The 60,954-nt window shown below is 38.0% G+C and overlaps 2 protein-coding genes and 1 pseudogene across 2 annotated transcripts; 1 reads left to right on the forward strand and 2 right to left on the reverse strand.

Annotated features, from left to right (window-relative positions):
• Window positions 1-17,797: 17,797 nt before the first annotated feature.
• On the forward strand, window positions 17,798-51,971 carry LOC109047032 (GTPase IMAP family member 8-like). The gene is made up of 4 exons (XM_042748667.1): window positions 17,798-17,972; window positions 27,680-28,312; window positions 28,526-30,236; window positions 51,842-51,971. The coding sequence occupies exons 1-3, from the start codon at window positions 17,840-17,842 to the stop codon at window positions 29,701-29,703; spliced, it is 1,944 nt and encodes a 647-aa protein (XP_042604601.1). The 5' UTR covers window positions 17,798-17,839; the 3' UTR covers window positions 29,704-30,236; window positions 51,842-51,971.
• Window positions 45,104-49,958, reverse strand: LOC122141606 (annotated as a pseudogene).
• Window positions 51,733-53,017, reverse strand: LOC109103464. Its single transcript, XM_019116876.2, has 2 exons — window positions 52,333-53,017; window positions 51,733-52,127 (listed from the first exon to the last, which is right to left on the reverse strand). Exons 1-2 carry the CDS (start codon window positions 52,880-52,882, stop codon window positions 51,991-51,993), a joined length of 687 nt encoding a protein of 228 aa, XP_018972421.2. The 5' UTR covers window positions 52,883-53,017; the 3' UTR covers window positions 51,733-51,990.
• Between the last annotated feature and the right edge of the window lie 7,937 nt (window positions 53,018-60,954).

The following is a 60,954-nucleotide window of genomic DNA, read 5'->3' on the forward strand; positions in this document are numbered from 1 at the left end:
ATAACATTGTTATATTATATTTTTGCAATGTAAATGCGTTCATGCTACATTTCAGCTTCATTAAACTGTCTGTGTAAATGCTACTTTAGCTGCTTCTGTTTCTTCTGCAGTGGAAAGATTGGATTTGTTAATACTGATTTCATGTGATTGGTAACAGCCCTATATTGTCTTATTATATTAAGTGAAATTATTAATAAAATGTAAAAAATTGATGTGAAAGATGATGCAAAAAAAAAAAAAATCCCTTTAAGTAGGCAAAAAATGAACTGTAAATCAGTTAAAACAAATTTTAGTATGCAGAAACTTTAGTCATGTAAAATGTAATTTCCCAACAACAAAATTGTTGCCAGTGAAAATTCTGAGTGGCTTGTAAATTTGGAAAACCACTAGCCACAGTGGCCGGTGTGCAAAAAAGTTAATGTCAAGCCCTAATTGTCATGATATAATTTTTTTTTTTTTTATTGTTGACTCTGTCGGGCCAGGTATGTTGTGGCCACTGTCACTCTGTTTCTCAAGAAGCCTTCACTAGATACTTCTGTTTTGAACAACTTTCGTCTTATCTCTGTATTACCATTTATCTCTAAAGTATTGGAATAAATTGTTTGGCAAACATCAGTTTTTTTTTTTTTTCAGTTGTAACTGTATTTCTAAAATCTTTCAGTATGGTTTTAAGTCTGCTTAATGTACTGAATCTGCAGTCTTGAGAGTGGTAAATGACATTTATGAGAATACTTAGTGATGCATGCATTAAATAATGTAATGCACAGTTAGCCATACATAAATTTACAAAGCCATACATTTACATAAATGACAAAATAATTATTTTGTATTGTTCTAGTTAACAGTTGGTTTATTTATTTACTTTATTTTTGAGAAATTTGAAATTACATAAATAATAATAATTATAATAAATATAGCTGCAAGCAGCAATTACGAGCTTCAGACCAATGGCAGGAATAAGTAATTAAAACCATTTTAAGATTATTTTAGGCAGAATGGCTGAAAAATCATAAATACAACAACTAGTAATATGATTTATTGACTTATCACTGTTGATCAATAGGTGGCACTGTAACCAAATTAATGTGGCATGGTCAGTGTGAGGTGACAATGGCACATACCAAGTTTTGGTGTCAATATGTCAAATATTTGGAGAGATACAGCCTGAGATGTAGTTTGGCACTATGCCTAAAATTTGTAGCGGTGCTGTACGAAAACGGTTTTGTCTATTGACCCGAAATCCACAACTCTTTGTCAGCACAGTCTGAAGATCATCTGACTCGATTTTGGTGAAAATCGGACCAACGTTTGATGAGGAGTGCAAAAAAGTAGGTTTTCAACATAAATCAAAATGGCTGACAGTAAGTTCGGCTTATTATGACATAATTGATATGTATGTTGTCGGCATGATCCAAGGAATATTTTGAGACCAGTTTCATTACAATAGGTAAATGCAATCAAAAGTTATTAGCATTTGTGTAAATTATGTAATTAAGAATTAATGAATGGTTTATTACTCCAGACCAATAGGTGGCGCTGTTACCAAATTGATGTAGTGTGGTCAGTGTGATGTGACAATGGCACATACAAAGTTTGGTGTAAATATCTCAAAGTTTTGCAGAGATACAGCCTCAGATGCTTTTTGGCATCTTTCCAGCAAATTCATTGATGCGCTAAATCAGAACCGTTTCGTATATCGACACGAAATCCATAACTTTTTGCCAGTGGGGTCTGAAGATGATCCGAGGACAATTTGGTGGAAATCGGACTAACGGTCTAGGAGGAGTTCGAAAAAGTATGTTTTCAACATTAATCAAAATGGCGGACAGGAAGATTGGCCAATTTTAGCATAATTGGTATCGATGTTCTCGGCATGACCCAAAGAATATAGCGAGACCACTTTCATTTCAATAGTCTAATTCATTCAAAAGTTATTAGCGTTTTTGTAAATTTCATTATAACTTTTGACCACAAGGTGACGCTGCGCCAAAAACGTTTTGAGTACCATCAGGGCATGGTGCCGAAGATTTTTGTAATTATTTTCATAACGATACGCTAATGCGTTTGTAAACTACAGCATTTTAGAACATAATTCAAAATGGCCGACGCCTAAAATGGCTGACATGGGAAAATTGGGTACCATTCAATTCAGCATGAAGCACCCAATCTAAAGAGACCAGTTTTGTGATTTTTGGTCAAACTATACTGAAGTTATAAGCAAAAATATGCATTTTTCATATCTCCTGACCACTAGGGGGCACTGCGCCGAAACACTGCAGGTAGTCTCAGGTCAGGTTTATTATAATACACAGCAAGTTTGGTCTCAATACGCCAAACAGTTGTGGAGATATAGCCTCACATCCATTTTTACATGCTTTTCGTAGAATTCCTTCGTTCGTTATTCGAGAAGGGTGGGACGAATCAACTTGAATTCCATAACTTTTTGCCAGCATGGTCTGATGATGATCTGAGCTAATTTTGGTGAGAATCAGACAAACCATCTAGGACGAGTTTGAAAAAATATGTTTTTCGAACAATAAAATATAGCGAAAAAACGCTATACGCTTGCGATTTTTGAATTTTGGTATTCTTTCGACTCGGCATGAGCCAAGGATTCAGTGAAAAATTTTTTTTCCTTCTGTGCCTTATGGTTCAAAAGTTATTAACTTATAGAAATTTACATTTTGGACAAGTGGTGGCGCTAGAGAGTTGGAGTTGGAGTTAGAGACTCCAAATTTGCTATGGTGACTTTTCTCACTGTCCTCTATCAGTGTGCCAAATTTCACAACTTTCCCGCAAGCGGTTCTATGGGCTGCCATAGACTTTGCGGCGGAAGAAAAAGGAAGAATAATAATAAGAATCCTAACGGATACAATAGGTGCCTACGCACCTTCGGTGCTTGGCCCCTAATAATAATGATAATAATAAATAAATAAATAAATAAATAAAGCCTATATATAAAGAGATATACGAGTACTAAACTGCTTAGTTCAACCTCAAGCATTACTGTCATGTAGGTCTATATAAAGCGTACCGGGACCTCATTGCTTTCACAAATCATGAGGAAATCGAACCACAAACAGACCCACAAATGAACCGAACTCAGACCACCTCCGGAGGTGCGCTCCGAGAGCACTTGCAGGGCTCAAACGAACTAGGTGTGAAAACACCCTTAATAAATGATCACATGATTGAAATGTATAATAAATGATTCTGTGATGAAATGGAATAATGAAAGGAAAATTATTATAAATGAATAACAAAAACATAAAGAAAGTAAAGCATCACAAATGTCTGGTTGTTCTCTTAAAGCCACACACACACACACACACACACACACACACACACACACACACACACACACACACACACACACACACACAGGTTGCTGTTTTGAAGCTTTAGATCCTGTATCAGCATTTCAGGTTTCATCTGCTGGAATGAAAGATTTGTATAGCGCCTTTCCCAAGCTCAAGGACGCTTCACAATGACAAAAGCAAATAAACAATCATTTTATACATAGATGGACAATAGACATTTGCCAAGTACAGAACCTGCGATAGCAGTTGCATACCACAGTAATAATACAGAATCATAATCACAAACAGATACAGCAGACAGTCAGATACAGAAAAAAAGTAAAAGAAGAAAAAAAACATATTATGACCGGTAGTATTGGTTGAACATATAGGTTTTGAGTTTAGACTTAAAATTTGTGCAGTGTGGTTATTGTCTGAAGAGCCAGGGGCAATGAGATCCAAAGTTTAGGAGCCATAGCAGAGAAAGATCTGCCTCCCATAGATGATAGGTGAAATCTCAGAACACAAAGAAGTTCATCTCCAGATGATCGAAGTGGACGAGAGGGAACATATGGAGAAAGTAGGTCAGAGAGATAGGTAGTTGCAAGACAATGGAGTGTCTTAAAGATAAGCAGAAGAATTTTATAAATGATATGAGAGGACACAGTTAGCCAGTGGAGGTTAAAAAGAATAGGAGTGATATGCACAGACCGTTTAGTCTAAGTTAACATCTTTGCAGCAGAATTTTGAATACATTGCAAACGAGAGATGGAGTGTACTGGTTATCTGAAAAAAAAAAAAAAAAGTGTTACAGAAATCAAGGTGAGATGTGATAAATGCATGTACTAGTGATTCAGCATCTATTGGGCTGATGAATGAATGGAGTTTGGCAATACTGCGAAGTTGAAAAAATGCAGCTTTGGAGAGTTTACTAATATAAACATCTGATTTAATCTTACAGTAGAGTGTGCATAGGTTAAAATCCACACCAACGTTGACAAAAGATAATTTGTAAAATGAATGAATAATGTTAAATGTCACATTACACATAAAATGAATCCCACATGTTCAGTTTCTTGGTTCAGTTCTTTCTTCTTGCATTCTTTCAGTTTTAGTTTTGTTTTTCCTTTCTTTCTTTTTTTCTTTTCTGTCTTTGGGGCCCTTTATTTTATTCTTTTTATCTTTTAAGATCTGCTATAATTCATGTTGTTTCATCGTGTCTTAAAAAAAGAAAGTGAATTTTGTGAGACTGCTTTAGTTCAGGTCTATTCAAATAATCTGCTTCTGTAAGTCCACGATCATCTCCACTGTTTTGAGCGTGTTAAGCTCCAGGTTGTTGAGACTGCACCAGACAGCCAGCTGCTCAACCTCTTGTCTGTAAGCAGACTCTTCACCATCCTGAATGAGGCAGATAAGTGTGGTGTCATCGGAGAACTACAGGAGTTTGACAGGGGGGTCTTTAGAGGTGCAGTCATTTGTGGAGGGAGAAGAGCAGTGGGGAGAGAACGCAACCCTGAAGAGCAGCAGTGCTGATAGTGTTAAAGGCCAAACAAAACTCCACAAACAGGATAGGATCCTCACATAAGTCCCTGGTTTTTCCAGATGTTGCAGGATGAAGTGCAGTCCCATGCTGACTGCATCATCCACGGACCTGTTTGCTCAGTAAGCAAACTGCAGGGGTCCAGCAAGGGTCCAGTGATGTCCTTCAGGTAGGCCAACACCAGTCTCTCAAATGACTTCATGACCACATATATTAAAGCAACAGGTCTGTAGTCATTTAGTCCTGTTATTTTTGGTTTCTTGGGTACAGGGATGATAGTGGAGTGTTTAAAGCAGGAGGGGACTTCACACAGCTCCAGGGATCTGTTGAAGATCAGTGTGAAGATGGATGATAGCTGGACAGCAGAGGCTTTGAGGCAGGCTGGAGAGACACCGTCTGGGCCTTTGGCTTTCCTTATCTTCAGTTTTGTGAAGATTTTGCGTACATCATCTTCACAGATCTTAAGTGCAAGTTGAAAAACAGTAGCGGGGAGTGGGGGGGGGGGGGATGCTCTGTGTACAGGCATCAAATAAATTCTAACAATAACCATATTCAGAGAGTGTGTGTATGAAGGGTGGGACCAACCGGGTCAGATAAGGCAAGGCAAGTTTATTAATATAGCACATTTCATACACAATGGTAATTCAAAGTGCTTTACATAAAAGAAAGTAAAAAAAAAAAATTAGTAATAATAACAAAGTAAAACAAGGAATTTAAAAACTTTGAAAATTATTGAAACATTGATTTAAAATGAATTTTAAAACAGTTTAAAAATAGAAAATGATTTTACATAAAATACAATGAATACATAAAATACAGTGCAATCAGTTCGGACATCGCACTGTGCTCGTTCAATAAATGCACAACTAAACAGATGAGTTTTGAGTCTAGATTTAAAAGTGGCTAATGTTTTAGCATATCTGATCTCTTCTGGAAGCTGATTCCAACTGCGGGCGGCATAATAACTAAAAGCAGACTCCCCTTGTTTTGTGTGAACCCTTGGCATTTCTAACTGACTCGATCCTACTGATCTGAGTGCTCTGTTAGGTTAATATTCAGTGAGCATATCTGCAATGTATTTCGGTCCTAGGTCATTGAGTGATTTATAAACGAGTAAAAGTACTTTAAAATCGATCCTAAATGTAAAAGGAAGCCAGTGTAAGGACCTGAGGACTGGTGTGATATGCTCAGATTTTCTGGTTTTAGTCAGAATTCTGGCAGCAGTGTTCTGGATGAGCTGCAGCTGTCTAATTGTCTTCTTGGGAAGTCCGGTGAGGAGACCATTACAATAGTTCACCTTGCTGGTGATAAAGGCTTGATCAAGTTTCTCCAAGTCTTGACTGGAAACAAAACATCTAATTCTTGCAATGTTTTTTAGATGATAGTATGCTGATTGAGTTACTGCTTTGACATGACTACTGAAACTAAGGTCTGTCTCCAGAATCACACCAAGATTCCTGACTTGATTTTTAGTTGTTTGACCCCTAGAGCCAAGGTATGCATTCACCTTGAGAACTTCATCTTTGTTTCCAAATGCAATGACTTCAGTCCTTTCCTTGTTTAACTGAAGAAAGTTCTGGCACATCCAACTATTAATTTCATCAATACATTGGCAGAGGGAGTCAGTGGGGCTGTAGTCATTTGGAGATAAGGCTAGGTAAATCTGAGTATCATCAGCATAGCTGTGATAGGCAATTTGGTTCTTTCTCATTATTTGAAACAAGAGCGGTGCATGAATTAAGCCTTGTGGGACTCCGCATGTCATGGACATCCACTTAGACTTATGCTCTCCTATGTCATGGACATCCACTTAGACTTATGCTCTCCTATAATCACCATTTGAGTACCATCCCAGAATGCCCGACCCAGTTTTCCAGTCTCTCTATTAGTATGTTATGATCGACAGTGTCAAACGCAGCACTGAGATCTAGCAATACCAGCACTGATATTTTGCCAGAGTCAGAATTTAAGCGAATATCATTTATTATCTTAATGAGTGCTGTCTCTGTGCTGTGATGCAGTCGGAAACCAGATTGAAAATTGTCCCAGGTATCCATTTGAGTTTAAGTATTTGTTCAGCTGAATAAAACTACCTTTTCTATAATTTTGCCTATAAAAGGAAGATTTGATATTGGTCTATAATTGCTCAAAATGGTGTTATCAAGATTGCTCTTTTTCAGGAGAGGCTTAACAATGGCAGTTTTCAGTGGGTTTGGTTATGTAAAAGAAAGAAGTGAGGCGTTCACCACTTCTAAGAGATCTGCATCTAAACAGTTAAGCACACTTTTGAAAAAAGATGTGGGAAGTGTGTCAAGATAGCAGGTTGACGATTTCTTCCAAAATTTTGCTATCAATTGCTTCAAAAATAGACATAGTATCTTTTTGATATTGCGGCAGAATCTGTCTGACCTCTGCATTATCTTGAGGATGTGCTAATCGCCTTCCTGATATTGATGATCTTCTCAGAAAAGAAGGAAGCAAACTCATTGCATTTGCTGTCTGAGAGCATTTCACTGGGAATCTGACTTGGGGGGTTTGTCAGTCTCTCAACAGTTGATTTATTAGTACGAGTGTTGTTTTAAGTTACTGTTTTATAAGGTTTGAGAAGAAACTCTGTCTAGCTGTGGCTAGTTTCACATTAAAACCATGAAGGCTGTCTTTATAGATGCTATAGTGAATTTTAAAGTTTCGTCTTCCTCCACATCCGCTCAGCTTTTCTGAATTGTCTTTTCATACTCTGAACTGCTATTGATTTTCATTAAACTGATTTCTGTCTGCTAATTTTCTTATTGACTATTACAGGCGCAATATCATCAATAACATTCTTAACTTTTGAGTTAAAGGAATCAAGGAGAAGATCAACAGAGTCTGCAGAAATGCTTGGTGTTAAAGATATAGCCTCCATAAATAGCACACTTGTGTTCTCGTTAATGCATCTGTTTCTGACAGAGACAGACCTAGATATAGTGGTAGCAGAGATCAATAAATCAAAGAAAATGCAGAAGTGATCAGATAGTGCTAAGTCCTTAATAAAGATGGATGAAATGTTTAGACCCCTACTGATGATTAAATCTAGAGTGTGTCCACCTTTGTGTGTGGGTCCATGCACATGCTGAATCAGATCAAAAGTGTTTAAAACAGTTATCATTTCTTTTTTAGTTTTGTTTTCTGCATTATCTATGTGAATATTAAAATCCCCTTCAATAGCAAAACAGTCAAACTCTGAGGAAATCATTGATAACATTTCTGTGAACTCTTCAACAAAGGTTGGAGAGTATTTTGGAGGCCTGTAAATAATGATAAACAGAATGCGTGGAGCACCTTTCAGCACAATCCCTAGATATTCAAAAGACAAGTACTGACCAAATGACACTAGCTTGCATTGGTATGCATCTTTAAATAGAGCAGCTACACCTCCACCTCTCCTAACAGTCCTGCAGACACTCATGAAAGTAAAGTTAGGAGGGGCTGTTTCATTGAGGACTGTTGCACTGCAGCTGTCTTCTAGCCATGTTTCGTTTAGAAACATAAAATCCAGATTGTTTGTGGTTATTAAGTCATTGATTAGAAATGATTTATTTTTTAGTGAACGAATGTTTAAAAATGCTAACTTGATGGCAGTGCTTTGTGTCTTTACAGCAATCTTAGTGTGATGCATAATAGGCCGCAGATTAGATGAATTTGCCCTTCGGCTTGAGAAGGCCTTTGACTTTCTATCACGTGATAAAATAGAAATAGAGAAAGCTACAGGCACACTGGGTTCCCGCTTGTTCTGTAAACATTTGTGAATGTTGCTGCTATTATAGCGGGGACCCGACACATATCACTGAGAGCTGCTATCAGTTGTTTTTGGTTCACCTACAGGAGATGGAGGGTTTGGGCCCTGGCGTTGTGGCATTGGTTCGGATAGATCTGATGGGAGCAGGGCCCACAGGCTTTGGTGGTTGGGGGGCCCGCCGTTTTTTAGTTGATATCTGGGGGCTTGCAGCAAAAGAGTGGGAGAGTTTGATCCCAGCATACACCAGTTCCACCATCTTCTGTGAGAAGCATAGAAGTGGAGATGCTGGAGAAAGGGATAATGTGTCCGGTGAGCAGGGCTGTGTCTCTGGTGTTTCCACTGACTGTGATATGTTGTCCTGGCTTCCCTGGCTGTTTTCCAGAAAGTCGTCCTTGGGTGCTGTGTCTTGGAGTTGTTTTGATACATCACAATCTGTCTGTGAGGAGTTCTGTGGGCAGGGCTCAGCCGGCATAGTGTCCATCAGCAGTGCTTGTTGTGGCTGCGTGGTGTTATCAGTGTCCTTGTGGGATGTGTCAACCACATGACGACTCTGACCAGGTGTGTGTGTGCTGAATGAATTGACAGACTCTGCTGAAGGATGACGTAGGGAGTAGTAGATATTGTCCTTAAGCACTCTAGCACCAAGTTTATTTGGGTGGAGGCCGTCCGGTTTAAACAGTTGTCTATGGCCCCAGAAAAGATTGAAGTTGTCGATGAAATACACTCCTTTTAAACTGCAAGATCTTTGTAGCCATGTGTTCAGCCCAAGCAACCGTGAAAACATATTTGTTCCCCTTGCTGGGAGTGGTCCACTGATGAACGACTGAACTTTGAGTCTTCGAAGATAAGACAAAATATTACATATATAAACAAGTTGCATATCATTTCTGTGATTTTTAATAAAATAAGGATTTTAAATAATGAAAATGACTTTGTATCTGCTTATTCATCAGAACACTTAAAGAAGAAACCACATCTTCCCTATCTCATTTCTGTTTTAAAGAAAGAAAATGAATGGATGCAAGCAGTTTCATTTCAACATATACAAAATCACTTTTTCCAACCTCCGCTGATTAGTTTCTTTTCTTTCAGAGTTATTCTTTTAAATTTTTATTCCAAGGCCTATGTGTTAAAATGGCATCAGGTAAGAATATAATTACATACAAATATTTGCAGCAACACTTTCTTATTGATTTATTACGTATTTATGAAATATTAGCCAACAGTAGGCAACTTTGTTTACTTTTTTTGGTTAAATAAATTACATTTCACTGTGCTCTTACATTTACATTTAAAAGTGGCACTGGACACCAGGATCTGTTTTAACTTTTTAACTAAACTTCTGTGTAAGGCTTCCTCTTTTAATCCGCAATTCTTTACACTTATCTTTGTTGATTTGTGGAAATAGCCTATTTATCAGAGATGGACAGTAGTGAAGTATTTTTACTTTACTCAAGTAAATTTCACTCAAGAGTGTTTTCCTTTGGGAAACTTTACTTCTCTACATTCCAAAGCATAATGTCATACTTTTTAATGCAATACATTTCATAAATTAAAGTTGTTGTTGTTGTTGTTGTTGTTGTTGTTTTTACCTTTAATAATTAAGAACATTAAAAAATTTTGTTGTTGTTGTTGTTGTTTTTTTTAAATTTAAAATTTTTTAATTACTTTTACTTGAGTAAAAGTGAGAAAGTAATAGATTTATAATGTAATTAAGTATTAAATTATATTTAATATGAAATGTAGTGCAGTAAAAAGTACAATATTGTTTTGAATTAAAGTTTTCTAAAAAATAAAAAAAAAAAAACACTCTGTTCAAAATTACTAACAGTGTAAATTACTGACACTTTGTTTTTTATTGTAATGCAGTGTAAATTTAATTAATTAAACATAATCTGCTATTTATTAATATTTTTATTGCAGCTTTAGATCATTACATATGAGCTGAAGTGTAATTTTGACACTGTAGATATTCTGAATGTAAGGAAAATCATAATTTCACCAATTTGTGTTGATGTGTGTATCATCAGTACACTGTTCTGTACTCAGTTAGTTCTAATTAGTTATTGCAAACACAAATTGTGCACAAATTGCTGCTAATTCATAATGGCTAAACCATCTGTTGTCTCTGTGTGTGTGATTTTTTTTTTCTTTTTTTCTCCTCTAGTGGTGGCATGTAGAAGTCCAGAATCTAATTGTCCTAACAGTAAGTACAATAAATCACTGGCAGTGATATTAATATGAGTCTACTTGAAACATCTGTGCATTACTTTTATAAACCAACGATAAATCTCTTAAATTATATAAAAGTTCTGTGAATAATATTATCATTGCACAATATTGTAACAGTTAAAGTATTAGTTCACACCAAAATAAAAATGTTGTCATTGTTTATTCACTGTTATGTTGTTCATTTGTGGAACACAAAACATCCAAACTGCTGCTTTTCATATTGCAAAAATGGATGATGGTTTTATAATTAAAAATAAAAAATGATAAAATAATAATAATCAACATTTTTTCCCAAGACTTTCGAAACCATTTGCATTAGATTTGTGATAAATATTTTTTTTTGCGTGTCCAAAGTTTAGAAAATGTTTGTGATTATCATAATTATTAAAAGATGAAGTCCAAGGTCATGGTAGGTAAAAAAACTGTTTTTCAAAGTGAATTTTTTTTTTTTTTTTTTGCCTTTATATTATTATAGGACAGTAGAGACAGATAGGAAATTGAGAGTTGGGGGAATAGGGTTAGGACATGACCACAGGGCAACCTAAGTTTTTAAATAAAAAGTGGAGGTTGGGTTATAAGCAGCTTTGATAATTTATTGCATTCATGTTGTGTCCTGCTAAACTCACATTACTATTTTATAAATAAAGGCCCAATCCCATTCCTACCCCTTAGCCCTTCCTGTTTCACACACACATCCAGAAGCAAAGAAACTTGTCAACGCTGCCCTACGACTTCTATTAATAACAGTTTAAATACTGAATCACTACATTATATTTTCCAGCAACGAGAGTATAAAATCGCTGTTTTTGAAATAAACTCACTCATTGTAAAGAGAGATGCACAGATGCGTGTACAGGTAACTTTCAGCTCTCTCTCTTTCTCTCTCTCTCTCTCTCTCTCTCTCTCTCTCTCTCTCTCTCTCTCTCTCTCTCTCTCTATCTATCTAGCAATATTTGTAAAAAGGGTTTAAGGATTTCTAATTATCAGGGGAAATAGCCCCCCTCAATGTCTATGGTGGTTAACGCCACGATCACTGTCGTGCAGTCTGTGATGATATCCTTTTGAGTGGTACGGTCCCACATATGGGATTCTTATTTCCGTGCCCCTGGGAGTATGGTCCCACATATGGGATTTAGAACGTTCGGTGACGTCACATAACTGCCAAATTCAAACTGCGTTTTCGTGCGTTGGCTGGCGCTGAGCCAGAGAGAGACGTGCACTGCTCTTGTCATATTATCACAACTATGCAGTGTTCTTAACCACATAATGCATATTTTAGGTTTCAGACATTTAAATACACATAATTACTAGTAAAACAATACATTTAAAGTTTGAAAAATACACACATTTGTCTATGGAAGCAACAATAATAATCCATTCAAATTTAATTTGCAGATGTGTTTTATTCATATCAGATACACATAGTGTAAGTAACTATAAAGTTCACTGTATTCTTCACCCAGTTCACCGGCCACTTATTACTTGTATTTCGGGAGAAATTGATGAATTCACGTGCTGTAAATGCGACCAACAGGACTCTTTGAACTGCGCGAACAAACATGGCGGCGCCCATCACACATTACAAATCACGATCAAGATCATTTAGAAAGGTTTTTAAACGACAAAACACACTCATTTACACATATTTATGAATCGGAATATCAGATTGTTCATGACATGGTATGCAAGTTTGTGAATATTTTAAATAAAAAACGGAAAAACGAAATAAAAGCGATCCATCTGTCATACAGTGTTATTGTAGACGTGGTGTGTCACGTGACAAGCCTGATGCGTCGCCATGGAAACAGTAAGGGGAACGTTCTAAAATAACGGTCATCTTAAAAAAACTCACTCTGGGGGGACCGCTAGAATATTTTAAACTCACCACTGAAAAGGATATGACATTAGCAACTTTAGCGATTTTTTGCAAACATTCCTTTGAATAACATGACCGTGAATATGAATTCACGATTGAATGTAACATAAAACAAATGATTACTTTTCATTAAAATCTTTGTTAATGCCAATAGTGCTTACATTTATTGGTCTTTTTGTTTTGCTCTGGCAGCGCATTTTTCTGTTGTGTTGTGTTTTTGTTGTGATATTTTTTATACCTTTTTTTTTGGTGTTGTGATCGAGAATATTTTTTTTTAGGGGTATATGTGGCTTTTCCTTTTCCCTATACTTTTAAAACCAAAAGAGAATGCCATCTTAACACTACCCTACCCCTTCACGTGAATGCGCCAAAAGGAGGGGTAGGGGAAAGGGGAAGGGCTAAGGGGTAGAAATGGGATTGGGCCTAAATATACAAGTCATAATAAAGAACTAAACTAGACAGAAGTGAAAGTAATCAGTAACTGTGGACATGGGAACAAAAGAAAACCATATCTAGGACCAAGGAAAAAAGGAACATACAAACAAAAAGTCCATGATTATATGCGCTCTGTTCTGTTCAACACCTATTATTGAAATGCATGTGTAAAATTGAAATAACAGAATCATCAGTCTGTGTTCTGTCCATTAAAAAAAGTCTAATGGCGCTTTTCCAACTGCATGGTATGGCACGGTTTGGCTTACTTTTGTGGGGTTTTCCACTGTGCACAGTACCTAATCCCTGGTACTTTTTTAGTAACACCTCGGTTGAGGTTCCATGCGAGCCATACTGATACTAAAATGTGACATGTAAACAATGCAGATCACTGATTGGTCAGAGAGAATCGTCACTGCCAGCGTAATTGGATTTGCAACTCGAGACACCAAACCCGATATATATAAATAGTCAGCAACAGCTACCCAACAGTATAATTTGTTCACACAACTTTTTAATTTTGCATCGTCCACTGCTCTATACACAGCACTAAATTAATATAGTAATTAATTAATATAGTTCCGGATGTGGGAGAGAATCAGTCTCTCCAGGCATTTAGCTGTCCATCCATGGTTTTTGGTTTAGGAACACACAGATGATTTTACTACTGGTGACACTGTCCACACAATTTAGGCGGCATGTCCTAACCCATGTTCGGCGCTCATCACTGTCATCACTGTTTTTAGTAAGCAAACCAATTACAATGGCAGAGGGGTGGGACTAAAACCACACCAACAAACTGCCATATCCTGCTTGTACTATGACTGAACATTGGAGAAATTAATATTGCTTGTCTCCAAGTATGTCTTTACCAGATTGAATTCCCACAATACCTCGATGGGTGTCACAAACACACATAAATAAATAAATAAATAAGCAAGTAAATAAATAAATAAATATCCTCCCCCGGAATTTATTTTTACTGGAGTAGATCCCATATATTCTGGTGACTTTTAATTAAACAATTGCTTTTATAGCCTAAAACTGTTACCACATACCTGGCAAGGTTTCCCAAAAAGTAACATAGCAACACAAGTCTAGTAAGTTGCTTTGAACTATAAACTCTGCCATGCAGTTAATCCATATTTCATGCATGGCTCAGACACTTGGAATGTAATGTATGTATGAATTCTGATTGGTCAGTCACGACATTCCGTGGTATGTTATCCCTCGATAACAACTGGTAAAATCTGATAACATAGGCTCATCCGGGTAACTGAAGTCGGCGCTGTACTCTTGCTAGGAACAGTTTTTCTAGGTGGAAGCTTTGTGTTTGTTTAGCTAATAAAACATTAAAACTCGATTCAAAATGGTGTACAATTATTTAATTATGTCATCCTTGTATTGCGGACTTGCTCTCTCGTTTCATACAAACGCAACTGCTGCCATTTTGCTACGATTGTTTTGTACGCTGTAATGGGTTATAAGAGAACTAACAAACTGGTAAGGTTTTAAAACATTTTCGTCTTAATTCTTTTATTGCCTTAATTATTTTTGTGTTGAAATGTTGTGTAATAAGTGGTTTGACTGCACCGTTTCCCTTAAATGTCCGTCTAGTTTGAACTTGCTGCTTGCTCGCAACTGCTATCTTCACGGAAGCTTTGCGTTCAAATATTTTGTATCTAATTAGATTGGATTAGATTAGATTCAACTTTATTGTCATTGCGCATGTAAGGTGCATGTAAGAGGGATAATGTACATCCAGCCAGTTGTTATCGCAGAATAACCCTTACTTACACAACATTTTAATTATTTACAAAATATTTTTTAATTGATCATTTTTAAAAAAAAAATCTCTAGCAGCAACAAACACTCCATCTGGATGGACAGAGTTAATATCATGCAACTGTGTTAGTGGCAACTTAGTGTTGGCTTTTGGTTGTATGTAAACTGCCATGATATAAACAACAGAGAATTCCCTTGGTATACGTAAAGAGGTCTGCATTTAACAAATAAACTCTGGGTTGGAACAGCAGAGACTGTTAATGTTAATAAGACAGAGTTTGTGCACCAAGAGTTGTTGATATAGATATATAATCCTCCTGATTTCTTTCTTGAGTGGTTTTTGTTTTCTGTTATATATGTAGTCATTCATCTAGCTAGCTCAGTGGCTTCGGGAGTGTTGTTGTTCAGCCAGGTTTCCATGTATATCATTGCACAGCAGTCAGGTAAGTTCTTCTGTGCACACAATCCTATTGACTTTATGAATGCAATGGCCAATCAGAGGCATTCAGGTGAGTCATCACTGAAACGCCAGTGTTTTGTTTAGTGTGTGTGCTCGCTGACTCAATTCTGCTCTCTCGCAAATTATCTCATCAGAAACAACAAAGTGCAGATGTCAAACAGAGTATAGACAGCTTTACTGATGCTCGCTTTCTCTGTGTAATTTATTTGCTGTTTTTATAACTGTGAAAGTGAAAGCATTACAATTAGTAACTTGCAGTGTTTTTTTATTTTTATTTATTAAATTATGATAAAGTGAAATACAAATTCAGTCATATTTATAAATATTTTATGACATGACACCCATATCTGTGCTTACCTAAAAAGATGGGTTTGTGATTAATAGTTAATAGATTACACTAACATAAGCCTGCTTTTAGCCTTACCCTGGGAGTGGTTCACTTTCCACATATGGTATTGCAACATGACCCTGTTACATTATGAGTGCTTTGTGTGCTTAGAAAAAGCAGAAAATCATAACAACATAAATATAATTAATTATTATTATTATTATTATTATTATTATTATTATTATTATTATTATTATTATGTTGCTAGTATGCTTGGGGCATACACAGTCATTATCGCCCTTCACTGGATGTATAATGAGCAGCAATAAACTACATTTTAGAATGCATAGTCATACTTCTCTAGGTAATGCACTACAATTCAGAGGCAGTAATATTGTTGTAACTAATTACTTTTAAATGACAGTAACTAGTAATATGTAATGTATTATATTTTGGAAGTAACTTGCCCAGCACTGTTTTTAATTGTATCACTTCAGTTTTACTGAGTACAGGGACAAAATGTCCCTACTAAGATGGTGATTCCAAAATCCCCATCCTTGTGGGGACATTTTTTGGTGTTTTTGTGTTTTGAAAATGCTGGGCTAGGGTTTGAGTAAAGAGATAAAAAAAAAAAAATACAGTTTGTACAGTAAAAAGCCATTACGCCTCTTTTACAGTGAGACATCTGAGGATTGTTCTGCTGGGGAAGAATGGGTCAGAAAACAGCAGAGTGGGAAATACTATACTGGGTGCAGAAGCATTTCGCAGTGAATCTGCAAATTATTCACAGCAGCACAGTAAGAGAATCAGTGGAGCTGTGGAGGGGAGACACATCACAGTCATCAACACTCCTCACCTCCTCCAGCCGAATCTCCCACACCATCTGACAATACAGGGAGTGAGAGAGTGTGTGTCTCTGTCTGCTCCAGGACCTCATGTGATCGCACTCATACTGCAGAGTAAGGACTTCAACAAGGAGGACAGACAGAGAGTGAAAACTGTGCTGAACCTCTTCAGTGAGCAGGCCATGAAACACACTATAGTGCTGACTACTGATGAAGAGACACGCGGATTAATATTCACTTCTAGGAATAACGCTATTCATAATTTAATAAAGGAGTGTGGAGGAAGACATTTTAGGTTTGATACAATGAACCCTGGATGGCGCTCTGAGATGTTCAGAAAGATAGAGAAGATGCTCAAGGAAGAACATAAAGATTATCTCATCTGCAACATGTATGAGGATGGAGGTGATGGATTTTTGTCCTGTAATAGTTGTAAATGTTGTAGAGACAGGGAGACAAATGACTTCTTACTAATCCATTTTGTTTTGGTTAAACAAACAAACAAAAAAAAAAAAAATTTTTCTTAAACCCCTATTTTTGAATAAGGAATTAAGACATTGACATGGTTGCTTTCAGTTTACAAATAAATAAATAAATAATAATAATTGCAATCTAATCATACTGAACAATATAATATCTTTGTTGATGTTTAAGGAAGTGTACATTTGGTACCAAAGCTGATCTGAGTCTGCTGTCTCCATTGTTTTCAGTGACGACTACTGGAAAAACAAAGCTGAACATTGTGCTGTGTGGAAACAATTCAACACTCAAGAGCTTAGTGTCTAGAATGTTTAGAGGGACAGTAATTAAACCAATGAATAAACTTCTACCTCAGAAAGAGATGAGTAGAGTGTGTCAGAAGAGAGAGGGAACGATTCATGGACGGCAGATCAGTGTACTGGAGCTTCCAGCTCTCTCTCATCTTTCAGAGCAGGAAGTGATGCAGGAGACTTACCGCTGTCTGTTTCTCTGTGATCCTGGAGTTCATCATTTCATCCTTGTTACTCCTGTCTGTCCATTTACAAATGAAGACAAAGCAGAAATGGAGAAGATTAAAAGAATATTTAATTTCTAATAGCACTTCACCTTGGTGCTTTTCATTATACTGAACTCTCACTGTTGAACCAAAGTGTGATAGATTTTGTAGAATCCACAGAATCTCAGAAGGCTGTGAGTCTGTATGGGAGTTGGTACGATGTGATGGGTGTTAAAGGACCAGAGAAGCACACAACAGATCTCAGACCTGTTTGATTGTATAGAGAGCATGAAAACTGAACCCTATTCTCTTCAGACATATATGAGAGCTCCAGAAAAGAGAGTCAGACATGAACTAGAGGAGAAACTGAGAGTGAGAGACAATGAAATCAAAGAATTACAGAAGAAAATGAAGACGCTGGGTAAGTGGATTCATTTATTTCTCTGGAAAAAAGAAACTATGTGAAAACAGAAATAAACTTACAGGTTATTTACAGTACAGTTCATCAATAAATACCTTTTTTGCATATAAGCTACCTATTTTTAAGAGAAAAAAATGGATCAAAAGTATAATCTTAAACCTTTTTTGTGAGCAAAATTGTTGAATCTTTTGCAACTAATGACTAATGAGGGGGTTCAACAGAAATTTGACTGGTACTGAAAGATAAAACCACTTCACGAAACAAATATATATATATGGAGTGTGTAGTGGAGTAGCCAGCAGATGATCAGTGGAACAGTTGTGTGTGTAAATAATGTCCAGTTGGTTACCTGATTTGTGAGTAGCCACAGTTAACACTCACTTGAGGTCAAAAGAGGTGAGCAAAGTGTGGAATTCTGCTGCCTGAGGTTTATCTAGGTGGATGCTGAAATCTTGAAAGAGATGCATTAACGAAAATGCTAGTGTGCTATTTATGAAGGCTATATCTTTAACACCAAGCATTTCTGCAGATTCTGTTGATCTTCTCCTTGATTCCTTTAACTCAAAAGTTAAGAATATTATTGATGATATTGCTGCTGTTATAGTCAGTAAGAAAACAAGCAAACAGAAATCAGCTTGGAGAAAATCAACAGCAGTACAGAGTATGAAAAGACAATGCAGAAAAACTGAGCGGATGTGGCAAAAGACGAAACTTGAAATTCACTATAGCATCTATAAAGACAGCCTTCATGCTTTCAATGTGGAACTAGCCACAGCTAGACAGAGTTTCTTCTCAAACCTTATAAACAGTAACTTAAACAACACTCGCACTCTTTTTGCTACTGTTGAGAGACTGATAACCCCCCAAGTCAGATTCCCAGTGAAATGCTCTCATGCAGCAAATGCAATGAGTTTGCTTTCTTCTTTTCTGAGAAGATCAATAATATCAGGAAGGCGATTAGCACATCCTCAAGTTATTCAGAGGTCGGACAGATTCGACTGCAATAACAAAAAGAAGATACTATGTCTATTTTTGAAAGTGAAAGTGAAAGTGACGTGACATTCAGCCAAGTATGGTGACCCATACTCAGAATTCGTGCTCTGCATTTAACCCATCCGAAGTGCACACACACAGAGCAGTGAACACACACACACACTGTGAACACACACCCGGAGCAGTGGGCAGCCATTTATGCTGCGGCGCCCGGGGAGCAGTTGGGGGTTCGGTGCCTTGCTCAAGGGCACTAAGTCACGGTATTGAAGGTGGAGAGAGAACTGTACATGCACTCCCCCCACCTACAATTCCTTCCGGCTCGAGACTCGAACTCACAACCCTTCGATTGGGAGTCCGACTCTCTAACCATTAGGCCACGACTTCCCCGTACATGAAGCACCCTGGATTCGAACCCACGACCTCAGAGATTCGGAACCAGTGCCTTAACAGAGTGAGCCACATTAGTTGACGCACTCTATCAAATTGCTATCAATTTGAAGAAATTGATAGCAAAATTTTGGAAGAAATAGTGCAGCACCTAAAATTGTCAACCTGCTATCTTGACACACTTCCAACATCTTTTTTCAAAAGTGTGATTATCTGTTTAGAAGCAGATCTCTTAGAAGTGGTGAACGCCTCACTTCTTTCTGGGACATTTCCAAACTCGCCCTTCCTGAAAAAGAGCAATCTTGATAACACCATTTTGAGCAATTATAGACCAATATCAAATCTTCCTTTTATAGGCAAGATTATTATTAAAGGTAGTTTTTAATCAGCTGAACAAATACTCCAATGGATACCTGGACAATTTTCAATCTGGTTTCTGACTGCATCACAGCACAGAGACAGCGCTTATTAAGATAATAAATGATATTCGCTTAAATTCTGATTCTGGCAAAATATCAGTGCTGGTATTCCTAGATCTCAGTGCTGCGTTTGACACTGTCGATCATAACATACTACTAGAGAGACTGGAAAACTGGGTCGGGCTTTCTGGGATGGTACTCAAATGGTTCAGGTCATACTTTGAAGGGAGAGGTTATTATGTGAGTATAGGAGAGCATAAGTCTAAGGGGATGTCAATGACATGCAGAGTCCCACAAGGCTCAATTCTTGCGCCGCTCTTGTTTAGCCTGTATGTGCTCCCACTAAGTCAAATAATGAGAAAGAACCAAATTGCCTATCACAGCTATGCTGATGATACCCAGATCTACTTAGCCTCATCGCCAAATGACTACAGCCCATTGACTCCCTCTGCCAATGTATTGATGAAATTAACAGTTGAATGTGCCAGAAATTTCTTCAGTTGAACAAGGAGAAAACTCAAGTTCTCAAGGTGAATGCATACCTTGACTCTAGGGGTCAAACACCTGAAAATCAAGTCAGGAATCTTTGTGTGATTCTGGAGACAGACCTTAGTTTCAGTAGTCATGTCAAAGCAGTAACTAAGTCAAGACTTTGAAAAACTTGTTCATCACCAGCAGGGTGGACTATTGTAATGGTCTCCTCACCGGCCTTCAAAGACCATTAGACAGCTACAGCTCATCCAGAACGCTGCTGCCAGAATTCTGACTAGAACCAGAAAATCTGAGCATATCACGCCAGTCCTCCGGTCCTTACTCTGGCTTCCAGTTATGTTTAGGATTGATTTTAAAGTACTTTTACTTGTTTATAAATCACTAAATGGCCTAGGACCTAAATATTTTGCAGGTATGCTCACTGAACATAAACCTAACAGACCACTCAGATCATTAGGATTGAGTCAGTTAGAAATACCAAGGGTTCACACAAAACAAGGGGAGTCTGCTTTTAGTTATTATGCCGCCCGCAGGTGGAATCAGCTTCCAGAAGAGATCAGATGTGCTAAAACATTAGTCACATTTAAATCCAGACTCAAAACTCATCAGACAAGACATCCGAACTGATTGCACTGTATTTTATATATAATCATTTTCTAACTTTAACTGTTTTAAATCCATTTTAAATTGATTTTGAAATCATTTTAAAAGTATAATCATTTTCTATTCTTCACTGTCTTTATTTCAAATCAATTTTTAAATCATTTTAAAAGTTTAAACAGAAGGTTAAAATAAGTGCTGTGAAGGTAAAGAGAATGTGGGCAAAGAGATAGATATAGATATAGATGTTATGAAATCTGCTTTGTTTACAGCAGACTTGTAATTCCAGACTAATAGGAAAAGAAAGTTGTGTATTAGCAGACATAGTAAAAGTGTGCAGGTTCTGTCAAAAATGGTAGTGATTTTGCCAGGCAAACTCCATATATATTCTTCCAAACTTGATTGATTGGTAAGATTGTGATTATTATTTCATTACAATGGCAAGTAGGGTTGCAAAGGGTCTTTACAAAAGACATCTGAACTTATTGTTTTGAGGAAAAAAACTCAAGAATTTAGGCAAAGTGGCTGAGAAAAACTGTAATATAGCTTTGCGAGCAGGGCTGCTGTTCATTCAGCATGAGACTCACATGATTAATAATGTACATGACAGTTCTTGCATTCAAAATGAAAATGGCTAGACACAGTACACAGCATATTATTTTGAGAAACACTTTTAACTTGACATAGCATTTTGAAAAAGCAGAAGTACTGGAAAAACTGTGAGCTGAATCACACCTAGATATCTGTCTAGTCTATTGCATGTTTACTTTAAAAAAAAAAAATAAAAAAAAATTCTTAGAGCTCCGACACTGATCCATATTTAAAATATTTACAGCCACCACGTTGAAACTATCACATTACTTTCATCACATCACATGTGACAATAAAGTGACTTGACTTGACTTGACTTGACATCACTATTTTTATTCTGATGAAGGCTCTCACACCGAAACGTTGATAATAAAAGCAAGTCTATACTTAAACGAGTGTGCAGTTTTAATTTTTCTTTAAGAAACTTAAACATGAGTTCTAATTCAACAAATTAAACACACACACTTAGGCTAATGATACACAGGGCAACTTTTTGAACAATTTTGCTGGGCAGCTTTTTTAATCAATGTTACTTGGGCTCTTTCCCATTGAGAATGGGTAACAAATTTCTATCTGGATACTTTAGATCAGTCATGGGCCCTGTGTCTTACCTAGTTGTCCGTTGGCTATGACATAGGCAAAAGACAATTTTTGGGCCCCCACCCCCTTAAAACTTAAAAGGTTTCACAACCCTTGAACTAACCTCAGGGGGTCAACCTCAGGGGGTCAGTTATGTGCATTGTAAAATGGCCAAACCACCTATCCACCCAGACAAGTATAATCAATTTCAAGACCCACCAAAATATTTGAGATCAAATAACAATTTACATTACTGTAAGCTTAGTGGACAGCCTACCAAAATTACTTCAAGAGCATAACGACAACTCAACCAGGAGGCCATAAAAGAACCCAGAACAACATCTAAAGAACTGCAGGCCTCACTTGCCTCAGTTAAGGTCAGTGTTCATGATTCAACAATAAGAAAGAGACTGGGCAAAAGATGGCATCCATGGGAGAGTTTCAAGGCAAAAGCCACTGCTGACCAAAAAGAACACAAAGGCTCATTTCACATTTACCAAAAAAAAAAAAAAAAAAAAAAAAAAAAAATATATATATATATATATATATATATATATATATATATATATATTATATATATATATATATATATATATATATATATATCTTGATTATCAGAACATCATACCAACAGTCAAACATGTTGGTGGTAGTGTGATGGTCTGGGGCTGCAGCTTTAGGGCCTGGACGACTTGCCATAACTGATGAAACCATGAATTCTGCACTCTATCAGAAAATCCTGAAGGAGAATGTCTGGCCGTCAGTTTGTGACCTCAAGCTCAAGTGCACTTGGGTTATGCTGCAGGACAATGATCCCAAACACACCAGCAAGTCCACTTTAAATCCGATTGAGATGCTGTGGCATGACCTTAAACAGCCCATTAATGCTCGAAAACCCTCCAATGTGGCTGAATTTAAACAACTGGGTCAAAATTCCTCCACAGCGATGTGAAAGACTCATTGCCAGTTATCGCAAATGCTTGATTGCAGTTGTTGCTGCAAAGGGTGGCACAACCAGTTATTAGATTTAGGGGGCAATTACTTTTCCATGTAGGGCCAGGCAGGTTTGGACAGTTATTTTTCCCTTAATAAATGAAATCTTTATTTCAAAACTGAATTTTATATTTACTTGGGTTATCTTTGTGCAATATTAAAATTTGTTTGACGATCTGAATCATTCAAGTGTGACAAATATATAAAAAATAATAATAAAAAAAAAACAGGAAAAAAAAACAAAACTTTTTTACACCACTGTAGCTGCAAGCAGCAAATAAGGGGCCAAGCACAATCAGAGGCAAAATAAGGAGCTAAGCATGGCATGGAGCGGCAGACCAACTGCAACAATAAGTAATTAAAGGCATTTTAGGATTATTTTCATAAACTGTTGGGTCTGATGGCAGCTGTGTCCAACGTGATACCTTTTGGCCTGCTGTACATGAGACCCTTGCAGTGGTGGCTCAAGACCAAGGGGTTTTCCCTGAGGGTAAATCCGCTTCGCATGATCAAAGTCACGCGGCGATGCTTTTGTGCCTTAGACATGTGGAGGAAACCGTGCTGGGAGCTCCTTGTCGTCGTGTAATGCTAACGACGGACGTATCTCTTACCGGTTGGGGAGCAGTCATGAGTATCTGTGGAGCGGCCGCCATCTCATGTGGCACATAAACTCCCTGGAGATGCTGGCCATGTTTCAAGCTCTGAAACACTTTCTCCCAGACCTAAGGGGCAACCATGTGTTGGTGCACACTGGCAACACAGCATTGGTCTCTTACATCAACCACAAGGGAGGTCTGCGCTCGCGCTCCCTTTACAGGCTGCTTTCGCTGAGAGCAGTTCACATCCCTGGGCATTTTAATCAGGGAGCACACATCCTGTCGACACAGGGGCTGAGGTTCGGGGAATGGAGACATCTGGAGAGTGTTTGGCCAGGCACAGGTGGACCTGTTTGCGACTGAAGAGACTTTGCACTGTCCCCTCTGGTTCTCTCTCACTCACCCAGCTCTTCTTGGACTGGATGCTATGGTACAGACTTGGCAGAGGCTTCGTCTGTGCACCTTCTACACACATCGCTCTGCTCCCGGGAGTTCTTGAGAGAGTGTGCCGGGACGGGGTCGTTTTCTCTTAGTAGCCCTGTTCTGGCCGGCCTGAGTATGATTATCAGACCTGATTTCCCTTCTCGACGGCTCTCTGTGGAAGATTCTGACGGGGCCCTCCCTCAGCCCGGAGTGTTGGAACTGTGGGTGTGGCCCCTGAAGGGGCACAGCTCATAGGTTCCGGTCTCTTAGGTTGTTGAGACCATACTCCAGTCCAGAGCTCCCTTCACGAGGAGACCGCACTCCTTGAAGGGAACCTTCACTTCTTGATGTGGCAACCACCAGCCCGATCCAGTTAACTGCCCAGTTGGTTCAGTGCTGGAGTTCTTGCAGGTACAGTTCTTCACAGGGCTTTCCCACTCCACCTTGAAGGTTTCGGTGGCGGCCCTAGCTGCTTACCACGCCCCTTTTGGTGGTCGGTCTTTCGGGAGAGATCCACTAGTTACATGTTTCCTCCGCGGTGTGCTGAGGCTGAGTGCTCTGGCCAGAGAAGCCTATGCTAAGCGGTGGATTGGGATGCTATTCCATAGCCTTGAGTCCTCTGATCTCCCCTCTCCCTTGGGGGTCAAGGCTCACTCCTCCAGAAGTTGGCTTTCAGGATGCTGTGGGATTTACACTCCGTTTACTTTGTCAGGTTCTATACCTGCATTTTGAGCCACTCCTGGCTCCTTTTCTCTCACCTTAGCTGTGCTCTTCCACACTAGGCAGGGATTTGTAAGTCTGGCAGCGTGGGCACACTCTTTCCCAAAGCATTTAGATGCAGCTCAATTCCTGAAGGGGTACGTCTCCAGGTTACGCATGTAACCATGGTTCCCCAAGGGAACGAGATGCTGCGTCTCATTGTCATACTTCTGGCATCCCTGCGAGCGCTTCCTTCATTCTACCAGAAGCTGTCGCTGTATCAACCACACGTCCTTTTAAGCTCCCTGGTCTATACGTCACCCCGCTGTGATGTCTCGCCCATCCATTGGACTGATTACACACGTGATTCAGAGCTTGGTCATGCTGGAGGCGTTCCCAAAGTGTTTTGACGCAGCATCTCATTCCCTCTGGGAACCATGGTTACATGCGTAATCTGGAGACGTTTTCAATGTAAATCAAAATGGCGGACAGAAAGTTCGGTAGACTATGGCATATTTGGCATCTATGGCGTGGTGTGGCATGGTCAGTGTGAGGTGACAATGGCACACACACAAAGTTTTGGTGTCAATATGTCAATAAGTCTTGCAGAGATACAGCCTCAGATGCTGTTTGGCATGATTCCAGCAAATTTGTTGATGTGTTAAACGGTAACTATTTCATATATTGACACAAAATACATCACTTTTTGTCAGCATGGTCCGAAGATGAATTTGGTGAAAATTGGACCACCGGTCTAGGAGGAATTTTTTTATTCAGGTTTTCAACATGAATAAAATAGCGGACAGGAAGTTCAGCTGATTATGGCAAAATTGGTATCCATGCTCTCGGCATGACCCAAAGAATATATTGAGATAACTTTCTTCACAATAGGCCGATTTAATCAAATGTTATTAGCTTATTAGCTTATAACTTTATAAGTTGCCCCCAAACTTTTTGAGTACTGTCAGAGCATGGTGCCAAAGACACATACTGAGTTTTGTAATGGTACGCCAAAACAAAACTGACAAAATAGAGAATGGCCGATGCCAAAAATGGCTGACATGGGAAAATTGGGTATGGTTCGACTCTCGACTATGGCATGCTCTACTGAATCTAAATAGACCAGTTTTGTGATTTTTGGCCAAACCATTCAGAAGTTATAAGCAAAAATGGTCATTTTTCATATCTCTTGGCCACTAGGTGGCACTGCGCCGAACTTTGCAAGTAGCCTTAGGTCATGATTGTTATAACACACCAAGTTTGGTCTCAATACACCAAACTGTTGTGGAGATATAGCCTCACATTAATTTTTGTGTGCTCTTCATCGAATTTGTTCACGCGTTATTCAAGAATGGTTTGACTAATCAACTTTCTTTCCACAAATTTTTGCCAGCATGGTCTGAAGATGGTTTGAGCCAAATTTGGTGAAAATCAGACAAACCATCTAGGACAAGTTTGAAAAAGTAGGTTTTTTGAATGATTAAAAAAAAAAAAACAGTGAAAAAAACTAAACCTTCCAATTTTTACATTTTGGTGTGAGCCAAGGATTCAGAGGAATAATAAAAAAAAATATTCTAGACCTTAACGTTCAAAATTTATTAGCATAAATATAAATAAAACATGGGATAAGTGGTGGCGCTAGAGAGTTTGAGTTAGAGACACCAAATTTGCTGTGGTTAATGTGTAGACTGTCCTCTATCTGTGTGCAACATTTTCCACACTTTCCCACAAGCGGTTCTATGGGCTGCCATAAACTCCCTTTTGGAAGAAAAATAAGAATGCCAACAGATACAATAGGTGCCTATGCACGTTCAGTGCTTGGCCCCTAATAATATAATAAAAGTACAGCATTTCCTTTACTCCAAAAACAAAAACAAAAAAACAAACAAACAAGAGAGTCTTAGTCTGGTATCTTGCTTCTAGTCATGGCCAATACAGCATAATTTTTTATAACAAGATTTTGGCCAAATGTATTGTGACAAGAGGGGCGGGGCGCGAGAGCCATGGGAACGGAGCGAGGCCGATGGAGTAAATGTTGTTGGATGACTTCCCCATTTCTCTCCTCTTACACTGTCGTCACTCCTCATTTTATCCTTCCGGAGCTCCTCTGTGGAACTCGAGACCGGTGAGTGGCACAGGTGTCCAATGGCTCTCGGCCCCGCCCCCGCCCCTCTCGTCACATGTATTAAGCGAACTGAAAAACAATGTTTTAATGAAATTTATATATAAAATACATTTTGTTTTTTTTTTCTGTCAGATTCAAAATCATGTCACTCATGTCAAATGATAAGCATTAACAATAACTGGTTGAAAAACTGTACTCTTACTCACTCTTGCGGTTGAAAAAAAACATTATTTTATTAATTTCTTTATTCTCTTAGTGTAAATGGCCTTCGCCAGCAACACATGATAGTTACATTTTTAAATAAAATTGAATTGCTTTAATGATCTCAGTTTGTTGACACAAAAAGAGTGTGGTAAAAAAAAATACTGTATGTTGGTTTTCTGGCCATAGTTCTTACCACATTAAGATGATCCACAATGTGTAGTGACACATAATAAAAATAAACACTGTAGAGTATTACTTTTGAGATTTTTTTTCAGTGATCAAACTGTCATGATAAACACATGATAATACTATTGATAACAGAATAATGAATATTTTATTGGCCTTTGCGGAGTACACACAATAAACTTCAGTAGACTACAGCTTGTCAGACACAGGATGTCAATATAAGATATTAATCAAATAAAAAAAATCATGTGAATGACTAATGATTATAAAATGATTATGTGAATAAATTACTATAAATTAATTTAAAAAAAAAACAAGGATGAAAATGAAAACAACACACAACTTGCATGTGAGGATCTAAGGATCCTTCAATGTGAATGCAGTATTATTTTATAACTAGTTTTTTTTTTTTTGACACAGTTCCAGAGTGTTTGAAGCTGAATCTGGTTGTGTGTGGGAGTAACAGAGAATTAAAATCCTTCATATCAAACCTGATCCTGAAGCAGAGTGAGAGAAGATCAGAGCTGAGCTCAGAGTGTGTGAGGAGAGACGCGGAGCTTGATGGACGTCTGATCAGTCTGGTGGAGCTTCCAGCTCTGTTCAACACTCAGCTCTCAGAGGAGGAAGTGATGCGTCAGACTCACCGCTGTGTGTCTCTCTGTCATCCTGGAGTTCATGTGTTCATCATCATCATTCCTGATGCTCCACTGACTGATGAAGACAAAGCAGAAATGGAGACGTTGAAGAAAATATTTAGCTCAAGAATCAACAAACACATCATGATCCTTATAAAGCAGAATTCAGAGCATCGGACAGCAGAACTAAATGAAGAAACTCAGCCTGCCATTGAGAGTTTTGGAGGACGACATCATTTCATTGGTCCAAACACACAACCATCTGTGTTGATGGAGAAATTGAAGCAGATGGTTGAGGAAAATAGTGGTGTTTCTTTCTCCACAGAGACAATGATGGAGGAACAGATGGAAAAACTGCTGAAATTTGAAGAAATAAAGAGGAGAATCCATTCTTTAGAGACATGGTTTCAGTCACAAGGTAATGATCAGGAAATCTGCAGGGATTAAACACTTTTCATGACTGCTAAAATCTACACAGATTTGTGAGACAATAACATTATTTGCAGAGATCAGAAGAAACAATATGATTAGTACATGATGTTTTGGTATAAATTACACACAGTGTTCTCTGATTATCTAGATAACTGACAATCTTCACTTGAAATATAATTTTTCTTTGATCTATCTTTAGATTCAAGAGAAAGAGAAGATGAACTGAGGATTGTGCTGCTGGGAAAAACTGGAGTTGGGAAGAGTTCAACTGGAAACACCATTTTAGGAAGAAAAGTTTTTATATCAGACATTTCTCAAACATCTATTACTAAAGAGTGTCATAGAGAGACAGCTGAAATCAACAGCAGACACATTACTGTGATCGACACTCCAGGACTGTTTGATACTGAACTCAGTAATGAGGAATTCCAGAGAGAACTCACTAACTGCATCTCCATGATTTTGCCTGGACCACATGTGTTTCTCTTACTGATCCCAGTGGGACGATTCACTCAAGAGGAGGAAAAATCAGTGAAGATCATCCAAAAGACATTTGGTGAAAACGCATTAAAGTACATCATATTGCTCTTCACCAGAGGAGACTTTCTGAAGAACAAAATCATTGAACAGTATCTGGGAGAACCTGGATCTACACTTAAAAACCTGACTGAAGCATGTGGAAACAGATTCCATGTGTTCAATAATGAGACTGGAGACCGAACACAGGTGACTGATCTACTGCAGAAGATAGACAACATGCTGAAAGTGAACGGAGGGAGTTACTACTCATGTAAGATGTTCAGAGAGATGGAGAGACAAATACAAGAACAACAGAAGAACATACTGATGGAGAAAGTGGAGCAAGTGAACAGAGAAAAAGAAGAACTGATGAAGAAACATAAAGAAGAGAAAGAGAGGATGAAGATGAAGATGGATGATCATGACAACGAGAGAAAGAGAAGAGAAGACAAATATAAAAGAGACATTAAAGAAAGAGAGGAACAAGAGAGAAAGATGCGAGAGGAGATGAAGAGAGAACGAGAGGAATGGGAGAAAAAGAAACAACAGGAAAGACAAAGAAGAGACGAAGAGGAGGAGAAATGGAGAAAGAAAGAAAATGCCATGTTAGATAAATATTATCAGAGACTTAAACAAGAGATAGGCAGAATGAAGATGATGATGGAGGAAGAAAGACAGAATCATGATCAAGACAGAAAGAGAAGAGAAGAAGAGCATGAAAGAATGAGAAAGGAAGAAAAGGAAACATGGGATGAATATTACCAGAAACTTGAAAAAGAGATAGAGAGAATGAACATGATGATGGAGGAAGAAAGAGAGAATTATGATAAAGAGAGAAAGAGAAGAGGAACAGTATAAAAAGATACATTAAAGACACAGAGGAACAGGAGAAAAGGATATGAGAGGAGCCGAGGAGAGAACGAGTGGAATGGGAGAAACAGAAACAACAGAAAAGACAAAAAAAATAGGAGAAGAAATGGAGAAAGAAATAACAGGCAATAAGGATGACATAATCAGAGACTTGATGGGAGAAAGAAGATCTTCAGTTCAAGCATGAAGATAAGAGAATCCAGCTGAAACAAAAATACACTTGAAAAATGCACTTGATATGTACTGTCTTATTTTAGAACAACTTTACATATGTTTAATTAAAGAGGTTGACCGATTGATCGTTTTTGACGGTCAGCTATCTGCAAAAATCCATACCAATAGTTTTTCAGGTTGCGTCCTTTGCTGGAGCAGCTGAGAGGGGTCCACTGTCAATATACTGTACGAGAGCGGCCTCTAGAGGTGAATCACTGACGCTTTGTGTTGTTTGTTTTGACACGTGAAGCTGTGCACTGCAGACGGCGGGACACTAAAGATGTGGATTTAACACAAACAAAGTAACTGTATGTATACTATAGTCCATGTATTTATATCATTAAAAAGTAATTGATTTGTTGACTAGATGCTGCATTAGTGGAGAAACAACAGCAGTATGTTTGCTGTCTAAGCTAAGAACATTAGCAATACCTCAAGCGGTTAAACCTAAATGTTTAATGTCACAATTGTTACCATCTATTTGCTTTGGTTTATATCCAGCTGGTCACATGCTTGCCTTTGTTAGCTAGCGGAGTTGCGTAGGCTGTTTAAAGCTAATGATTTGAGAAAGCAAACTGATATGTTCATGCAGCCATCAGAAATTCTGCAGCAGAGTGCCACTCACATAGTTTTCCACTAAATTACATTATATATGTCCCAAATCATTTTTAATGTTCATAAAGACTTCACCCTGGGCTGGAAGATTGTGTGTTGCGCATTTTTCAGCAAAATGTTTTTTTTTTTTTTTGGCAATTTTTAAGCAATTCCAGCTGCAGTGTTGAACCCATTCCCAATTGAGAGTCTACGCATTAACCTGTCTTCTCGTGCATTTATATTACATGGACAGCCAGCCTTTTTCAGGAATATGAATTTATTAGTGTAATTATAAAGCTGCAGTGTTCTAGAAATCAAAAATTAGAACGACCAACTTCTTTTATGATGACTGAAAGTCATCATCTGCAACCTCCTGTTTCAGGGTTTCAGTCACCTTAGAGTATCCTGTCATCTTGCAATCTCAGTGAAAATGAGAGGAATGCTGCCAGTTAAATAGGGTTTGTCATGTAATGTCTCATTCTGGGTCTTCAGTATCTTATGTCAGGTTCAGTGTAATGGTAGCATTATTATTCTGCCCTGCAGCAGCAACAAATGTCAAAAATGCCAAGATGTATCCCACAACTATTTACAGAAACTATTACACTGATATGGTGGAGTTGACTTGTTAAAGCCGTGACTGCAGCTGTGAATTTGTTGAATTTTTAACACTTTGTTTGGCTTTTTTATTTTGTGACCTCAACATAAAGAGGGCTTTTGTGTGAAGGACGTGTTTTGTCCCTTATCTTAAGAATCTGTGATATGCAATTGTATACAAATCTGTTGTTAATTTTAACCTTTAATATTATAATAATGTACCAGCTGACTGGGTTCCCTATAGTTAATAGCATTAGTTGAGATTTTTTCTTGAGAAAAATAAACATGTACTGTATATGATATATCGCAATCAAATTGCAAGCTTATGAATAGATATTGAATCGTGAAGTTTGTGTCAATTCTCAGCCCTTATAAAAACACAGCAACAGTGATTGTAGCAGTTCATCTTTTGCTAAATTCTGAGGAGAACAGAAAACCTGAAGGAGACTGATCTGTTCACTCGGCTGATTTTAAAAGTCATTTTCAAAAGCTGAAATGATTTTCTTGTTTTATTAGTTAGAATAAACTCAATATTTTTACCAATTGCAAAATAATAATAATAATAATAATAATCAATTAAAGCCTACTGATTAGTAATGAATAGTCTGTGATTCTGATTAATCTGTGATAGCTTTTTTTTTTGATTGACTAAGTTTATTTTGAGCATATATATGTATATATATATATATGTATTAGTACACATACATAAAAAATAGACCAGTTTATCTCACATATATATGTATCTGTACACATACAATTATGTTACACATATCCACACACATATTTACACATATAATACTTGCTCGAAAGATAGTGGAAAGAAGTAGAACTTATTTGCTCCCACCCCCAATTCATTCCCATATATTATATGGTTGCTGCCATTGTCTGTTACTAATAATTTATGTGATATCAAAATATTTATATACAAATACCCAATTACCAGACCGTCTCAATAATCACAATAATACAATATAACAATCATAAACATTTTAATATGTCCTGATATTTATAATAATCATGTAATATATCAAATATAACCATATCCTATTATACTGTTAATCACAGTTATGTAATAACAATAGAAATAACAATAATAATAATAATCTCTACTACAATAACAATACATCAATACCAGTACTATGACTAAATTATTAGTGCAATTTTGTTGTAAATTACAATATCGTGGTCATGTATTTATCTGTTCATGTCATTATCATTATTATTATTATTTGCTCAGCTATGTAATCGTATCCCATTCTGTTTTTTTTTATAGTATAGTATTTATAGTATCAATATTAATAGTAAGAACAATTATGATCATCCCTACTACCGTTTTTATACAAAACCATCAGTCCTGAGAACACCAAGATCCCTCCCTCAGCCTTGTATTTTTTCAAAACCGTTTCTTTGTATCTTGATTAAAAAAGGTAAATGTTTGGGCATTGCTTGAGCTGTGTCCCCAAACCATTCCAAAGTTTGACACCACACACAGACACACACAAACTTTTCCTGGTGGTTCTCACATCCCCTCAGATTATAGATTTTGGAGTTGTGCAGTATTAAAATCAACTAAATCAAAAAGTTTTAATAGTCTGGATTGTAGAAATAATATATTTGTGTGATCAAAATATCCCACCTTATGTAGGATTCTAACTGCACTTTTTTGAAGTATGAAGAGGGGATGTAGTGAACTTTTATAGTTATTTCCCCAAACTTCTATACAATAAGTTAAGTAGGGCAAAACTAAAGAACAATACAATACATACATATGATTATTTTATTTGGAATGACAAATACTGATTAAAACAACACAGCATCCAAATATTCACGAAGAGCCTATTATGTTTCACCTGACAATACAGACAATGCTAATAGTCGCAACCACATTAATAAGTAGACTATGGATAAAGATGACATCGTCTTCTCCAGACATGCAGACTGCCTATGATTGCTGACACAGAACAATATCTGGCTGTTTGCTTAGAGGTCTTTTTACTCAGTCCAGCAATCTGCAAGCCTCTGACACATAATCTGTGCACATGTCCCAAGGTACCAAAAATAAGTATAATCAGTTTGGTCCTGTAACCACACACTGCCAAAGCATTGGTTAATGACTGATACTTCAACATTTTCTCAGAAAAACACAAGTCCATGTAAAGATCAAAACAACAGCACACTTCCAAAATCAGAATGTTCTTAGAGAGTTCATCGATAACCACGATGTCTGGAGTGTTTGGGTATTCCCTGAGAACACTTCTAAGAGAGTTTATATTATTATCATTCAGGTTTAAAAACCAGCTAGTTTTAACAGTTTTGTTTGTATGTATTGCACTTTGTCCAGATACTTTGCGCAGTTCTTGAGCCGTTATGTTTACGATGCGATCGTGACGCGCAATGTAAAGTCCTTTAAACGCGCGGGGCATCCGTTCAGTATGTGCGCTGTGGATTCCATTACCTTATCGCTGTGTAGTAAACAGAATGGTTCATGATGTTTTGGGAACCACAAAGAGAGGTTGTATTTAGTCGGGAGAGTTTGCAGCCGAGCTTTAATAACAAATTTTAGGATATCTTCGTTAACGGCTGAATTTTGTAACGCAGAGTGTGAGACTGTATGATCCGCGCTCTGCAGGTATGCAAGTTTACCTTGAAGGCGCAGGTTAACCCAGTAATCGCGCTGTTGTGCTTGAAAGTATTGGAGGATTTCATACCTGCACGTCCGGCTGTTCAAACTCTCACTGGTTCCAGTGTGATGTATAGATGCCTCAGCATACACATTTGGATCCATAATCTGCCCCTGACTGATATTCACCTGCTCCCCGCCAGTATGTGCCCAGTTCAGCTGTATATTGTTATTGCTGCACAAATCATTCAGATCGGGCCAATCCGAACGTACTCCGAATCCCGTAGCTCTGGTATCCAGCTTTCCACTGGGTTTCTTCCGGAAACCGAGGAAGCCTGGTTCTCCATCTGCAGCATAGGGGACCTTGCGTTTGCTCAGATCCAGCAGCAATGAGCGCCGGGCAACTTCGCGAACTGTAGGGTCATCGTTATTCAACATATGCAGTAGATGCTGTACTCTAGTCGCTGTATAAATCCATTCATGTTAGGGATCCCCAGTCCCCCCTTCCGATTTATTCATAAAAATAATACTTCGTGTTGTGTGTGTGTGTTAAGACTTAAACCATTTTCTTACCAGCTGCACGGTCTTATTGTTCAGCTCCGTCAGATATTTTTTAGCAATGTGGACGTTTGCAAACAGATGATGAATCTTGGAAAGAGCTATATCTCGAACGGCCTGGAGTTTCATACAGGTCGGTAGGGGACCTGGTCTATCAAGTCTAGTCTGCTGGAGTATTCTTTGCAGATATCACTCACTTGCTCGTGCCATTCATCCTGCAACATTAAACATATGTCCTAAATAATTGTATGATTCGTGTCTTGAATAAACTCTGATTGAGCTTCCAGCGATTATGAATGATGGAGGCTGATCGTACTTGGCCTTATACCATCTATTACCCCCGCACATTTATTATTCTTAACCTCGAGTCCAGACCACTTCAGAAAGCGGTCGGTGTATGACAGCATGTTTGGTAATGACGTTCTCCTCTCTTGATACTATGAGGATGTCATCGGCAAAAGCCTGAACTGGGTTTGGAGATGTAATGCCAGGCGGGGCAAGGAGACATAGCCATTTCAGCCAGTGGTTTAAGGCCAGTATGAAGTTCACAGCACTCCAGGGACACCCCGTCTTAATCCCAACTTCAAGTTTAACCGGTTTCGTTAGTTGATGTCCGCAAATCACTTGTAAAAATGAATTGTCATATACATTCTTGATTATATGAATATACTGTTCCGGCAGTTTTATTTCCTCAAGGGAATGAAGCATTTACGCTATGTGTGGTAAAGAGCCAAAGGCGTCTCGAAAATCAAGAAATAGATACCGCATAGAAACGGGAGGATTCATGTTTAAAATCATCGATGGCAGTCTTCAAACAGAATACGTGCTCATTCATTCCCTGCCTCTCTGTGTATGCTTTTTTGATTTGTTGACAATGTTCCTGATTCCACCAGCCAGGGTAAAATTCGGCATAAAATACACTTCATAAATACCTTGTATATAGTGGGGACGCAATGATATATCTCTCCAGGTGGAGGGATCTTCTGGAATGTTATTCTTTTTAGGGATCCTATATATAATAGCCCCCTTCCAGGAGTCAGGAACTTTCCGGTTTAATTAAACAGACATTACAAAATCTGAGTTAATGTCATTATTGAAAATTGTTTTGTCGCCTTGAGCACTTCATAAGTTACACCATCTGCACCACATGCTTTGTTGTTCGGGGAGACTACAGAGCACCTTTGCAATCTCCTCTTGCGGTGAAGTCCCGAAGTAACGGGGGCATCTTTCCGGGTCCTCTAGGTCGAGAGCACCGCACCACGGAGGGACTGCCCATCTGTTGGTGTAACTGTGCTGGTTGGCATTTCGCAGCATAATACTCACAAACTTTATTCACGTCATTTATCGCAGGAGGAGGATCTGGGTAAGTGCTGTTGTTTAGAATTATATCTATTGCCTTACTCCTACGATGTTCCCAAAGATAGGCTAGTTCGTTTTCGCTTACCACTCTGGGTTCTCTCATACTGTTAGAATTTGGTCGCTTTATTGAGCGCCGGCTGGAATGGTCTCCCGTACGAAGCGCAGCTGCTGATTTATCCATTTAGTGAGCGTCTCTGAGTCGGGCCTCGGTGAGAGCGCTTTACAGAGGGGGAATTTCCGAAGGATTCTTACGGTGTATTTTAACAAAGGTGTTCCTAATGGTCTCCCATCTCTGTGAGTTGCTGTGTAAAGATCCATTTCTGTAGTATACTCCACATAAGATGGTTATAAGTTTAGTCCAGGGACGCGGGTTAGTTTCCAGTAAATTGTATTGTTTGTCTGTCATTAATTAGTTTAACATCCAGGGTTTCCTGAACTCTCTCTCCTGTGCCTGAAAGCACATCCATTCTTGGTCAGAAAGTGGGCGATTGTACTGTTCAAAGTTTGTCCAGGTGGCGTACAAATGGTTACTCTCAGGACAAACATTTGTCAAGTCATGGATTCGCCATCCGATGTTATGGATTTTACCGCTTTTTAAAGCAGCTTTGGATGCAAACTTCAAGGTTGAAACCAAGCACATTGTGAGTAGGTCCTGATATTAACATAACTGGCTCTTTTTCTGCGTTTTTCGCCGGCAGCTACGACGGGTGTAGATGTTAAATTTTTAGTGCAGCGGAACCGCGTGCGAGCCTGCCGCCGCCATGACACACACCCACAAAAAAACACACACACACATATATATATATATATATATATATATATATATATATATATATATATATATATATATATATATATATATATATATATATATATTCCAGGACATATTTTACTTTATTAATTATAGAGATACTTTTGGATACTTTATCTTGTGTATAAGTATCTTATGTCTCCAGCTTAATTTACTGTCAATAGTAATTCCTAAGAATTTAATTTCTGACACTTTTTCTATTGCAACACCGTCTATATTTATTAATACTTCTGAGTTTTCTTTATAAAGCTCAACATCAGCCTAAAATATGACAGCACATCTTTACTCATTAGTATCATCCCTATCACTCTCATCAGAGCTTCAGAGTTTTCTGGGAAACATTTGCACAATATTGGCACTGACATTAAACATAAATCAGTACAACACAGTCTTGGAGACATACAGTAACATCTTTCAGTCCCCCCTTGCTTGCAACTGCAGTTGACTACCTGCAACACACTCATGGGCAAGATTTCTAGTCATCCAGGTCACTGTCTCATTATGGCTGCTTGGTAGTTTGCCCTTTTGCAGTGTTGGCTAAGGGGTAGGCAACATCAGTCCTGGAGTGCCGATGTCCTGCAGAGTTTAGCTGCAACCCTGAAAAAGAAAAATCACCTGCCTGTAGCTTCAGTAATCCTGAAATCATTGATTAGTTTGTTCAGGTGTGTTTGATTGGGGTTAGAGCATGTAAACACAGTGTAAGTACACATTGGTACATAGTATCTACAGTTGTAATATTTCTGTAGCTACACACATAACAACCCTCTGAATGATTTGTGTAAGTACAGATGTGTAACAGGACATAACTACATTTTGTAACAACAATATGTATAAGAGTAATTGGAACCATTTGATCCAGGGGGTGGGGATGGGTAGGTTAAGGGATATGTAATGTGGGAGTAATACCAGTGTACTTACATGGTAACTCTTCAGGAACTGTCCACTTAATATAAAGTGTAACATTCTGGACACTAACCACAATTATATGTAAAGCCTAACTTACTGGCCGTTCCTCTGTAACATCAAAGTACTTACATGATAAATCTAATATAATGTGTAACACTTTCTTTACCAAAAGGTGCTGTTAGTCCTGTTACACATTTGTATTTTCATTACCAAAAAGTGTTGTAACCAATGTCCTGTTACACATTTGTACTTAAACATACCATTCAGTGGGCTGTTGACATGTCTGGTTTTAGGGTTTTAGGGACCCAATATAAAGTGTGACCATTCTTCTGAGGCCTCTGTAACTGTTGCAGCAGACCAGGAGTGCTACCATCCTGCAGATTTCATTTTGAACCCACCTGTCTGTAATTATCAAGTAGCCCTGAACACTTTGATTAGCTACTTCGGGTTTAATTGGGGTCGGAGCTGAAATCTGCAGGCTCAGAGTTGCTCAGAATTTGAGACCCCTGCGGTAAACTGTCAATAACCTGGGGCCCATTTCAGAAAGGAGGTTAAGTGAAAACATTTTCTTTAAAACATTGGAGATACAGAGCACATGCAACATTAATAAGACCACTGTATGCAGACTGATAAGTATAGACTGTATGGACTGTAGGTCAGTGTTGTAGGAATCGGTTTAAATAAGGCTAATCTGATAAATGATGTTCACTTGATAACAGCTTGCTGCGACCTCTGGAAGTAACCCAATAATTAGAATTTTCTTCAGGATTTCCAGTGTGGTTGGATGCATTGATCACACATAATCCCACTATCACACCTTTTGGAAATGAATCAGATTACTGTATGGAAGGATGCCAGATGGAGGAGTAGTACGAGATATGCTGTATGCCATAACCACCACCACAGCTGTTAAATAAACAAAAATTATTCACAGTTTATTTGGTCATTTTTATTTTCTACAAATACAAATGCAACAGTTATTTTTTTATTTTTTTCCCTTTTGGATTTTAAAATTCTTCTACTTAAGCATCTCCACTTCATCTGTCAGTGCTGGTGCAGGTTCTCCCCTCATTTTGCGAGCCTTTGTCTTCTTGCTGTCGACTGAGTAGGCTACAAGTCAGTTGTTAACTTTTTAATAAATGTAACAGGTTTGATAAGAGAATATTTAATACGTTAAATTTAATATTTAACATGGGAAAGATGAATATAAGGTAAATGCCATTTTGGAATTTCTGTGGTCTAATGTGATATTGTTGTTCATGATCTTGTTCAGGATGAAATTTTCATTTATTGTTGTAATTAATTTATAGCAAACAAGATGACCCATTGAATTCATTTTGGGAGCGATGATTGTTTGAATGTATTTTTAGTCCAACATGTAAGATTAGTATTGACCAAGTTCAGAGGCTATCATATGTGGATCAACTCACCATGTTGTGTATTTTCATCAGTTTCAATATGAAAAATAAATTTTATATTGATTCAATGGATTTATTGCATTTTGATTAAAAAAAAATATAATAAATCTTAATGTTATTATAACCTAAAGATGCTATGTGAAAGTTTTTCATCTTGCCACTTTCTTGGTAAAGAAAACACATTTTTTACTTATAATAATCAAAATGGATTTATTGCGTTTTGGAACCAAACTCTTCATATGCAAGGCTTAATTTAACAGACGTGGTCAAAAACAGGCAAGGGTCAACAACAATAGCAGATATAGCACAAGCAAGACGAAAGAGTAATTCAGAGACAGGCGTGGATCAAACGACTGCAAACTTAATCCAGAGGGCGAGGCAAACAGGTAATCCACAAGCAAGCAATAACACACAGTGATACGCTAAACAATACTCGACAGTGAATGGTGGTGTGCGACTGATTTATATAGTGTGTGTTATTGATAGCAGCTGTGTGTGATTGGTTTAAGGTGAGCTTGTGATTAGTGTAATGGAGCATGGGATATGTAGTCCAGGGTGATGTGTAACAATCTGTGTGGTGTGAGAGTCAATATAATGGGAGGGCGACCGCTGGTGGGAAGCGGACAAAAGTTCATGGACAGGATTCGTGACACTATACCCATGAAACTTTTATTCTTAAAGCTTTACATTGATGGAACTGTGTTTTTATAAATAATTTTTAGATGCTGCTTTTGTTTTGTATTTACTTAGAAGTATGCAGATGTTTTTTTGTTTTGTTTTGTTTTTTTTTTTTTGTCTGTGCTGTTGGCACAGTGAATCATAATTTTGGAGCTCCATTGATCATGACTTCTCATACGCATGCGCTAAACTCAGATTCAAACCTACTCAGAGTCGACTGGGGGGAACTAACACAATTTAGGTGTTCTGAAACAGAAAACACAGAGTTTTTCCATCTCAGGGTAAGTCTGTTCAGAGTTTGAGTTTCAACTCAGAGTTGGTTGAACCTCCTTATTGAACCGTCCCCTGGTATACTGTCTGTAACAGGACTTGTGGCATCACACCTCCAGAGGCACAGAATCTTTATGCACAATAATGCTATTTGTCTTCTTTCATCTATGCCTATCACTTTAGCATCTGGCCTGTAAATAAATAATACAAAAATAAAAAAAAAAATAAAATAAAAAAACTATAATGACCTTAATTTGTAAATAATAACCATTAAAGAAAAAACTGTGTTTGCAGTTAAACAATATTGAGTGTTCTGGCTGTAGCAAAACATCAAGATGCAAATCTGACTCTGACCTTGCAATAATTATTAAAAAAATAGTCTAATTGAAAGGTAGCCATGGTACTCAGCATATGCATAACAGTTCAAACATGTGTGTGTACTTTGTTTTTATGTACCTGCTGAAAATGTTTCTGCCTGTAAAAGATGGTCCTTCTGGTGTTTGCCTGCCACAGTAATGTACTTGTCCATTTTCTTAAAATTTATGCACAATGTAGAGACAATGTTTGTATGTCTCTGCTATTTTCTGATTCTTATCCTGCAAGCAAGCCACTGGTTGATGGCGTTTCTGAATGTATCCACCGTGTGAATGTAAATTCCTTTGTTTTTTCTTTGTTTATGCACGTGAGATTATAGTGTTGTGAGGCTTATAGAATTATTTATAATAAATTTTACATAGTTTTGAAGTAAGTTCCTCTTCTTCACTACGCGTTAGTGACGACAAGGGTGCAGACATGTTGGACTCATGTTTAAATGTCATTCCAAAAAGCGGCCACCTTACTGGTCTAGCAGGAAGTACGTGATGCGAAGCCTTATCACTCACCATCAAACTACTATTACACCAGGAAAGATCTATTGCTGAGCTTTAAACTTTTAAACTCAACTATTGCCGATTACACATAGAGAACTATTATTTTCTCACTCAAAACCATATAATATATTTTTATTGGAATGGAAAATAATTAAGTGCTCCATGTATGGGAAAGGGATTAAATGAAAATGAAAAACAGCTTCACCTTATGGCCTATACCATGGGTGGCGAAGTTCGGTCCTGGAGAGCCGCAGCCCTGAGTTTTGTTTCAGCCCTAATCAAACACACCTGAACAAGCTAATCGAGGACTGAAGGTTTACTAGAAAGCTACAGGCAGATGAGTTTTTTATTAGGGGTTGGACACCCTGGCCAATACAATTATTTGTGGTGTTCTTCAGGGCTCCATATTAGGACCAACTTTGTTTTCGATTTATGTGTTATCTCTTGGATCTGTAACTTGAAGACAGTAAGTCTTCTGAGGAAGTGCCCATCATATATATCTATCATTAATATTGGCCCATGGAAAAGTTATTGTATTATTTATGTTGAAAATCACTTTCTACATGCTAAGTATAATTACTCAGTATGTAGAGAGCAATTATATACTTTGAAATGTAGCATTTGTGAGGGTGGTGCTCATACAGGAGCAGTTTGTTTGGTGAGGAAATTTTTTAATAGTGAACAATATTTCACTACAAACTGTTAAATGGTTTGTAAAATGCATTATTTGGATAATGTTCAGAACCTCAGTGATAAGGACTAACATTATCACATGATCTGGGTTAATGAGGAATTTTATTTATTTATTGGGGGGGGGGGGTGTTGGTCACCAGAAAAACGTTAAGAGTTGTCACCAGAAAATACAGTGTAATTTCAGAATAATGTTCAGATTACAGTAATCATGTAGCAGGTAATTCAATGAATACAACACCCAAAGTAAATAAAAGCTTCCTGTAAACTCTCTCCAAACTGTTAGTTGTGATTTATAAGTGTCATTGTGATCACTGTTAGATTGAATCCAACAGTGAGAAATATTAGATCCACTTTATGCAAATATCAAGCAAAAAATGTGTGTGGCAGCCAATCACTGTGAGGTTCAGGCAGTAATGTCTGACTTAATCGTTTAAAAATATGCAGACTTCATGCTGGATTTGGGGAGTAAATCACATTGTTTACACACTGGATGCATTGCAGTTGCCATATACAGTTTGGATACTTTCATTGTGATTATACTGGTAGAGTTTATAAAAGTTTACTAAACTGACAGAATATCTTTATATTGGGCATTCAGAAACAAAGCTTTCCTCTTTCCAACTGTAATACATGTATATGTGTTATGTGTATTGGCCATACACTAAATTGATAAACAATCACCGCTAGATTAAACAACAATAGCATGCACTACAAAATAACACATAATATATTAAGGAATATATTAAATGATTACATGATTAAAATGTATAATAAAAGATTATTTTACTAAAAGGAATAGCTGAAAGAAAAATTATTAACCTATATGATTAACTGAGTATAAATGAATGAATTTCTGGTTTCTCTCTTGAAGCTACACACAGAGGTTGGTGAATATTTAGATCCTGCATCAGCATCTCAGGTTTTGTCCACTGGAGTGAGCGATTTTACAGTTCATTAACAGATGACATTGGTGTTTTCCTTAAGGCTGGATACATTAGTCCCCCAATATAGTTCAGCTGAAGGAGTGAATGAAAATTAATGAGTGATTTCAGACATTGAGGCTTTCTGTGGCTCTAATTAAGTCTGTATGCGTTATATAGAAAACGTGTTTTCTCTTTCCGTTTTGCTGTGCTTTTTTTTTTAAACACCGAACTTCAAACTCATCAACACTACTTTGTTTCATTCTTGAAATGAACTTCTACCTATTTTGGTGATCTGCCCTAGACCAGAGAGAGATTTTTTAAAGGGGTCATGTGATGCGATTTAAAATTTTCCTTTCTCTTTGTTACAAGCTCTTGGTGCATAAAGATCTGTGAAGTTGCAAAGACTAAAGTCTCAAATCCAAAGAGATATTCTTTATAAAAGTTGAGTCAACCACACCATCCTTAACCGGCTCATTCTAACACACCCCCACATGTCTACATCATGATATGGGAAGATTTGCATAAAGCTGCCCAAATGTACACACAAAGAAAGAAGGCGTAACTTTTATTCTCTCTGTAGTATTGTTGCTGCTGCTGCCATGTTGTGGAGACGATGGCCACCACCATGTTGTTGAGATGCTGTGTTTCGTTGTGAAAGTGAAACTACTTTGTTTGGTCTTCCAAAAGAGGACACAACAACACTGCCTAGATGTGTGCAGCGCATTTTATGGAGGATGAGGATTGTTTCCTAGAAGAGTAGCCTACAATGCCGGGGTCTGTTTCCATAAAGTGGGGCAATAACAACTTTGCAAGGACAGTCTGGCGCTTCTGACTCAAAGTCTGTAAGTAAGTTTTCATATTTTAAGAATTTACCACTGACGATTCAAACGCAAGTTTTGAGCAGTGTAGAATAGTGCTTGTTGTTTGGTTTTATGGTTACAGTGCGATACGCAATGCATAAAAAGACAGAATAAGTCATTATAATCAGTAATTATGTCCCCACTGGATGCCTCCTTTATAATGGGTTTTACTGGTTTACTGAAACAGCATCACAGGTAAGGAGCGAAAAAAAAATCCGTCACATGCTTGAGGTATTCTGCCAATCAAAAAGCACTGGATAGCTGGCAAATCAGGAGCACAACTCACTTTTTCAGAACGATGAGCTTTGTAAAAATCGACGCGTTTCAGAAAGGCGAGGCATAGAGGATAAACAATAATGTACTGTACATTATGTGGAAAATAATGTGTTTTTTGAACCTTAAACCGCATAAACCCTAAACAAATACACATAATAATGTTATTTTTAGCAATGTCATATGACCCCTTTAATATCTAAAACAAATGGGAGATAGGCCAGAGAGATGGGTAAAAACCATCACGCCCAAATATGAAAGAGGCATGCCGTCTGTACAAAGTAGTAGCCATCAGAAACCTGTTACCTGTCGTATCCATCCATGAAAAAAGCGGCCCAAAAAAAACTGTCCATCATACACTACATGATTGAGGATCACACACTACCAGACATTTAAGTTGTTCTGATCACAACAAACTCATGCCGAAACATGCGCCTTGTTGTTGAGATGCATGAGAAATGAAAACAATGTGTTGTAAATTCGGCTGAAAATATCAAACATTTTTAAAATCCTTCGATTGGATGGAATCAAAGTCTGAAGCAAAAAAAATCAGAGTCTTTAACCATCATACATGCGATTTTCAATGGAATCTGTCAACTCCCGTCTGTAGACTGACTCTGATTTTCGGCAACTAGAGTCAACTTATCCAGACTGTAAATTGGCAGGAAAATTGGGGCAAAAATTGTGTAGTGTGTTCCATTCTTAAGTTGAATGATGCAATGCCTAACCCAACTAACTAATGTGAACTGAGTAGTCTGAAACATGTTTAGTGAGTCAGCCCTCTTTTTCACCAGGGAGGCCAAATATTCGCCTGGCTTACTGCCAAACTTTAAATCCCTTCACACATCCAGTTACCATTTTAAAACTATCGGTTGATTAATCATTTATCGGCCAGTGTGTTGCAACCTAGTTATCAGTATTGGTAAAATCAGTTTTTGACCTTTACTCATCTATATACAGTATATTAAAAAAAATGTTTCACATGACATGACATAACCATTTATCTTTTAGTTCCTTTCTTAACCTTTTCATTTCAATATAGTTGTTCAAATCTCTCCTTGAGCTCCTGAACCTGCTGTTCTTTTCCCTTTCTTAAATGTATAAATTCTTTTTCTTGTTTTCTGGCTTCATCTTCATGTTTTCTTCTTCATCTTCTCTATTTGTTCTTTATGTTTCTCTGTTTCATTTCATCACACTCTTTTTTTCTTCTCTGACTATTCTTTTCTGTCTCCTCTCTTTCTCTTCTGTTGATCTCCTCCTCATGGTCTTGTTTTCAGGTCTTCCATCATTTTCTCCCATCTCTTTCTCTTCTCCACTCTCTCTTTTCATCCTCTGTTTTTCTTTTCTTCCACTCGTCTTTTCTCTCTCGCTCCAGCTGCTCATAATGTCTCTCCATTTCATTTATATTCTCTTCATATTCTCTTTCTTTCTGTTCTTTCTCTCTTTTCAGTTTCTCTCTCTCTTTCTCTATCATCTGTTCTTCTTCTTTTTCTCTCTCTTTCATAATCCTTTCTCTTATTCTCCAGTTCTTCTTGTTTTTTTCTCAGCTGTTTCTCGTGTCTCTCTTTTCTCTCTCTCTTCTTTCCTCTTCCTCTTGTTCTCTCATCTGTCGTTCCTTCTCATCCTCCCATTCTCTTTTGCTGTCGTTTAATTTTTCCTCTTGAGTCTCTTTGTCATTTTCAGCCTCTTTTATTTTTCTCTTCCATTCTTCTCTCTCTTTCTCTTCTTGTTCCTTCCTTTTTTGTTCCTCTAAATCTCTCTTTTTTGATTTCTTCTCTTCCTTGTTTTTTTTCTTAACTCTGTCATGATGTGTTCATGATCATTTTTCATATTTTCTTGATCTTGTTTATATTCTTCTTCTCTCTTTCCATCTTCTTCTTCTCTTTCTTTTAGCTGTTTTTCATACTGTATTCTCTGATTTTCCATCTCTCTCTTCATCTCCTCTATTATTTGATCATATTCAGCTCTTTGTTTTTTTTCCTCTTCTTCTGATCGTCTCTGATGCTCCTTCATCTCTCGTTTCTCCTGGTCTAATTTTTCTTTCTCCTCAAACTCTCTCCTGAGTGTTTCCTCTTGTTCTCTGAACTTGTTCTTCAGTCTCTCTCTTTCCTCATCTTTCCTTTGTTTCTTCTCTTCCAGTCTCTCTCCCATGCTTCTAATTTCCTTGTCATATTTGGCTTTTAATTCTTCAACTTGAAACTGATTTTTTCTTTTATTCTCTTCTAGCATTTCCATTTTCTTTTCAGTGGAGATCACTCCCTTTCAAACATCTCATTAGTGAAACATTGGCCCTGATTAGACTTATCTCTTCTATCATATCTAACAGATCAGTAACTTGTGTCTGATCTTGTGTTTCTTTGTTGTTAAAACCAGGAATCTGTTTCCACAATCTGCCATCAGTGTCTTGAGTTCAGCATTTTTTACTTTTTCTCTGCGTATTGCTCTATTGTTTGTTTTTTCAGATCATCATCCTCTAGTGAAGAGAACAATGCAGAAATCTGCTGCTTTTAAGCCAAAGATCATCTTGATCATGTCTAAAGTGTCTTTCTCCTCTGGTGTTATTTTTTCCACACTCAGCACAATGATGATCGCATGTGGTCCAGGTGCTGACAGTGAAATACACTTCATTATTTCTTCCTGCACTTGTTCTTTTGTCAGTGTTGTGTCAAAGAGTCCTGGAGTATCAATAACAGCTACTGATCGACCATCAACTTCACCAACTCTCTTCTGACAAACAGGTGGTCACCAAACGTGAACTGGCTTCACTGTGGAACTCATAGTTTTTCCGAGGATAGTGTTTCCTGTTGCAGACTTTCCACTTCCTGTCCTCCCAAAGAGCAAGATTCTCAAACATCCTGCATCTGATGGTGAATCTTCATCATCTGAAAATGACAAAATAAATTAGATATTAGGAATTGATGAGTGTTAAATGAGTGGTAACTATTTGCAGCATAGTAAATCTGTGTGTTGGGGGTTTCCTCCCCTCAATCATTAAAGGTCAGGTCTCTCTCCCCCCCCCCCCCCACTGAATAAAACTGTATTATATTTCCTGTTTTTTTTTTTTATAGCAATAAATAAATAAATAAAATTATAGATAAAAAAAAATAAAAATATATAAAAATGCAGATTAAATTTTCACAGCCTTATTTGCTCATATTTACCAAGGGGGTTCTAACTCTGACCTTTAACGTATATCATAACATAATGTTTACTTAATGTTTCAGTCATTTAAACCAGTGCTAGCAAAACTTTTTTAATTTCTAAAAATACATGCTGATGTGTATGAACTAATATACCTTCAACATAACATGAAGCATGAAATTTTGTTTTATTACATATTATAAGGTGTGCATGTACAGTGTATAGATATACAGGTGCATTCAGAAAGTATTCAGACCCCCTTCACTTTTTTTCAGTTTTTATTATGATGCAGCCTGATACTACAATTCTTTAAATTCATTTTTTTTCTTATTAATCTACACTCAATACCTCATAATGACAAAGTGAAAACAGAATTTTAGAAATTTCTGTAAATTTATTAAAAAGAAAAAACTAAAATATAACATTTACATAAGTATTCAGACCCTTTACTCAGTACTTTGTTGAAGCACCTTTGGCAGCAATTCTGGTCTTTTTGGGTATGATGCAACAAGCTTTGCACACCTGGATTGGGAGATTCTTCTTTTCAAATCTGAATGCTCTAGTCCAGGGTTTTTATTAAGGCTATGGCCAAATTTTTTTTTTTTTTTTGTGCATTGAGCTTTTCTTCTACTCTGATGAGTCCCTCAGGCCCTGCTGCTGAAAACAGCTCTACAGCATGAGGCTGCTATCAGCACACTTTACTTTTGGGATGGTCCTCTGCAGGTGATGAGCAGAACTGGTTTTCTTTAAACATTATGCTTAGAATTGAGGTTCAATCAGACCAGATAATCTTGTTTCTTAGACTCTAAGGTTTCATTAGATCAGCGATAGGCACTCCGGTCCTGGAGGGCCACTATCCTGCAGAGTTTAGCTTCAGCCCTCATAAAAACTCACCTGCCTGTATCTATCTAGTAATCCCGAAAACACCTGATTTGCCTTGTTTCAGGTGTGTGTTAATTAGGGTTGGAGCTAAACTCTGCAGGACAGTGGCCCTCCACCAGGACGCCTATCCCTGCATTAGATGCTGTTTTAAACAAATTCCAATTGTGTTATCATGTGTGTCCTTCACTGAGAGAAAGACTGAGGCTGGCCACACTGCCATAAAGCCCAGATCGGTGGAGTGTTGCAGTGATGTTTGTACTTCGTTAGGTTTCTCCCATCCCTCCACATACAATCATGGAGGTCAACTAGAGTGACCATGAGGTTCTTGGTCACCAATCTAGACAAGGCCCATCTCCATCGATTGCTCAGTTTGGCTGGGCAACCGGCTCTGGAAAGAGTCATGGTTGTGCCAAACTTCTTCCATTTGCAAACTATGTAAGCCACTGTGCTCTTGCAAACCTTCAGTGCAGCAGATTTGTTTTGCCTTCCCCAGATCTGTGCCTTGATACAATCTTGCCTCTGAGCTCTGCAGGCAGTTCCTTTGACCTCATGGCTTGGTTTTCACTCTGATATGCTCATACCACTTCTATGCTGCAGACACACAGCTCTATCGTTCATTTCAACCAGGTGATCCAACGGTTGCTGCACGGATCTCAGGCTGCCTGGCTGACATCTCGGCATGGATGAAAGATTATCATCTACAGCTCAACCTGGCAAAGACTGAGCTTCTTGTCTTCCCTACCACTCCAACTCTACAGTATGATTTCTCCATCCAGCTATGCTCTTCTACGACAATTACCCCATCAACTTCAGTCAGAAATCTTGGTGTAACCTTTGATGACCAGCTGACCTTCAAAGAACACATTTCGATCTTGCAGGTTTGTATTGCACAACATCAAAAGATCAGGCCCTTTCTAACGGAGCATGCTGCACAACTTCTTGTCCAGGCCCTTGTCATTTCTAGGCTGGACTACTGCATTACTCTTCTGGCTGGACTTCCATCAAGCACAATCAAACCTCTACAAATGATTCAGAATGCAGCGACATGACTGGTCTTCAATGAACCCCAAAAGAGCCCACGTCACACCTCTCTTAATTTCCCTGCACTGGCTGCCGGTCACGGCTCGCATCAAGTTCAAGTCACTGATGCTTGCATATAGAACAGCCACAGGCTCAGCACGCACCTACTTCCACTCAATTTTGAGACTCTAAAAATCCCCTCCAGAAGTCTGAGATCTACGAGTGAGCGACACACCTCGTGGTACCATCACAGAGACTCAAAATCACTTTCCAGAACATTTTCGCTCACCGCTCCTGGCTGGGTGAAATTATTTCCCAACCCCCACCTGGAATGCTGATTCCCTGTCTGACTTCTTCCTAACAAAAAAAAGTTATAAAATTTCTTTAAGATGAATCACTTGATATATTCCCCAATTATAAGTCGCTTTGGATAAAAGCGTCTGCTAAATGAATAAATGTAATTTTCAAAATTTTGAGAAAAAAAGAATTACAAGATTTAAGATTTGTGAGATGTACACTGTTTATAAACAAGTTTCAATGGTAGACATTGTAATTAGACCGTGTGGTCAGAATTATGAATATGGGACAATTGATATAAACTTGTGTTTTATATGTACAATAAGCAGAATAACTGCTTATTGTACATATAAAACAAAAAATTTAAGATAAGGTTAGAAAGCATGAAGCTCGTGCTGTCAGAATGCCAGTCTCTCAGTCAAGTGCAAAGCAAGATGCAACCCACAGCAATGTGTTATGACAACAACATCTCAGAGAGCCTGACAGAAGTAAATGATAACTATATGACTTTTAAGTGATTAGATACTAACTGTGCATCAAATTTGCTAAAAATCAAAAATAGAAGCTCAAACGTGTGGACACACTAGAACAGCCCTCACTGGTTCTCACACATCATGTACATTTGAACGTCATCTTTTTCCTTTAAATGTCGGTTTGGCAAACCTACAGGGAGGTGCACAATGCGACCTACTGAATGACATCCACATTATAAACTGACGGCAGAATAAGGCCCAGGCTTAGGATAGATGCTCAATAAATATAATGCTCAATTGGCCCCAATCCTGATTCTTGAGATTGGCTTGGGATGTCTATAGATGGTTCTAAACCAGTTCAATATTTCCTCAACAAAAAATAGTAACCACATAAACTGCTGAAAAGCAAAGTATAGTGACATAAAACCATTGTTTACACCTATGTGTATGTATATATATATATATATATATATATATAACATTTTATTTTTCATTTTTTTTTTTTTTTGCACATTCATTTCAAAATTAGCTGGTTATGGTTTTGACTTACTGTTTGTGTGCTGAACTTCAGGAGTTTCCATATGAAGTTCATTAAATTTATGCATTTCATTCTCCTCTTTTTCTCTTCTTTGTCGTTCCTGTTGTTTCTGTTGTTTCTCCCATTCCTTTTGTTCTCTCTTCAGCTCCTCTCGTATCTTTCTCTCTTGTTCCTCTATGTATTTAATATCTCTTTTATATTGTTCTTCAGCATTTATATATTCATCTTCTCTTCTCTTTGTCTCTTTGCTCATGATTCTGTCTCTCTTTCTCCATCATCTTCTTCATTCTTTTTCTCTCTTCTTCATGTTTGATCTGAAGATCTTTTTTCTCTCTGTATCTTCTTTCTCTCTCTCGTTTAAGTTTCTGATAATATTCATCCCATGTTTCCCTTTCTATCTTTCTCCTTCTCTCATCCACTTCTTCTCTTCTATTTCTTTCTTCTTCATGATTCCGTCTTTCTTCATCCATCATCATCATCATTCTCTCTTTCTCTTCTTTGTGTTTGGACAGAAAAACTTCTTTCTCTCTTTGCATTCTCTCTTCTACCAATTTAAATTTTCTGATTACATTCATCCCATGCTGCCTGCTCTTTCTTTTCTCCATTTCTCCTCCTCTTCTTTCTCTTCTTTGTCTTTCCTGTTGTTTCTGTTTCTCCCATTCCTCTCGTTTCTCTTCTTCAGCTCTTCTCGTATCTTTCTCTCTTGTTCCTCTCTTTCTTTAATGTCTCCTTTATATCGTTCTTCTCGAGGGTCTCAATAAATTCTTCTCTCTTCTCTTTCTCTCTTTCTCATGATTCTGTCTTTTTTTCCTCTATCTTCATCTTCATCTTCTTTTTCTCTTCTTCATGTTTGTTCATCAGTTCTTCTTTTTCTCTGACCACTTGCTCCACTTTCTCCATCAGTATGTTCTTCTGTTGTTCTTGTAATTCTCTCTCCATCTCTCTGAACATCTTACATGAGTAGTAACTCCCTCCGTTCACTTTCAGCATGTTGTCTATCTTCTGCAGTAGATCAGTCACCTGTGTTCGGTCTCCAGTCTCTTTATTATTGAATACATGGTATCTGTTTTCACACACATCAATCAGCTGTGTTTAAAGCAGATACAGTTTTTCCAAGATACTGTGTTCAATAGTTTTTGTCATTCAGATCATCTCCTCTGGTGAAGAGCACCATCGTGTAACTTTAAAGAGTTTTCACCAAACGTCTCTTGGATGATCTCCACTGATTTTTCCTCCTCCTGAGTGAATCGTTGTCCTAAATTAAGCACAATGATGAACACATGTGGTCCAGGCAGGATCATGGGGATGCAGTTGCTGATTTCTCTCTGGAATTTTTTCATTACTGAGTTCAGTATCAAACAGTCCTGGAGTGTCGATCACAGTAATGTGTCTGCCATTGATTTCAGCTGACTCTCTGTGACACTCGGGTTTAGTAATAGACTCATGAGCTGCTTCAGCTTCAAACGTGACTCTTCCTAAGATGGTGTTTTCCAGTTTGAACTCTTCCCAACTCCAGTTTTTCCCAGCAGCACAATCCTCAGTTCATATTCTCTGTCTCTTGAATCTAAAGATAGATCAAATGAAAATTAAAAACAATATTAATTTTCAAGTGAAGATTGTCAATTATCCAGTTCTTCAGAGAATATTATGTGCAATTTATACTAAAGCATCATGTGCTGATCATATTGTTTCTTCTGAATTCTGCATATAATATTGTTTTCTATCACACATCTGTGTAGACTTTAGCAATCATGAATAGTGTTTGTTTAATCAATGCATTTTTTCTGATCATTACCTTGTGATTGAAACCATGTCTCTAAGGGATAAATTCTCCTTTTCATTTCTTTAAATTTCAGCATTTTTTCCATCTGTGTCTCCATCAGTGTCTCTGTGGAGAAACAATTACCACTATTTTCCTCAACCATCTGCTTTAATTTCTCTATCAACACAGACACTTGTGATTTAGGCCCAATTAAATGATGTCTTCCTCCAAATCTCTCAATGACAGACTGTGTTTTTCATTTAGATTTTCTGTCTGTCTCTCTGGGTTCTGCTTTATGAGGATCATGATGTGTTTGTTGATTCTTGAGCTGAAGATCCTCTGGATCTCCTCTATTTCTGCTTTGTCTTCATCAGTCAGTGGAGCATCAGGAATGATGAGGATGAACACATGAACTCCAGGATGACAGAGAGACACACAGCGGTGAGTGTGACGCATCACTTCCTCCTCTGAGAGCTGAGTGTTGAACAGAGCTGGAAGCTCCACCAGACTGATCAGACGTCCATCAAGCTCCACGTCTCTCCTCACACACTCTGAGCTCAGCTCTGATCTTCTCCTCGCTCTGCTTCAGGATCAGGTTTGATATGAAGGATTTTAATTCTCTGTTACTCCCACACACAACCAGATTCAGCTTCACACCCTCTGAAAAACAAAGGAATAAACTAGTTTAACAATTTGATTTTAAATTTGATCAATGCTTCATTCACATCATGCTGGAATTATGGTAATCATCACTGCACTGTAATTTACTAGTTTTTTCACTAGTAAAAGCCTTTCACGTCTTTCATGCCTATTACTGTATTCACAAAAAAATTCTTTATTCAGAGAAATATATGAATCCACTCACCCAGTGTCTTGATCTTCTTCTGTAACTCTTTGACTTCATTATCTCTCACTCTCAGTTGCTCCTCTAGTTCATGTCTGACTCTCTTCTCTGGAGCTCTTATGTGCATCTGAAGCGAATAGGGTTCAATCTTCATGCTGTCAATACGATCAAACAGGTCTGATATCTTTTCTGAGCTTCTCTGGTCCTTTAACCCCATAAGACTGTGCCAACTCCCATAGAGACTCACAAAATCTCTGACACTTTGGTCAAGTTCAGTAATGAAAAGCAACATGAAGTGCTCATTAGAGTTAAGTATTCCTTTAATCTTCTCCATTTCTGCTCTGTCTTCATTATTAAGTGGACAGACAGGAGTAACAAGGATGAAAAGATGAACTCCAGGATCACAGAGAGACATACAGTGGAGAGTCTCCCGCAACACTTCCTCCTCTGAGAGCCGAGTGAGAGCTGGAAGCTCTATTACACTGATCTGCCGTCCATGAATCTTGCCCTCTTTCTTCACACACACTTTACTCATCTCTTTCTGAGATTTACTTGTTATACCTCTAAACATTTTAGACACAGAGTTTTTGAGTGTTGGATTATTTCCACACAGCACAATGTTCAGCTTTGCTTTTACAGTAGTTGTCACTGAAATCAAGATTTAGAAACAGTAGACTCAGATCAGTTTTGGTACCAAATGTACACTTCCTTAACAACAAAAATATTAGGTAACACTTTATATTAACTTTCATTAATAAATCATTAACAAACAGTATGTAACGGTTAACGGATCATTAGTTCATATACATACACATATCTAGAATTAATGTGTTTGTTAATGTTTACTAATAAATGTATTAAACATTACCTAATAATTAAAATTTCATGTAAATTAAATTGAAAGTATCATTAAACTTGAAATTTATATGGTCATGCACATCTTGAAAATCTACAAATCATTTAAACAGATGTCATACAATTATTTAAAGCTTCTGTCAATGCATAACACCTTTGCTCCAGTTGAGGTATGATATACGAGTAAGGTTAGGGTCAGGTTTGGTGGTATGGGTAGGTTTAAGGTTGGGTAGGGGTCACAAGTGTACAGGGGTCAATTTGATTACAATAAGGGTAAACGATTTAATCTGTTTATATTGTTTTGATGAATAATGTATTTTCTTTGGAAAAAAAAAAATGTTTTCCCTCTCCTGTTGATGTAAGACTCAAGGAATATTCTGTTTAATGATACATAATAGTATACTAATATAAGTGTTATGGTGATAAAAATATGTTTTGCACCCAAATTATGTCTTTACCAAGAATTTAGCTAAACTGAAGTAACCACCTTTTACACAAACATTGTTAAAGTAGCTAAAAGTCCAGTGCCAATAAAGATACTAAAAAAGTCAGTAAATGTTTATAAACATTTACAAATGATGAATAGTCTCCACTTTAGATTGGGTATGATGAACAAATGATTAATAAACTATTTGTAAAGATTTTAAAATAGGGTGAATTCCGGTCATACAAATCAAAACTGTTAGCTGAAATATCCACAAAATAATAATAATAATAAAAAAAACTGAAATATGAGCGTGCAGTTCAATCAGATGCGCATGAGAGTTTTGTTTGTTACTACAGCAACAGCAAAGTATTCTTTCAGAATCATCCTAGGTCCAATTTGATTAACATCTAAATAAAGTGATGTATGATAAAGACATCCAGCACTCTGATGCTGATGTTGTTGATTCACAAAATAAAAATTGTGTAATTTTTGTCTGTTAAAGATACTAAAAAACTTTTAGGAGTTATGAATATCAGTCCCTCCAGGATTTTGGGATTGCTGAATTTATCGCAAAATCAAGCAAACTCCACAATTTTTGCAAAAGCTCGCAAATTTCCATAATTGCCGCCAATTTTCCGCAGATTTTGGGCTTAGATGCCCCCTTGATGTCATCGCAACACGAATTCATTCAGAAAAAGGTTGTTTCTCAGTTCCAAAAATGGAATTAACAGCCTTGCATTTTCATCATGACTGATTTACAAGAGCTACATTGGATAAACAAACTGAAAGCAGAAAACTGAAAGCGGAGCAAATCTGTGCTACTTGTTTGGGCTACACATTTATCTTATATTTATCTACACGTTTATCTTATATACCGCATTACCATTATACACAGCGCTGGGAGATACAGTGAAGAAAGCAGTTGAATTCGCCACAGAATCAATAATATCTCTGTGAAATCTTGTGAGAAGCATTCAAATTCGGTGCAGAATTCCTTTAAAGCTGATATCTGAACAAACGCCATTGATGTGGAGACCAGGAAATCATTGCTCAATAAACACACTCACCACCACCATTTACCATGGATTTAACATAGTAAAACTACAGGAACAACTTCTGGCAGAAATGGTTTGAAGTTTTCGAGTGATTTTATATTCTTCACGCAACTTTTCCCAGCACTTCAAAGCTTTAAGTATTACCAAATTTGAAAGTTATTTTTAATGTGATGATATTTGTTCATCCTTCATAGGTTGCCCCCATCTATAAAACTATAAGTTTCATAATGTAGGTGTCACGGAATCACCTGCCTCACCAGCCAAACCCACCTTCCTACACCCGTTCACAATCACATGATTACTACTGACACCTGCATCCACTTACCGCAGCATTCAAAACACTCACCACAGTCACTCATCGGCTAGTCTCAAGGTTACAAGCTACTCAAAGCAGATCCCTTGCCAACCTGTCAGCCTGTCGATCTCTGAATCCTCAGCTATCTATTGAAGGACTAGAAGTTTCAGCTCAGATAAGATTGTTTTCTCTGCTTCCATTGATCACTTCAGTATTGTCTCTCCTGTATTGGAAGCTTCTTCTCAGTTGCCTGAATAAACTCACCTGCTTGTTTGAATCTGCCTGTTTGCCTCCTTGACCAGTTATGACAAAAGACCAGCCCAGATAACAGTATACTCAGCAAAACTCACATGGATCCTCAAAGCATATCCGCACCGGAATCACACCTCCCTCCGACTGTCACCTCCACACCACCAGCCTGTCCCACGGCCCGGAGAGGGAGCTTCTCTGGTGAGGCAGCCTCCTGCAGCTGTTTTTTATTACAATGCTCAGTCTTTTTCAAGTTGCAACCCCACCTGTGACTGAACGGGCGAAGGTGGCATTCATCATCTTGTTTCTGACCAGAAGAGCCTTGCAGTGGGCCAAAACCATGTGGAATTCACTGAACCCTCAGGTTCACTCGCTGGATAGCTTTGTTTAACACTTCCGGGAGGTATTCGGCCAGTCGACCACGGAGATCACAGTGCATGATGAACTGTTCCAACTGCCGCAAGCGGATTTATCAATCCACAATCCATTGACCTGCTGCCTGGGGCCAAACTACCCAAAGGACACGTCTATCCTCTGTCGATCCCGGAGAGATAAATCGACCAATATTCAATAAATCAGATGGTATCTCCAGGCCTACTGTCATGAGCATCAGAAAAGCTGGAACTAGTATCTACCCTGGGCAGAATACATTCAGAATTCCCTGCACCAGAAAACCACCGGACTCACTCTGTTTCAATGTGTCCTTGGATACCAGCCACCACTGTTTCCCTGGACCGAGGAGTGTTTCGGAAGTCCTAGCGGTAGATTACAGGTTATGGGACTCAGCTCATGTCCACCTCCAGCGGGCAGTCCGGGGCGACCACAAGGTCAGTTCAGATGCTTGTCGCTCTCCATCAAAACCCGACTGTCAACCCGGGGACCATGTCTGGTTGTCCACCCGGGACATTCGCCTCCGACTGCCAAGCAGGAAGCTGAGTCCCCGGTACATAGATCCTTTTCCGATAACACGACGCATCAATTAACTCACCTACCAATTGCATCTGTCTGACCAGTACCAGATCTTACCCACCTTCCACGCTTCCTTGTTAAAACCATTCACTGATCCTCTTCTCCCTCCCTCCACAGAGCATGAGGTACCCCCTCCTCCACCCGAGGTCATCTCCAATGAAACCATCTATAGTGTCAAAGAGAGATCATGTCATCTCTGTCTGACCACGATCTCTCCTCAGCACTGTACCCTTCCCAATCTATTAGGTAATGGAGCCGGCCGCCCTGCCACTGGGAATCGAGCATCTCTTTGACACTATCATAACAGTGTTACAAGAATGTTGTCTGTGGTATATTTTCACTACAAAAAAAAAAAAAAACGTAAAAAATCACTGCATATTTTGAGAAAAGAGGGTACTTGATGTCCCCACCAATGTCAAAAGCATTGCCTACTCCCTTGTCTCGGCATGACCCAGGAAAAATTTTGAGACCAGGTTCATTACAATAGGTTAATTTAATCAAAAGTTATTAGCATGTTTGGAAATTATATTATAACTCTTGTCCACAAGGTTCAACTTTTTGAGTACTATCAGGCATGTCACTACCAGGCACATACTGATTTTCATAACAATATGTGAATGTGTTAGTAAAATATAGCATTTTACGACAAAATTCAAAATGGACAATGCCCAAAATGTCTGAATTGAGAAAATTACGTATCTTTTTGCCAGTATGGTCTGAAGACGATCTGAGGCAAATTTAGTGAAAATCAGGTAAACCTGGCATGAGCCAGGGAATCAGAATAATTTTGTGTAACCTTTATGGTTCAAAAGTTGTTATAAACACATTTGAACTGTTGGTGGTGCTAGAGGGTTTGAGTTAGAGACTCAAACTTGCAATGGTTAATGCTGAAACTCTTCTCTATCTGTGTGCTAAATTTTCCTAACCTTCCCACAAGGGGTTCTATGGGCTGCCAAAGACTTTATGAGGAGAAGAAGAAAAATACCTTATGTGCTTGGCCCCTAAATATAGCTGCAAGCAGCAATTAAGGTGCCAAGCACAACAGTGACAGAATGAGGATCTAAGCATGGCAGGGAGGATCAGACCAAAGACAACAATAAGTAATTTGGTGAACATTGGACCAACAGATTAGGAGGAGTTTGAAAAAGTATGTTTTCAATGTAAATCAAAATGGTGTACAGGAAGTTCAGCTGATTATGGAGCATTGGAGCATTTTGGAAAATTTTAAATGGCAGAAAAATGTTCATGATGGAAAATGACACATGGTGCAGTCGAGTCGGCTTAAGTAGGAATCAGAGGAAAAAAATATTTTGTTTCTAGCCTTTATAGTGGCACTAAAGGGATTGAGTTAGAGACTCCAAATTTGCTATGGTTACAGCTGAGTCTGTCCTCTATATGTGTGCCCAATTTCATAACTTTCATGCAAGCAGTTCTATGGGCTGCCATAGATTTCTAGAGCAGAACAAGAAGAAGAAGAACGCCAAGAATGCCAACGATTACAAAAGGTGCCTATACAGTACACAATTTCTGTGCTTGGCTGAGGAAAAAACTAAATTTAAGTTCTCATGCTGGGCTCTCTCCTGTCTGTGTGGTGTGCTGTGTGTTTGGAAATCCAGATGCTCAGGCTCCATGTTTAGTCTTGTGTTGAGAGCACTAATTGGGGACTCTTTTTCCCATTTCATGTATTACCATTTTTGCAGTGACAGTATTATCCAAACTATGTGTGAAGTCTGTATTCAGCTGCATACTTTGTCTTTCTGTTTAAATATATCTTTTTTATTTTTTTATTTTTTTATTTCTAATTTATAAACATTTTAGAAGCTTAGTTAAAACAGATAAGTAAAAAGAATAAATAGTAGTTCATGTCCTGTGGTAGTACTCCTAATTGTTCTCCCCCTGTCCTTTTTTTTTTTTTTTTTTTTGGACTATTGCAAATTAACTATTAAAAGACCATCATTCATAAGAATACTCTTAGAGGCATTATTCTGAAAAAAAGGATTTTGACAAACCTCCTCCATCACTTGCTGTTTGTGTGCTCTCATTGAGATCAGAATCCTTCTCTTTGTCGTCTCCCTCTGATTGAACCTCCAGATCTGCTCAGATCTCCATCCACTGATGATCCATCATCCTCATGCATGTCACAGATGAGAAATTCTTTGTGTTCTTTCTTGAGTATCTTCTCTATTTTTCTGAACAACTCAGATTGCCATCCTGGGTTTGTTGTATCAAACTGTAGATGTCCTCCTCCACACTCCTTTATTAAATCATCAATAGCATTATTCCATATCACAGATGCAAGTTTGGATGTGCGTGGCTCTTCATCAGTAGTCAGCACTATAGTTGGTGTTTTCATGGCCTCGTAACTGAAGAGGTTCAGCACATATTTTCAATCTGTGTTTGTGCTTCTCACTGAAGTACTTATACTGCAGTACGAGTACAAACACATGAGGTCCTGGAGCAGACAGAGACACACACGTTCTCTCATTCGACCCCTGTGTGATCTGATGCTGCACACACTCTCTCACTCTCTGGATTATCTGAAGCTGTGTGATGTGTCTGCCCCTCCACCCTCTCCTCTGATTTTCATACTGTGCTGCTGTAATAGAATGGAGCTTCTCTGTTTTAACTCTTCTGTACCCACAGTAATGTTTCCCACTCGGCTGTTTTCTGATCCATTCTTTCCCAATCAGCACAATCCTCAGATCACCCACTGAAAAAGTGTATGGACAGAAACAAAGAAACACAGACATTAAGTTTTCATGTTTTATGATTTAGCCAAAAAGCTTTATAAAATATATAGTTCAGTCATGAAACTCTAGATGGCGCTGGCCGACTGGGTGTTAACATAACTGATGCTATTCAGAGAGTAACCAAGCTGATTGGTTTTCATGCTGCAGTAAAAATATGATGCAACCAATGAGCTTACTGCTTTGCATTGTAAATGGCTGCTAGCATTCACTTGAGAGTGGCAGATGATTTAACTTGGTTTATGGTGTTATGAAATACAGTGTCCACCTTCATTTGATGAAAAAGAGCATCTTGGACATTTTGAGAGGAATGGTTTTTTGTGTGTGGTTTTTCACAGAGGCAGGACGTAGGCAGAATATTTTCATGAGGGTCATGGTGTGTCCGTCTGGGGTTGCACGAATCTACTTTAAGGGCAGTTTGAGCTGGGAAATAAGTAGGCTCAGCACAGCCTTTAGTAATTTCCTTGATCTGGTTGCCATGCAAACCTTACGTGCTTACTGTTGCTCTATATTGTCATATAATGAATACTTGAATACTTGAACGCAAAGAGAGAGGTACTATTATAGAAAAGCTAAAATATGATTAAAATGGTGACAAAGATTGCCTCTGGGTGCGGGAGCCATTGCCCATCAGTTGTTGTTCTTGTTGTGGCTGGCGATATCTTTTTTGTGTGTGTGTGGGACTTCAATTTTTTTTTGCTTGCATCATGGTTGTTGGTTTTGATTGGCCTGATTCACCATGGTGGTTTACAGTTCCACCTAATCCAGCAAACCTATCACTTCATCACAATTTCACTATCCAGCTAGGCACATCAACAAGGCCGGCCCAAGCTCTACTGGTGCCCTAGGCAAGATTTTAGATCCCCTAATCCAGCAAACCTATCACTTCATCACAATTTCACTATCCATTTATGCTGATAATGCTGGATTGTTTTTAAATCTTTACTATAATAAATATAACAATAATATACAATACATACAACTACTTCCTGCTGTAATAAAACCCCCGCCCCCCCAAGTGCATTTTTGTGCCCTGCGGAAACATGCATATGTGCACCGTATGCCATGGGCTAGCCCTGCATATCAACAATAACTTCCTTCCAAGACTCCGAAACCTTGGAGTTATGAAACCACATTGCTAACAGTGCGTATTTTTTTTTATTATATTAGAAAGATCAGGCCCTGGTTAGATTGAACATGCTTCCAGCTGGTTCAGGTTCGGGCCAGTTAGACCAATGTCATTGTCTACAAAGTATTAATCAACGTCCCTATCCGGAATGCAGCAGTGAGAGTGGTCTTCATTGATCAAGATCACCTTGCTCAGCTGAGTAGTTTAGCATAGAAAGGCCTTAAGGCCCTATAATTGGACAGTTTCACAGCTTCCTATGTTCAATCTTCTTGTTCTGGTCCAGTTGTTAGACTATGCCCAATACCACTCTTCCAAACAGAGTTCAATAGCAATGTCTTTTATTTTTGGTATAATTCCAAAACTCTGCAACTAATCATAATCAGCAGTTATAAAGTTTTGCAACAAGTGCACAGATCACTCTAAACTCAACAAGAGTTAGCCTGCATCATATAGCCATCTGTCAAGCAAGCAAACATGGTGCAACATACAGACAGTTTTTTTTTTGCAAATGACTTTCACCCCTAACTAGCTTATTTCTATTTATACAGGGATGCCCGTTTACCACTTTCATTAAATAAAGTCCATACAGCTTTTCTTTTTATTTATTTCCGATACCAATATTTAATTTTCATAAGCAGTTATTTTTTACATTATTGGGTACAGTTTAATCCAAAATAATTAATAATGTTTAGTGAGCCCCCCCCCCTCAGCATTGATTCAATGCAAGCAGAAGTTGTGCACCTGCTCTCATTTCTATGCGTGCGAAATGAGACTGCCCACCTGCGTTAGCCCTTGCATTTGTTCAATTTACGTTGCTGCTAAATTTTCACTGTTCCTTAACTGTTTGTGTGTAATGCTTGCTTAGCAGGTTATGTGAAGTAAATTTATTTATTTGATGTTATTTATGTAATTTACAT

This window comes from Cyprinus carpio, chromosome B22, assembly GCF_018340385.1.
Source record: "Cyprinus carpio isolate SPL01 chromosome B22, ASM1834038v1, whole genome shotgun sequence".
NCBI lineage: Eukaryota > Metazoa > Chordata > Actinopteri > Cypriniformes > Cyprinidae > Cyprinus > Cyprinus carpio.

Bases quoted from the DNA above. Each gene is read 5' to 3' on its own strand.
- LOC109103464 (XM_019116876.2), bottom strand. From the start codon at position 52,882: ATGTTTAGAGGTATAACAAGTAAATCTCAGAAAGAGATGAGTAAAGTG. The intron at 52,128-52,332 runs GTGAGTGGATTC...TTTGTTTTTCAG, and splicing joins GAAGAAGATCAAGACACTGG to AGGGTGTGAAGCTGAATCTG.
- LOC109047032 (XM_042748667.1), top strand. From the start codon at position 17,840: ATGAAAACTGAACCCTATTCTCTTCAGACATATATGAGAGCTCCAGAA. The intron at 17,973-27,679 runs GTAAGTGGATTC...TTTTTGACACAG, and splicing joins GAAGAAAATGAAGACGCTGG to TTCCAGAGTGTTTGAAGCTG. The intron at 28,313-28,525 runs GTAATGATCAGG...ATCTATCTTTAG, and splicing joins GACATGGTTTCAGTCACAAG to ATTCAAGAGAAAGAGAAGAT.